This window comes from Lytechinus pictus, chromosome 2 (assembly GCF_037042905.1).
Source record: "Lytechinus pictus isolate F3 Inbred chromosome 2, Lp3.0, whole genome shotgun sequence".
NCBI classification, from domain to species: domain Eukaryota; kingdom Metazoa; phylum Echinodermata; class Echinoidea; order Temnopleuroida; family Toxopneustidae; genus Lytechinus; species Lytechinus pictus.
The window spans coordinates 53,768,548-53,840,636 of NC_087246.1; the positions used below are offsets into that span (position 1 = coordinate 53,768,548).

General features: G+C 35.1%; 3 protein-coding genes across 5 annotated transcripts; 1 reads left to right on the forward strand and 2 right to left on the reverse strand.

Moving 5' to 3' along the window:
* Positions 1 to 595: 595 nt before the first annotated feature.
* Positions 596 to 16,308, reverse strand: LOC135153146 (mitochondrial calcium uniporter regulator 1-like). The gene is made up of 8 exons (XM_064095165.1): positions 16,139 to 16,308; positions 10,683 to 10,781; positions 9,834 to 9,937; positions 8,227 to 8,328; positions 6,363 to 6,404; positions 5,295 to 5,366; positions 4,720 to 4,834; positions 596 to 4,047 (listed from the first exon to the last, which is right to left on the reverse strand). The coding sequence occupies exons 1-8, from the start codon at positions 16,293 to 16,295 to the stop codon at positions 3,989 to 3,991; spliced, it is 750 nt and encodes a 249-aa protein (XP_063951235.1). The 5' UTR covers positions 16,296 to 16,308; the 3' UTR covers positions 596 to 3,988.
* Positions 16,031 to 26,013, forward strand: LOC135153147 (ubiquitin-conjugating enzyme E2 C-like). Its single transcript, XM_064095166.1, has 5 exons — positions 16,031 to 16,662; positions 19,264 to 19,294; positions 20,494 to 20,580; positions 22,572 to 22,776; positions 23,216 to 26,013. The coding sequence occupies exons 1-5, from the start codon at positions 16,556 to 16,558 to the stop codon at positions 23,323 to 23,325; spliced, it is 540 nt and encodes a 179-aa protein (XP_063951236.1). The 5' UTR covers positions 16,031 to 16,555; the 3' UTR covers positions 23,326 to 26,013.
* Positions 26,014 to 28,320: 2,307 nt separating this feature from the next.
* LOC129253968 (ran-binding protein 9-like) lies at positions 28,321 to 57,694 on the reverse strand. 3 transcript variants are annotated; one of them, XR_010292655.1, is made up of 11 exons: positions 57,633 to 57,694; positions 56,830 to 56,997; positions 54,261 to 54,283; positions 45,064 to 45,165; positions 44,069 to 44,151; positions 41,682 to 41,794; positions 38,865 to 39,608; positions 37,065 to 37,216; positions 36,684 to 36,795; positions 34,412 to 34,970; positions 28,321 to 28,875 (listed from the first exon to the last, which is right to left on the reverse strand). XR_010292655.1 is itself a non-coding variant. In XM_054892413.2 (10 exons), the coding sequence occupies exons 1-10, from the start codon at positions 57,685 to 57,687 to the stop codon at positions 34,840 to 34,842; spliced, it is 1,683 nt and encodes a 560-aa protein (XP_054748388.2). In that variant the 5' UTR covers positions 57,688 to 57,694; the 3' UTR covers positions 30,094 to 34,839. The 3 variants fall into 3 exon arrangements, 2 of the variants coding, with proteins under 2 accessions (XP_054748388.2, XP_054748387.2); XM_054892413.2 differs by lacking the exon at positions 28,321 to 28,875 and having other exon boundaries at positions 30,094 to 34,970; XM_054892412.2 differs by lacking the exon at positions 28,321 to 28,875 and having other exon boundaries at positions 30,094 to 34,970; positions 44,069 to 44,154.
* Between the last annotated feature and the right edge of the window lie 14,395 nt (positions 57,695 to 72,089).

Sequence of the window (72,089 nt, forward strand, 5' to 3'; positions counted from 1 at the left end):
CCCCACCCTCTCTGCATATCTCTCTCTCTCTCCCTCTCCATCTATTTTGCTTCCCCACTCTCTCTGCAATCTAGTCTTTGTTCATGATCCTACATTCTATTAATCTAAAGACCAAATATCAGATAAATGTTTATAAGAAAGTATAGTTTAATGATAATATCACATCTCATGATTTAAGGTAAAGTTATGTTTAACATAGAAAACAATAAACAATCGTTACACTTGGTCATAAGAACAAGACGAATTTCAACAGAAAAGTCATTTCATCCTTATTTATATATAGTTGCATATGATGCTACCTTATCTTTTTCTTTGATTTAAGTTACTTACAGGTTTCTCCTGACTCAAAACAGTATGATCAAATACCGAGAAAATATCAAACAAAATAAACACTTAAAATCTAATCAAATTCAAAAACAGAATAACAAAGTAATGTTATTTTACTCTTTTACGTTATTTTGTTGAAACACTTATATGCATCCAATCCTGAATATGCAATGAGTGAGTTGATGAAGTAATTTCCCATTTCATGTGGAATTATTACATGAAATTACATTTATTCAAATTTTCTACTTCAAAAAAATGTAAAAATAGGATTTTAGAATCCATTAATTTTGTTGTCATCTGAGTGAAATCATTAGGGCTTTGCTTCTTTAAGTTTAATCTCTTCATGGAAATAATAAAATTATATCAGTTTCAGTCTAACACAAAGATATTGACATACAACAGGCAGGGGCCGCGGAACCGGGGGGGCTTTAGCCCCCCCCCCCCACTTTTTTCCAAAACCGTGTACAAAAACGTAAAAATGACCATATGATTGTGATTTTTAGCATGGTCAGCCCCCCCACTTTGAAAACCGTTCCGCGGCCCCTGACAGGGAATAATTTACTGGTTTTGCATTGCAATTTGCTAGTATTGTTACACATTAAAAAAAAGTCTTTCATGTAGCAAATTTTTACATAGGACTGTGCAGAACTTATTTGAGAGATTTTCTCTTGACTATTTGCGAATCAAATTTTGTAAGAAAAATTATTCCCTGTACAATGTTGAAAAATCAATTGTGTATAAGCTCATTATTTTATATCCTGTATAAAAATAGATATTATAGCAAAATAAGTGTTTCATCTATGCAGATACAGATCTATACAGATACAAAAAATGCACCAAGCAAGCCATCATGCATTGAATAAAGGGGAGGCAAGGAATGAAGTAAACACTATGCAAAATGACAAAGTACCTTGTTACTGAACAGTGAAAACGAATGACATAGTGACAGTAATTCATATTTAGGGCAATTCCATAGGTTGGTGGACATGAGCTCAATGTGTCTTTGTACAAATAACCCATCTGAACTGTAACGTGAGTAACCACTTTATCTGTACCCCTAGTAAAAACCATGTGTTCTTTTTTTTTTATTATATACAAATTTGTCTCCCTAATATACTTCTTTGAAATGGATATAATCAACTTTCATAAAAGCCTTGCATGAGGACACTTTTCACTTATGTCCACTTTTCATTTTATGCATGTCCAAATCATGTAACATTAGTAACCGACACATTTCAAAGATTTGCCAGAAGCATAATGAAATTTCCCAAGTTTTGTTTTTATACAAAGGATAGTCAGACTGCGTACTATGTTGTGATGAAGAGATGTTTAGTTCCTATCAATAATAATGGAGTTACAGCTCCAAGTATGAGTCAAGGTGTCTCCAAATGTAACGTGAGTAACCGTGGAATAGCCCTTTAGTGTCATCTATAGTTGTATCATTGGTTTCAATTGCATGTTTTATAATGACATAACTTGAACTGCTCTCAAGACGTTTACACAATTATCATTATAACATTAGTCTGTAATACAATTTCTTCCAAAAATTAATTTTTACTTCAAAAATAAATAAATACCCATACACCAATGGTTCACTAATGTATCTATATGCATATCTCATTTTGAATGAATTCCTTGCTCTCTTCTAGAAATTCTCCAGACAGCATCCATATTAATTTAATTTCATCAGTCAATTTGCACATAATACAAATATACTTAACAGGAAAGTTCATCTGACATCTGGTTGTTTTCAAAGAAAAAGTAATTTATCGGAGATAGACATCATTGTGAAAATTCATCAAATGGTAAAATTTTGTGATGTCAGTTGGGAACTGCTCCCCATTTAAAGCAGTATATCACAATATTACTTTTTTCCAGTTCATGATAAATAAACAATTTTTTTCATAGAAGAGAGAATGAAATATACTTTGAAGTCATTAAAAATTTGTGAAAAATAGCAGTTTTATGGAATTCATAGTCTAGAAAACCAGCTTGCATTTGTCATCCAGAAAAATGAGACCTAAAGGTAACAATTCCTGCTTTTTTAATGGATTTTCATCAAAATCTCATTCATTAATTCTTCTTCTCATATTTCTGTTTTTCTTAAGACCAACATGATATTAGGAAGGAATCTCACTTTTTGATCATTACTTTAGAGAATTGAGATGATGGCAACTACACAACACAAGGAAACAGTATAACAGTAAATGGTTTTCTTAGACCAGAAGTCATTATTTTGAAAATAGATAATATCTTGAAATATATTACTGTTGTAATATTTCCAGACGTGAACAAATATATAAAGTGCATCAACAAATGGCAAGCATTACCAGTGACAGATCTTTATCCAGATAAGACACAATATTTTGGAGGGGCCCACTATTGTACACAAACACTATGGCCCGTATTCTGAAGTCGGGTTTAACTTAAACTCAGGTTTAAAGTTGTGGTTTAAGTATGGGAAGCCAAAAGTATCAAAATATTTATTAAGTTTTATGTTACTTATGTTTACTGTGCTCTTTCCTGATTCATCGATGGTGAAGATGATCATCTATTTATACTTCCTAGACAATTATGAATAATTTGAGAGCCAAATGAGCTGAAGTATGATATCTCTACTGCTAGTGATTATGTAACAATTGGCTGTCCATACTTAAACCCCAACTTTAAACCTGAGTTTAAGTTAAACCCGACTTCAGAATACGGGCCAATGTATCTAATGCGGCTCGATCTGCCACTGAGCATAACAGTATTACTTTATAGATGAATCTATGCATAATAATCTTACTCTCTTTCACTTTCACATAATTATGGAAGGAAAAATATTCTTTAAATATTTACTCCATGTGTGACACACATGCTCAAAACAAATAGAAATAATCTTGATGATTGATTCAATTTTTTTTTAATTACATGATTTTGATTATCACTGCAGGGTAGGATACTCAAACCCTGTAAAGTAGCCTCCTCCAAGGTACCCTCTAAATAACCTAGTTCTTAGGCAGATAATTATATTCTCTCCTTTGATACATATGGCAAGTCATCATATTATCTCTGACATGGCTTTGGCAATAAATATCACACAACTATGTTTCTAAGAAAAAAGAAAATAACTCTTAATAAATTGGTTCTATGAGTTTTAGCTTTTCTAGAAAGAGCGAATGTACCAAATACAATTAGGTATTCCATCTGTTAACATCACTGCGCTGCGGGCAGAAAGCTGTGGGCATGTCTAAGCATCGAGAAACATTGAATGCTTTCAAAGCTTTACTACAGTCAATTAACGACAGACATCAATCTTAAACAAGTACAAAAATAAAAGAAAATCAAATTTGTCAGTTATCATATCGACATCTAAGTAGAAGTTTATCACCAAAGCACATACATTTCAATTCATTAAATGCCATGACATTGAAAAAATTATGCAATAGTATGTGTCCACGGCCCAATGACACAAAAATTAATGATTGATTGTACACTACACATATTTAATGTAATCAAGTATAAAAATAACCACTGTCATCAAACACTGGGCTTTGTGTTACGGGGCCAAGATCTTACAAACTGGCACTACATGCTCACATCTGTCTCATCGCTGCACAGTGGTATTTTAAAATACTTGGTGAGGATGATTACGAGGAGGAAGACATGAAGCTAGATGTCACATGAGAAGGATGCGATAAAAACCAAGACCTAACGTTAAGCACCCAAGGAGGGTTCCTGAGAAACAACAAAATTGAAAGACAGATTTAGAATCAAACATTATGTTAATCAAGGGAGGCGTTTAAACAATCATTTAGAATGAGTTAATGAAGATAGGACTCGGAGTTAGACAGTCTGAATCTGTTTGTCTTTGCCCACAATCTGTAAACATAATGTAGTTCAACATTCAGTCAGTTCCAAGATGTGCAGTAATCATGCATTTAACATATAAAATTTAATTAAATTGTATTATACTAAATTATATCTCTGTTGAGTATTTCAAAACTCTTCTCAAAACCTTTTCATTTACTTCTTAATTCTTCATGCACTTGGAGCACTTTATAAGTCACAGTGTAATCTATTATCTTCATCATTGTTAATATCATCATCAACATCAACATCATCATCATCATCATCATCATCATTATATTGCTAAAATACACAGACACATACTTTGGATGATTTTCAAGTGATACTGTTTTGATTTGCTTATGTTCAAAATATGCTTTTTGACACAAAAATACTTGTACAATAAAATGGATTCTACAAATTACACAATGAAATACAGGGTGAAAGAAACACACATACCTTTACCATCAGTGATGAAGTAAAAGTTTACTGGAGAGGGAGTTGTACTCACCTCATATTTTATTCCTAGTGACATAATACACAATCTCGATCACTACTTACCGGCAAAGTATTTGATCATATCTGTTTTGGTAGCTTCTAATTTTGCTGTCATGTTTGCTACCTCTGTCCGTATCCTTTGGGTAACCTTCTCCAATTCTTGTTCCTGCCCTGCAGACTAAAAAGACAGGAAAGGGAATGGCAAGGAAGAAAGAGAGCTAATCCACTGAGTGACAAACTAATTATAGATTGTCAAAGTTTCTATGGTTGCTACTGTGTTTAATGTTGGGAGGTTGATATACAATACATGAATCACTTTTTCACGAGAGTGGGCCAATTTTTCATTACTTACAAGTACATTTTCAAAACAATGATAAGTCTGAGTTTCAGAGTTCACATTGATTATAAATTTTCCCAGAGGGTGTTACTTTCTATTGTACACATATTTTTATTACTTTTATATAGGCCTACATTCAGAGTTTTAATGTGTTTTTTTGTTACATCAAGACTCTCAATTGAATTTATTTGAATGATGAACAAAAAGACATTGAATAAAACCTGGAAAAAATGAAAACAAAGAAAGGAAGAATAATTTAGGATTTACTTGATCCAATTTAATGAATTAAAATAATACATACCATCTCTATTGATCGACTCCTCTCGAGATTGATGTCTAATTTCACTGTGTTGGCAAGCTTTTGAATTTCATCCTGTAATATCACAATAACAATAACATATCACAATATTATGGTCATCATCATCATCATCATCATCATTATCATCACCATCATCATTATCATCATCACCACCATCATCATCATCATCACCATCGCCAATGTGAGTAGATTGATAATTCAGTGGACTAAAAGTGTTATCACTTGTGTACTTCATGGGATCTACTAAAAATCTGTTCATAAATTAGGTTATGCAGGAAAATGGATCTAGCATTTGGGACTGAATTGTCAATAAACAAATTTAGTAACATTTGGCAAATAATAAAAAATCATTGCATTTCTTGTTTACAACAACAATTTTAATCTCCTAAACATATCTAAACTTAAGTTAATGGGAATACAAAATATTTGATAATCTAATTTAGCACACAGATCATGTTCCAGTCATTCATAAAGGGATCTGTAACTTAGAAACAACTTTATGAAACACCCTGGTAGCTATTAAAGTTAAACACATTTTGAAATTATACTACCTTTTTATCAAACTTCATAACAAGGTATATGTAAGCTCTGCTTTCCGGGTTTTCGCCTCCTTCAAAATTGTGTCACATATATACTGTATTCGTTACTATGTCAAATATTATTTTGTATCTGTTTGAAGGAAATAAATGTGATTTTCAATCAATCAATCAATGTATTATCAATGATTTGGCATCACATGTAATTGGAGCAATGAAGAAAAATGAGACATTGAGATCCTCAACTGTGTTTTCATCAACCTTTAGCTTTTCAAAAGTATCCCAGGTGTACTGCTTTTTACCCTCCAGTTCCATATGAAAAGTGCAGAGATTATCTTTATGTGTACAAGTGTCGACTTCTATATTTGGGGTCTCAACTGTATAACTCCAATTCAAAGGAGAAAAGGAAGAGACTAAGAAAAGTCATTACTCCAGTGGCTTATCACACATTAATAAACATTGAATATTAGGATTAAAACAAGAAGTAACAAGGAAAATATTTAAATATACTCACAGCTAATTGTTGCCTAAGTTGGTTGACTTCTATTGCCAATTTCTGTATCAGAGGGAAATGCAAAATTGGCATGATTTACAAAAAAAGAGTGATGGTCTCTAGAAATTGACATGAAAACATCAATATGTAAATGAGAAATACATCAAATATATATATATATAACTTGCATGAAATTATCAGAGGTTTATCACATAGCATTGATTTTCATATCACTGTCAACTTTATAGCAAGAAAGCAGTTAAAAATATAAGTTACCTCTACGGGTGACCTTTACATTTGATTTGAGTCTGGGTAAAAGAAATATCTGGATTTATAGCTTGTTTCATTGATTCATTTATGGCAATTTAGTTGTCTACAAATAAACCAACAAACCCCATTTTCCCCACAATACTGTCATTACCAAACCAATATCATTTATAGATTGAAGACTTAAAGTTACAATTACAGTAGAGTTAGAATAAGACAATCTTTCAACAAGTGGAATGCCTCTAGCCGTCTCACCTGCATCACGCGATTCAATATAGCAGCAGTGCTGATTTTGAAAACTACTATAACTCGCACAAGATGTTCAGTGATACTTGGTTACTCTTATTTCCATGTTTTATGAACTAGACCAATACACTTATAGAGATATGATGGCAATTCAACAAATACCCCCAACGTGGCCAAAGTTCTTTGACCTTACATGACCTTTGACCTTGATCATGTGACCTGAAACTCGCACAGGATGTTCAGTGATACTTGATTACTATTATGTCCAAGTTTTATGAACTAGACCAACACACTTTCAAATTTATGGCTGTAATTCAACAAATACCCCAATTTGGCCAAAGTTCATTGACCCTAAATGACCTTTGACCTTGATCATGTGACCTGAAACTTGCACAGGATGTTCAGTAATACTTGATTACTATTATGTCCAAGTTTCATGAATCAGATCCATAAACTTTCAAAGTTATGATGGTAATTCAACAGATACCCCCAATTCGGCCAAAGTTCATTGACCCTAAATGACCTTTGACCTTGGTCATGTGATGTGAAACTCATGCAGGATGTTCAGTGATACTTGATTAACCTTATGTATAAGTTTCATGAACTAGGTCCATATATTTTCTAAGTTATGATGACATTTCAAAAACTTAACCTTAGGTTAAGATTTTGATGTTGATTCCCCCAACATGGTCTAAGTCCATTGACCCTAAATGACCTTTGACCTTGGTCATGTGACATGAAACTCAGGCAGGATGTTCAGTAATACTTGATTAACCTTATGGCCAAGTTTCATGAACTAGGTCCATATACTTTCTAAGTTATGCTGTCATTTCAAAAACTTAACCTCAGGTTAAGATTTGGTGTTGACGCCGCCGCCGCCGCCGACGTCGCCGTCGGAAAAGCGGCGCCTATAGTCTCACTCTGCTATGCAGGTGAGACAAAAATCAAATAATTGCTGCATCGCCTAAGACCACGCAATTTTCAGGCCAGAATATGAAAATCATGTGTTTAATTTATCTTTTAAAGTCAAACTGTCATTGTCTGTAATTTCTGTAATCCTAAGAGATTCCACTTCAGTGGATTCACCTATATTTCAAAATTATCATCTAATCACTAGCATAAATCTTTGCAGTACACCAATTGTTCGGGGGGGGGGGTGATCTACTGTTCCACCCCCCAAACAATAGGTGTGATGCAAGGATTTATCCCAGTGCATATAATGCAGCCTAACTACTCCCATTAGAAATCAAATGCAATTGAAATCGAAATTAATTTATTTACAAAATTTTTGAAATTTGACTCATCTCTTCTGAGACTCCGAACAATGTTTAAAATCATTGCCTTGTTGTGTCTGTTCTCCGCTTCTACCTACCTCATTCTCACTTCTAAGAGCAGAGAATTCACTTTTTTCTAGAATCACCATGTCTTTCTTAACAGAGGCTATGCGGGACATCACTTGCTGTATCACCATTTCCTGCAAGTTTAATTCAATTGAATTATATTTCATTTTATCTAGATTGAATTCATTAGAAAATATTTATAATTTCAATATACTACGTAAACCAACAATGGAACATAAAATCAATACTAGTGTACAGTATACATGTACATGAATAGCTAAACAAGGATAGAGAGTGGTAGATGTGCACAAAGACCATACACAAATTATAAATTAACAATAATGTAAACAATAATATAGCAATTACAACAATAACAATTACATCAATAATATAACTAATCAAATTTTCAAAGATTACATGATCCATCAAAATGTACTTCATATAGGTACAATTTCAAATTTTTACCCCCCCCCCAAAAAAAAAAATCAGAGGATGAAAAATTTTAATGGTCACTACACTGTTGCAAGATTGGATTGCTAGATAGTGTAGACATATACATGTAACAGACATGTGATTCGGTACAATGCAGAAAATGAACTGTATGCTTTGAATGGGTGTTAAATACCACTCAAATGGATACTACATGGTTTCAAATATTACTGAGAATTACAACTATCATTGAAAGAAATCAAGTTTTGATATGGAATAATATTGTTTAGATGTGAAATCTAAATGATTATTTTTATGTCAAAAGTGGGCTTATTTGGGTACTTTGCACTTAATTAAAGGTCAAGTCCACCCCAGGAAAATACTGACTTGAATAAATAGATAAAAATCAAACTAGCATAGTGCTGAAAATTTCATCAAAATCGGATGTAAAATAAGAAAGTTATAACATTTTAAAGTTTGGCTTATTTTTCACAAAACAGTGATATGCACAACTAGGTGAGTCAGTCGATGATGTCCATCACTCACTATTTCTTTTGTTTTTTATTGTTTGAATTATACAATATTTCATTTTTTATAGATTTGACAATAGGGACCAACTTGACTGAACCATAGAGTATTTAATGATGCTAATTCCACATGTTCAGGGAGGAATTAGTCTTTGTATCACTTGACAATGAGGAGAAAATTAGAATATTTCATATAATAAAATACATAAGAAATAGTGAGTGGATGACGTCATCAGTCTCCTCATTTGCATACCAGCCAGGATGTGCATATAACTGTTTTGTGAAATTAAACGAAACTTTAAAATGTCATAACTTTCTTATTTTACATCCGATTTTGATGAAATTTTCAGTGTTATTATGCTTGTTGGATTTTTTTATTTTTATTCAAATCAACTTTTTGTTGGGGTGGACTTGTCCTTTAAGTGCTTTTAATTTTATTTTGAAAACTCAAACAGATAATATTTACTCTCCATGATTTAAGATTAAGAAGAAAAAAAAAGCCCTCAGTTCACTAAATTCTTACTATACTTAGTTTTCTTTTCATCTGGTACAATATCCATTCTGAATAAATAAATCCTGTTAGTAATTTTTTTCCTCGAACAATTTGGAAAAAAAATCAGTTCTTGCAGACTTATTCACACAGAAAATTGGTTTCAAAATAAGATTTGTCTTCAACAATTTACCTGTTGTTGTTTAGTTACAAGTTCTTTATGATTTAGCTCAGTGCTTTTTTCCATGATATTCATCAAGATTCCTGTCAAACATTCGGCTTGTTCTACTGTTAAACCTGTATTGTAAAGAGAATAGTATGCTCTGTAATATAAGTGCAAGATGAAGGAGCATGAACAGATATTCAATACTAATTTTTTGTGCGTTATCATGTAATGGTGCTTATTTTTACTTTTAACAAATACCAAATCAACAAAGGAAATTATGATGGGTATCAAATGTGTAGTAAAATGATCACTCATTGATCATCTTTACAAGAAGTAAAAAAGCTTGTAATAACCCACTTCCCCCTAAAAAGAAAGCTGCTCAGTAAATATCTAGATTACAATTTGACTGAAATTAATATTTCTAAGAACATTAAAAAAGATCCCTCAAAATCACCATTCAATGTTCTAAGAATGAATACACCTTTTGATATTTCTAAGTGTAAATAATAAAGATTGTTTCAAATTCATATGAAAGTTGTACTACACAGGTGCAACTAAAAATAAATCATGAATTCTCCTTAAGATTACAAACAATCTATTTTTACTTAAATCATGAAGTAGGCTCTTGTATTCAACTTTGATAACTTGCATTCACTTTACAACCATTCAACTAGATATTTGCCTTTTTCATCTTTCCCTTCTTAGCTTCTCAACCCTAAAATACTATAAGGACTCACTCATTTCAATAAGTCACGATATATTGAATTGTAAGAATGAAATTGAAAAATTAAATTGGCTTATTCTCTTGATATAATCAAAATGAAAAAAAATATATTTACTGCCCATCGTCATCAAGAAATCAAAAGCACTACTTACCACTCTTCTCCATAGCTTTGACTGCAGTGTGTGTATCAATGAAGATTCTGTCTGTTGTTGTTACACTTTGACACATGAGTCTTTTGTGTACAAGAGACCCTGTAAGGTGGAGTCAGATGTAAACCAGATAATCATTTTTATAGGAGGTAGATACTCTCTAATGCACAATGTTAAAAACATCACAGTTTAATATACCAACCTTCCATGGATGTGGGTGAAACAATCAGATTCATGAGCGACTATTATTTTGAAGAGTAAAAATTAAATAAATGCTTCTACCATTGTTATATCTGAAATAAGGTAGCACATGACACTTAAAAGTCTTTTCGAAGATTTATTAAATTACCAACAAGTGTATGTCACTATTCTTCCATATAATCACTTGACTATATGAAATGATGTTGATGATATAAAATAAAAATGTATTTTATTGGATAGATTTTGCAATATCCTGATGCCTAATCGAAATAAAATACATGTTGATATAGACTCTATCTGCATATTTTTGTTTTCTTTTTGACAGAGGAAATAAAACCTCTTCCCAAGGCAATCAACTGGCTAAAAATTGTTGCTTAAAGTTTGGTAAAATATAATTGACAGAATTCAATTTAGTTTTTGGCCAATGGATATGCTAAATCACCGTAAACTGAAACTGACTGTGCCAAATAAGCATTTATCCAATAGATAAAGAAAAATTAGCCCCCCAAAAATGAACAAAAAATAATACATGTATGTAAAATGAAAATAAAAATTAAATTCCAATACAATATCAGCCTTCCCAGAATAGTGTGTAAAGTAAATAGCTGAGCATGCGTAGACATAGGGTACCATTCAATCTGAAAAGTGAAAATGACTGGCCAAGGTTTATCTCAAGTCATGTCACACATCACCAAGAAATATATACCTATCAAAAGTACGGCAAGGTGACCCAAGTCTGCACAGTGCCCCTTGTCTGCATGCGTATCTGCGTGATTCTAATAAAATGAGATGTATACACAATGTCCACAAACTTTACACTTGAAATGTATAGACAGATATTCATTAAAAAATCTGAATTAAAAATGGTGGAAAAATATTGAATTTCAGGCATTTCATGTGACGGCCTTCATCAAAATCACTGAATCGTGAGTAAAGTGAATCAGTGTGGAGACATGGGGAAATATTTTTTTGTTCAATCTGAAATTCAGTGAAAATGAATGGTCAAGGTTTTTTCCAAGAAAATTATATAGTTCTCTCACAATTTTATGAGATTTTCTTCTTCAGGTTACATCTGCTTCCTTCAGCCAGTTCAGGGTTGAAGATTCTTGCAGATGGAATTTTGGCATACTTACTATAAGGAATTCTTATAAGTATGCCAAAAATCTCATAAAAAATATTCTTAGAATATAAGGAACATTATGGACTTAATAAAATTTGTTTGTTGGAATAAAGAGAGATTGCATTCATCATATTTAATCGTAAACTTAAAGTTTAGGTGCACATATACATGGGGCCCCCCTTCATATCAGTACTTTTTTTTAATGAGATACTTGGCACACTTAACGAGGAAGCTCACTCTGACGAAAAGTTTATTATTAAAACAGCAGAAAAAAATATCAGTGAAGGTTTGAGGAAAATCCATTGTTATCATTATTATTATTAGATTAGCCAAACCACGAAAACTTCACCTCTTCGGCAAGTTTTTCCCCCCCGTCGTCTCAAAAAATATATTTTTCCGTTTTTTTCATGAATTTTCGTTTGAAAATGTGTGCGGTACACTACACGCACACGAATGGGACACAATCCCTGGCTTCGTGGAGATTAAAAACACTTGAACAATTTTCACTTTCTAATTCTAGGAGCCTCCTGGGCCTGTTGCATGAAATGGTCTTTGGTAGAACCGCTATACGTAAGAACGAGATATCGCTCAACTGTTTCAGAAAGCCGATTTGGGCGATACAAAGAATGGTCCTTGGAAAGACACCTCCAGACATGTCCCTACGTAGGCATGATCTTCTTTGCACACCGCCCGCCACCGTCAGCATTGAGAGAATATGCGTTTACGGCAAGCCACACTGACATATTACCTTAAAACAATTTTGGGGGGTCATTCGAGTGCACTCTGAAGCATTTTATATGGGATGGCGCCAAGTTATTTTTTATATGGGGGTATAATTTCAGGTCGTCTTGCACGGCAAGACGACCCAAACAGTTGTCATTTTAACTTCTCCGGGGTCAATCTAGGCCCAAATAGTTTCTTTAAAATATGTTTTCTTTTAATTAGTCTCCCTCCTGTCTTTTCCCCACCCCTTTTCTGGTTTTTTTTCCAATTAAACTTGAAATATTGAAATGGGCGGCAATCTCTCTCATTAGATAAAAATAACATGAAAACAATTAAAAAAAAAGAAATTATGACTGGTAAAAAACGTGTTTATAACGTTCAGCAAAAAAAAAAAAAAAAAAAAACACGATACAAAACTAAGATGTTACTAAACATGCTAAATCATTTATTTATTTTTAGTTCTTTTCATAATGACAATTGTTTTGTTTTGCTGAGATTAATTGTAATCAATGAAAATTAATTAATGGATTTGTGCTAACTTGAGATGATGAATGAAAAAAAAAATCAGCAGTAACAAAATAGTTAATTGAATTTAATATATAGATTAGGCCTAATAGCTTACAATCTATCACAATCATTACAAATGAAGATAGGTTTGTTGTACCAATAAAAGAAAAGATTATGGAAAGTCCATACAAAGAGGCGCATTTCAAATCGGAGGGTAGGCCCTATCAGCCCCAAAGTCATGTTAAAGCAATAATGTAGTCTCGAATCCTTAACTTTGAAATGTTGAACATATATATTTTTTAAATATTCTTAAAGCTTATATTCTTAAATAAACTTCCCTAAAGTTATCAACTTTAAATATGACCAACGTTTATGATCGTTGTCATTTTTAGCATTGTTTCTGAAAATTCCATTGCGGATTGATTTCACACATTTTTCTATGTTTTATTATTGCAAAGCACTTCTTTAACCACTTGGACATTTTTGCAGCAATTTTCATATTTTGCTTGTCTTCGATTACTCATCATGCAAAGGTATGTTTATACTCTAAACACTCATATTTCTATTTCTTGCGTGATATCTGACAAATAAAATAAATAAATTAGATTTTTCACACGCAGCGTCTCATATTTTCCTTTTTAGTCTCAAACAATCAGACACATTGATTTTGTTTACTCCATTCAAACCCTATTTTTACCTCAACAAATAACATTTAACACATAGTTTGCAAAATTATCATTATAAATAAGTATTCTATAAAAAAATCAGAATATTTTACTAATACAATGTCGAAATTGCTTAGTTAATTCAATTTCTATGTCGGACAAGGGTCTCTTTCGTTGAAATATCAATGAAAGGTGTCTCTAAAAGGACACCGTGTTCTAAATAAGGGAAATAATGAAAATTTCGATTTATCCATTTTGTGAATCTTTAAAGTTTTTTCTCCCTTTTCCTCATAAAGTAAGCTTCATACATCAATTCTACAATCAGTAATAAATAAAACATTATTTGATCTCCATTTATTGAAATATATGATTTTATGAAAGGTCGTCATTCCGAAATAAAAGGGGGAGTGGGGTGGGGTGCAATGCACTCTTCGAAGTGTTTTGGGCAAGGAAACAACTTAAAAAAGTAAAAGATATCTTCAAATCAATTTTACTAGCTAAATTCAACGTGTTCTTCATGATTAAGGTCTACTTTCATTCGCATAACTATTTCAAAGTTCGATCTGCGCAAATCATTTTTCACTAACTTTTCTAAAGTAAGTGGTGCTCACTCAAGCGGAAATATTTTTAGACAGTTATATCATCATTTGCTTAATGTATCTGTACCAATGTTAAATTGTGGAAAAATCTTCAGGTTACTACAAATGTATAATTTTACAGGATTTTTTCTAAGTGTAAACTTTTTTTTGATACGCACTATATCTTAAATTCAATTAGCTATTTTGTTACTGCAGATTTTTTTTGTTTCATTCATCATCTCAGAAAAAAAAAAAATTGTAATTATGAAAATGACATAAAAATAAATAAATGATTTAGCATGTTTAGTAACATCTTACTTTTGTATCGTTTTTTTTTTTTTTGATGAACATAATAAACATGTTTTTTACCATTTATAATTTCTAAAAAAAAAATTGTTTTCATGTTGTCTATCTAATGAGCTGAGAGAGATTGCCATCCATTTCGATATTTCAAGTTTAATTGAAAAAAAAAATGGAAAAGGGGTGGGGAAAAGACAAGAGGGGGATTAAAAGAAAATATATTAATTTTTTTTTATTTTGGCCTAGATTACCCCGGAGAAGTTAAAATGACATCTGTTTTGGGTAGTCTTGCCGTGCAAGACTACCGGTACCTGAAATTATACCCCCATATACAAAAATGGCGCCATCCCAGATAAAATGTATTAAGAGTGCACTCGAATGACCCCCCCCCCAAAAAAAAAAATGTTTAAAGGTGATATGTCAGTGTGGCTTGCCGTAAACGCATATTCTCTCAATGCCGACAGTGGCGGGCGCGGTGTGCACAGAAGATCATGCCTACGTACAACGTAGGACATGTCTGCATGGAGTGGAGGTATACCAAAAGCTTCGGTGTTATGTTGGTTGTTCAGCTGAACTCCGTTGGCTTCACTCACCAAATACAGAGACCGAAGTTCTACTTCTAGTGCGATCTGTTCAGGGGACTCAATGGCCATATGTTTATGTACTAAGTTCGGATAAAACAGGGAAGTAAAGTTGCACGACAGCCGAGGTAAGTCACTGTTTTGTTCCTTTTAACTTGATTTTTCCCCGTTTTTTGGCAATTAATGCCAAGACTGTACTCACCCTGTAGATCGTAGAGGGAATATTAATTTGCATTTCTGTAGCGTTAATTTTACAAAGGTCTGGAGGTGTCTTTCCAAGGACCATTCTTTGTATCGCCCAAATGGGCTTTGTGAAACAGTTGAGCGATATCTCGTTCTTACGTAGAACGGTATACCCAGTTGTTGTGTGTCCGGACAGGTTGTGTGTCCGGACGATCAGCTTTAGAAAGTCTTTTGGAAAAATTTAATACAAGCGAAATTTCATAAATGTTTAGTAAAAAATGTAAGGAAATATTATTATTATATACCTAGAGAACAAAATAGAAGATGATTAATACAAGTACAACTATTGAATTCATATTTTTAGTGTAATCCAAAGACAAAAAAGAAGGCTTCAAAAATATAAAGTGTCCGGACACCCGACCCCCCATCCTACTACGAAAGACCCTTTCATGCAACAGGCCCCAGGCCCCTGGCTACCCCCCCCCCCTTCATGAGCACAAACACAAGCATACAGAAAAAATCACACATGGGACTGAAGTAGATTTTTACGGTATTTTCTTGGACGTTGTAAACGGTCTAAATTTTGACCAAATCGACTCACCAGACAAATTTAAGATAGGAATTTGACTTCCAGATGTTTCAGAGATATACTTCGATATGAACCTTCTGTCTGTGACTTTCAGACTCATGTCAAATAATTTTTTTACCATTGACAATTTAGGGATGGGAGCTGCCATTTTGAATATCCCATAAGCCATTGCAAGGATTTTTCTTCTCGCACGTGACCTTTGTGTTTCAAAAGAAGAAGCATGATTGGCCAATTGTCGCTGACTCCTCGTAAAGCTAACTTGTTATTGGATAAAACACGATTGCAGCCATTTTTAAATAACAATTGTGCATAATCAACTTCCGCATTTATCGCGATCGCATCGCACACACAAAGCCTAATCAGCAGTCAGCTCAGCCTAGTTCAGTCAGACATTACCAGACACGGAACAGTGAAATATAATTATCTCAAATGGCGTCCCAGAATTTAGACCCTGCTTTAGCTATTGCTGCACAAAGGAGAAAAGACAAATCTTGTAATTCACCTAGCAAAAAAGATGGGCATTCCGTCAGTCTACGGTAAGTGAACTTAGTTACGGTACTTAGTCAGTGAAGAAGCCTTGCTTTGGTTTGGGCTTGGCTGGGCTGGGCCTGCCGCTGGCGGTGGGGTTTGGACTGGTGCACTCAAGAGTTCATTACCGTACATGCCGCCGTGCACGTGAAAATCAAGGCACGACGGATGCAACTCTCTAAAATAAATATCATATTTATGAGCTGATCCTTCCACTTTTTTGGAGATTCCTCATTCCTGGACTCTGGAGTCCAGATAAAACACTTCCATGCGATTGCACGAAATTATTTCTTCGAAATCTAAAATCTAATCAAATTGTTCCATTTTTCAGAAGAGACGTTTATTAGTCAGTTGTTGGCCTAACTTCATGAACTTAAGTTAGGCAGCAAGCCGCCAGCATTAAAAAAGCTTATTTTATTGATTGGATTGGTTGATGATAAAATATTGGGCGTGTCGATCATTAAAAATAAAATTAGGGTGTCTGAAGCCACACTGCACTGAAAAGTGTCAGCATAAGACAGGCTGATTTAGGGGAAAATATGGCACATTTTTTTGGGGAAGTTCAGGCTACTAGAAAAATGTGATCTGAATTGATTATTAACTTGTGTTTGGCATATATGGAAAGAGAAAATTCAGGGGCTTCTTTTGACAGTAAGGACAAGTTTATATGATCATTTTAAATAAGGATTTAGAGATAAATTGCAAACCCTTATTTTTGTGTGTGTTGAGATTGCCATTGCCATTTCCCCATGCGTTTTCTGTGGGAAAATGAAATTTCTGATTTGCACAATTTTTTCACTTTGTCACAATTTTTCCTTGTGATCTGGTTTCCAAATCTTTATAAAAATCATACCATCAGAAAGAGCATAAAAAATCCTATTGGACTCTTTATGGACAAGTTTTTGGCATTAATAATAAATTTATAACAGCTCTCGGAAGCTAAAAATTTGGATTTGTGTGTGTCCATTTCTTAACTACACAGTCTATGGCAGAGAAATGCTGAAAATTGACCTAATTTCATTCTTCTTTTTTGCAGCCAATAATCAGATTTTTTTCAAAAATGTTACATTTCTGTCAGTCTGAAGGTAATTTCTCTTCAAATTCACAAAGAAAATGTGATATTTTCTTGAAATAAGAAGAATAATATTTTTCTCCAGACACCCTAATAAAATGGGGGACGTCCTTACAGAGATAAGACAATTTTCAGAATACCGATTTGAGACAATTTTAGCGAGCTGTTATCTTGCTGAGTTACAAGAAAAGTTACAATACAAGAATATTTAAGACAATTTTCAGAATACCACCCAGTCAGTCCGCAAATGAGCAAATGAGCAAGATTTATCCAAGTCCTCTCGTGGCTGAATTCATGTCCCTGCAAAATCTCGTGAATTGTGAGACTTTCTTTCTCAAACTCAAATTTAACCACTTTCTTCTTGAGTAATATTGATTATTTTTGTACCATGGGCAAGAGTAAATGTTACTCTTTCATATTGGTCATTTCTTTTTAATGAAATATTTTGATAAATAAGTGAATTTTTTACCTGAAAAGATGCATCAAACAGAATTTTCTTCCTCTGTTTTCACTTGCCAATTGTGCAACATTTTTTGTGATTTAGGCACCAACATTATTTATATCATCAGAAAGCTCAAAATCTATACTTTCTTACAATGTCACTCTCGATATGTGGCATCTTTTAGATGGGTCAGCAGCCAGCTTTTTCCATCAAGATGCAAGACGAGATTTCTGAAATTTCTGAGTAACATAAAATCCAGAGTTCTGATTGGCTGAATACTGTTTTCAAAACAAACAGGCGCGGGTAATTTGAAGAGATTACCACATGGTGAGTGTGACTGTGCAGAGGCCCAGTGTGGGGAACATTGGAATTTGCGTGGGTGTGTGGTCTCTATGACCAATCAGAGCGCAGTATTCTTGTTTTTGAGCTGCAAAATGTACTTGGCCTATGAAAAGCTGGCTGCTGACCCATCTAAAATACATCTTCTTATAAAAATTATATCATATTAAACCTTAGATCTTCAGCTTTATCATGATCTAAAAATCATTTGTGCCCAAACAGAAATTAAGTGTGAAAACAACATCTTTTGTTGCATGAAAAAAAATATTTTGTTTCATGTTTTAGATCAAAAGTTTTTCCTATAGTACAACATTCTTTTAAAAATACAAACACATGACCTGAAAGAATGATTCTTCTTCTTTACAACAATACCAAAAACATGAAATTTGGTCAATATTTAGAGCAGCAATGGCCGAATAAAAAGAGGTGTTTTGGTTCGCACCAAGCTCATTAACTATGCAAAAACCCTCTAGTCATGAATATCACTTGGATAAAAGAAGCTACTTTTTCAGGGCTTGCGGACTGACTGCACCCCTGGACATTTGGACTTAGACTTCTAGAGAATTATATTTCTCTTGATTATTCAATAGGCCTAGATCTCTAGATAACGTTCAATCTACTTTGCTTGTGCAAATTGTCCACACAGATTCAAATCATTGCTACTGCATATTTGCAGAGGTCAAGTTGACTTTGTAATTAATGATTTTATTCATGAATCTGTTTTTAGTGTTATTTATTTTCCTTATTTCATTATAGATTGCAAAAAGAACTGCGGACCCTCATGTTGGTGAGTAGCGCTCTAAAAAATATTTTGGTTATGTCAGCTAGAAGATTATCCCCATTTCAGGAGATGTTTAGCATGTTTATGATATTTCATGGAAGTTCTTAAGTTTGAGGTAGTAAATAATTTGGTTTGTAGAAGAGCTCTCTTCTTATTTTAACCCCAACAAATTATGAATCTTTAAATTATGTCCTCCTCCCTCTCCTTACCTGATTTGAGAACTGTTATTAAAATTGTCAGTGTACACCTGGGAAATAGAAAAAAAATACACAGGGCTTGGGCTAATTTTGCCCCCGAAATGCTCAATAGAGCAATTACCACCAAAGTGTTTGTTTGTATGAATAAAAAGTACCAAATAGCTCTGGAAGGAAAAATGTAATTGCTAAGAAATTAGCAAAATAAGCACGGAATTCCATCTCGGGTATTTTTTGAAGCATTATTAATACACTGTGTCACTGTCCCACATGCTTTTCTGTGTAAATGATCATCAGAATTATCGATTTTGAGCCAAGATTTCATGATTTTACAAAGATTAAGTTTACATCTACCAGATCTGTATCATATACTATTTTGACAATTAAGCTTGATTTAAAAAGTTTCTCGCAAAATAATTGTTTGCTTCTTTTCCAATGTTGCAGATTTAGGCAATAAATTGGGAAATGTAGCCCCAGAAAATTTTTGGCTGGTGTACACTCTAATTATCTTAGTTCTTTTTCTTTACCTGATGGTGATATCACCAAGACACTATCAGCATACATGTTACATGAACAAGATTGATAGCTTCGGTCTCTTTTTTTTTTCCACTGCACTCTTTCTTGCTTCCCTCACCGTCATAGGTGTAGAAGGAGAAACCCAAAAATAAAAAAAAGCCAAAAAAAAATACACCAAAGAAATTAATTTCAGCTGTATCATCTTCAAGACCTTTACAGAAGACTTTCAACTTCTACCAAATTTTGCTACATTTGGCAATAAATTAGTTTCCTAAGCTCTCATGACTCAACTTATTTTATTTGTTATTCAATTTTGTTGCTTAATAACTGTGTATTCCTCAAATAATTTTCTATTTCATGTGGTAAAAGTAAAGTTATTTGGAAAATCATTCTTGTGTTAACTGATAACTAGTGAAGGCATTTTGTAAATTAAGCCTATTATGTGAAGATGATTTGTCATTTTGTGTTTCTCTCTCTTTTTTTTGTTGTCAAAAGACTTGTATGGGGAAAGGAATTACAGCGTTTCCAGATGGTGATAACATATTCAGATGGATTGGAACTGTAGATGGACCTGTTGGATCGGTAAGGTCATTCATAGAGAGGCATGGACAAACCCATCGCAACCTTTACTTCATCAACTTTCTTTAGGAAATGTAAAGTGTGAAAGTTAGAAAAATCAGATGCATTTTTAGAAAATTGTTCATACATGAATTTGCCTGCATACTGCATAGGAATGGTACTGAGAACAATAATAGGGACAGTGATTTTCCGTTTCAAAAAATTGCCTTTTCCGTTTCAGAAAATCTCAAATTCCGTTTCAGCATGTCAGAAAACGGAAATTCCGTTTCCCCATAGACTTTGTACACACGGAAAATTGACAATTCCGTTTACACATTGAATAGCAAAATCACAACACGCACACTCGACTCGCACTGGTCAAAATTTGTATCTGCTACTGTACCAACAACACAATAAAATCCGTTCTAATCGGATCTATGCGGGTGCATAAAATATTTTTACACACCCATTTTGCATGCATACATCCTCACCTTTCATATTATTAGCATTATTTCACAGTGAAATGATATTTCATCGATAATTTTGGGGGTTTTTGGACATCGTTATCATCAATCAACGGCTCTTGCCAATCCGCCATCTTGGATTTTAAGACCACGATATCGTGCTGTTACATCTTCAAACGTAGAGGGCAGCAACACACGACCGTGTAAGGAGTTGAACGATATGTGTGCATGTGAAGCCCAACACCCGGCCGGCCGGGTACGGGTACGGTGCGGGATACAATCGAGTGTGCTGATGTCAAGTGCAGTCACGATGTGTGAATTGTCATGATAGTAGCAAAGTGAGATCGTGTTTTCTGGGTTTTTTGGGCCATTTAATATTCTCATTTTGTTGTGATTTTGGAGTAATTTCTGTTGCTATTCTGTGTATTTTGAGGGAAAAATACGTTTTCCATGATTTTCCGTTTGAAATGCCACTTTCCGTTTCAAAAGGCCCTTTCCGTGAATTCCGTCCGTTTTCCGCGATCGCGGAAAATCACTGTCCCTACAATAACCTTGGGTAAGAATGTTGTTAAATGGGAAAGAGTTTGATGAAGGATAAGCGTGTTATAGACTTAACTTTAGGGTTTGTGGCATACTTTGAATTTGTTTTTAAAAGTCAAGTGGTGTATGACTTTATAAACAACCTATTGGGGTGTATATGAAAAATATATATATATGAGTGTAGAGGATTCTTGGTGACTTGGTCCATGATGCAGTGTAGTATTTTTGATCTTGTTTGAATAATTAATTAAATTGAATTTGAACAGAAGAAGATATGCATGTAATCCCTAGTGGATCAAGAAACCATCTTGTCTTGTCATATTACAGTTGTAAGTAAAATTACAAATAAGAACAACTTCATTGTATATACATGTATATATATATATGCAGAAGTCGACCCCTCGGTTAAGTTTGAAGGAGCTGAACTTATCCTTGGCTATTTGCTGACTTACTGATATTTAAGAGCCTATTTGATTGGCTCGACCATTAAATGAAAAGGCAGGAAGTTATGGGTGTAAGCCTCTTTCACATACTTCCTCTTTGTTCATTGTAAAAACATTTATTCGGGGGGGGGGGGGGAGTTGGACATTCTTTCTAGACTCTGCTATGCACAACCAACATTTCCAGCGGTTCTTTGGGAGCTTTTCATTTTGGAAGTTTATTACCAGACCTTCCTATTCTCTATCACCGACTTTCCTCATAGGCATAACCCATGTTGTATACATACTTTGTCCTGATTCATGGATACAATACAAAATCATTATATCATATCTTTTAAAAGTATATTCCAGCTTTTTAACTGTATACCCTACTGAATTTATTTATTCATATTTTGGTTGACTTTGCTCTAATGTGTACAATTCAGTTTACACAGAGAAAGACGAACATAAATAATCAGGCTTTGCACCTTTGCATCTTCTCTCTCTGTCTCTCTCTCTTGCTTTTATTAAAGCAGTCTGATTTTCACCTATTACAATAAACCTCCTCTCTTGTTTTTTTTTCTATGACCAGGTTTATGAATCTCTAAAGTTCAAGCTTTCTCTAGAGTTCCCATCACGTTACCCATATGTTGCTCCAACAGTCAAATTTGTTACCCCAATATTTCATCCAAACGTCGACCAAGATGGCAATATATGTTTAGACATCCTAAAAGAAAAGTGGTCAGCGTTGTATGAAGTCAGCTCACTTCTAATGTCATTGCAAATCTTATTAGCAGGTGAGTATTGGAATCACAAACATATTCAACAGTATACTACCTTATTTCTTTTCAATTCTAGTAATTGAAAAATAAATAGGTTGTTATGTGTCTGGGGGGTGTAAAGATGGGCAATCCATTATAATATGTTACTGCATATACCAAACACAAGTAGTTATTTATTTTACAACTATTATTTCAATGTCAAATCTTTGACAGAAATTATTTTTTTTTTATGTAAAAATAAAATTGAGACCTATTATTTTTGTGAAATACACAAAATTTTCTAATGTAAATTCACAGTAACTACGCCCTATTTCTAACATCACTCGTTCAATTTATATAGTTAATAATGCAATTTTCCTAAACATGGTGTACTACTTTTATATATCTCAAACAAGTAAAATTTATAACTATTTAAAGTATTTATCAATTTTCCCTTTTGTTCCTCCCCTTATAGAACCAAATAATGACAGCCCTCTCAATGTTCAAGCTGCGGAACTGTGGTCAAACCAAGCTGCATACAAGAAGACAGTACTAGAGAAATATCATAAAGCGACATCAAAATGAATGTGTGGGACATTGTGATTTCTTTATGTGACAGATTATATTTATTACAGACTATAACCAGTAATGGCCAACTGTAGAAATGTACATAATGTAGATAAAATGAACGAAATCATCTTCCACTGAATAAAAAAAAAACCTAATAGGCAATGATGTACAAAAACATGAGTGACAATTAACAAATGAGATAAAATATCCTCTTTTACTTAGAGATGGATGGTTTATTGCATTTGTCATGATTGTGATTGCTGCAATTTCTGTGAGAATGTTGAACCTTTGTTTATAACTAGTGTAGTCCTATTTTCAATAGCTTCAGAAATAGAATGTGTACGTATTTCATGTGTATCAATTATTGATTCGGAAAACACTGAAATAGACATATTTTTAAGGAACTTACCATTTCATTTAGATATAAATATTTGAAAAATCAACATTCTAAACAGTAATATTTTTCATGTTAGTGACAAGGAATCTTGACTGTTCTGGATTTGTGAAAAGTGTCAGAGAAAAGGCTTGGAACTTGGAATTATTTTCCCGAATAGGTGGAATACTAGTATTATCAGGGTTCATACTGATCAATTTTCTGGAAATTCATGAAAAATCAGTGATCCAAGTATTCTCTTGCTTCATGGCTTTCAAATAAACATTGGAACTCTTTATATCATTTCAGTGCGTCATGGAGGACTGGAAGTTTTCTGCTCTAGAATGTCATATAGAATACATTTATTTTCATGAATTGTTCTACGTCTAGGTTTCAATAAACTACTCCATGACAGTACTTTTATGTTTTCATCAAAACGTACAAATTTGAAAGAAGCAAGGCATTGATTTAACTTCTTTACACATAACCAAACTTGATTTTGCCATTGTTTCTATTTCAAGTTAATTTTCAACCATGTCAAAGTGCTCAAAATGCAATTATACCTTTTGTGCCATCATCATTTGTTATTGTTCACTCAAAGGCATATAGGATAACTTTACAAAGGTCTTATTTAAAGTTAATATTGTTCATATGGACTAGAAAAACACCCAGGATGAAAAAAAATCAAATATGTGTAAACACTTTCAAGATATCTGACTGAAAAATCATCATTTACTAAATCTGTGGAGATTAGTTAAACGTGATAGTGTATGGGATGAAATTAAGAGGGTGTTCCCAAACAATTTATATCTCACATTTTATGATTTTTTTTTTCTGGGCTTCATTTTTATAACATATCACTGACACTTGAAAAATGGGACCTTGCAGCTCTGATTTTTAAAAATCAAACCAATGTTTACCTATGCCTCTAAGATGATGTATTTTGTACTTTTTTCCATATCATTGTGCTCTAAATGTACACAGTTTGTTTCCATTGTCAGTTTCATACAATGCATTCAACTCAAAACAGAATGTCTTTTCTTTTCAATGTTGAATAATCATGAAGAGTGAAATCATGCATTTAAGAATGAAATGATTTTATTTTGCATTAACCAATAATTCAATGAAAAATGCCTGTAATGCCTGGTTTCTTTTTCGGGAGGAGGGGGGGGGGGGGGTAAGGTAGTTGATTTAAGAAATATATATCATTCGTATTTTTTTTAATGACATGAACATATCGTTGAATCACATAAGTCGCGAGATTTGTGTTTCAGCTTTAATGCCATGCCAGAGGTCTATCTGTGCCTGCATTATTTTGTATCCAGTGTCCATTCCAGTTGGGCTGGAACAATTTGAGGACCATTTCATAAATAATTGTCAGCACACACAAAAAAATACATTCTCTGTCTGTTGCCATAGAAACAATCAGAGGCCAGTGATTCTCAGCCAATCAATGACGTCTAATTTAGTCATCGCCGACAGTTGTCGGTGGACAAATGTTACACCCCCTGATCAGAAGTATACTGGTTGGATGGACGATTGTGTGTTAACAATGGTCCATCCCAGGGACCTGTTGCATGAAGAGATGCTATCAAATGCAACTCCAATAATTGAACACAATTTGATAATAAATTAATCATAAACACACATTTATGACTTGTAAGGTGTGTTTTATTGCAACTCTTCCTGCAAGATATTAATACCAAAAAAAAAACATTTAGCAATGTGTCCATCTTTTTATTGCAAGTTAATTGTCACAACTTTTATGAAACAATGGTCCCGATGTGTGGTTGATACACATGTGTTGTAATTTAGTTTCACATGGCTTCAATTTATTTGTAATAATTTCTCGAGAACCTAACAGAATTCTGCATCATTTTCAATCTTAGACTCAGAGGCTAAATTTGAAATATCGCAGAGATAATTTTTCCTTTCATATATAAAAATATGTTTTACCCCAATTTAATGAGAGCACTGTATTTGAAAAAAAGTGTATGGATATTTTTTTAAATCATATTTTTTAACCAACTATGGTGTAATCTTGTTTCAATTTCTATTTTAAGTGAATCTTAGTCGCATACAACTTCCACACAATTATATGTTACGTGGTGTTTGAACTCATTTCTCACTCGTATACAACCACTCGAACCAGTGATTTATTACAATATCTTGCAATGCTGCCGATAATTTGATCATTCATCTTAAAGTTGGCTGTATGCCATGGGGAATATATTTCACTTGTCCATGGTAAACAACTGAATATGTGTGTGTGAGTGTCATTTTATAATGTTTTTCTATGTATGAGTAAAATAAATATGTTTAAATTGAAATTTAGAATCTTCTGTTTATTTTCTTGTAGCTTGTAGTAGGAAGAAGCTCCTTGGTAGTAGCGTCTCATGTTGTGATCAGTGTTTTCAATGAAAGGCCTGCTACTAGCTACCAATTCCTTGTATCTGATTGGCCAACTGCAAATCTGCTTGTTAAAAGCACTGATGAAATTGCTTCGTGAAACACACTCCAGCTGCATTCAGTTTAGAGGATTATGCAAGTACATCCATTGTACTCTGTATTGCACAATAAAAATAAAAAAATTATGGAGGTGAATCTGCAGAAGTCGTATCTCTTTGAATTGGGTGAATTTTGACTAAGAGGCAAATAACGCACAATATTCTATAATCTGGATCCTGTTCCTTAAATGCTTGTTATAATTACAAATGCACAGTTCCTATAACAAGTTTACTATCACCCAATTCATAAAACAGTTCGTAAGACTGAGCAAACAGATGCTGTAGGGTATAATTTCAGTGTACAAGGGGGGGGGGGCTCATCCCAAAAATCTTGTGCCTATATCACACAGCCTATCCCCATATAAATTTAAGTGTAATACACAACCTCACGTTGAGTCAAGGAAATTTCACAAATAGCTGATCTTTGAACTTGGTACCTCTAAAATTCACTTTAACTAGCATTTGAGTGAAAAATCTTAAATTTGTAAACATTTGATGAGAATGATAGAAAGTCACTCCCATTTACATCTCCAAAACTGAAAATTTGGGGTATTCCATGTGGAAGGGCAATGAAGTTGGGTGTAAGGTTGTTAACCAATGATTAAAGGGATGAAAATATTTAAATCTTAATATATAGAGTAGCATTCACTGAGCAAAATGCCGAAAATTTCATCAAAATCGGATAACAAATAATAAAGCTATTGAAGTTTAAAGCTTAGCAATATTTTGTGAAAACAGTCGTCATGAATATTCATTAGGTGGGCTGATGATGTCACATCCCCACTTCCCGTTTTCTTATGTTATTGCATAAAATCATAGTTTTTTCATTATTTCATACTTGTGTGAAAAATATGTCTCCTAATAATGAAATAAGTTGCAGCAATAAATATCTAATGCACTAAATCAGTTGTCAATCCAATTTTTCTAGTTCTTGGAGGAAAAAATTTGAATAAACCTAATTTCATTTAATAAAATACAAAAGAATAAGTGGGGACGTGACATCATCAGCCCACCTAATGAATATGAGGACTGTTTTCACAAAATATTGCTAAACTTTAAAATTCAATAACTTTGTTATTTGATTTTGATGAAATTTTCGGCATTTTGCTCAGTGAATTCTACTCTATTTATTGAGCTATAAATACTTTCAGCCCAGACCATCCCTTTAATCATTGCTATGAGAATACCAACATCTTTGTATCTCTACATGTACCACTGGTTTCTCTTTTATCTTGACACTTTCCTTAAAAGGGAAAGTTCACCCTGAAGAAAAGTTTGTTGTAAAAATAGCAGAAAAAATAATAAAAAAATATTGGTGAAGGTTTGAGGAAAATCCATTAAAGATTAAGTTATTAGAACTTTTAATTTTGGATTTGTTACGAGCAGCTGCTCCATATATTGTGTAATATAAAATGCATAAATTTCAAGGTTTTAATGGTTTGTGATGGAATGATTTGTCTGTTGATATAATGAAGGTACAGTTATAACCATTTTCAATTTTCTGAGAAAAGGACTTTTCATTGATTTTTTTACCATCTGATCAAACATACGAAAGCTGCTCGCATACGACATCACAAATCAAATAATTAAAATTCTAAGAACTTTTTTACTCTTCAATGGATTTTCTCAAACCTTTGGTAACATTTTCAATTATTTTTGTCTATTTTTACAATCAACTTTTTGTCAGGGTGAACTTTCCCTTTAATCACTAACCTATCCTCTTTCTATCTTTCCTTCTTCAGTATCTCTCTTTATTCATGTACCCACTATTCCTTTCTCTTTTTCTACTTTTCTTGCCTTCCTACTTGCCCGCTTCTTATCTTTCATTTCTCTTTTGTTTCTTTTAACCATCTCCCCATCAATACCTAAAAAGCAACATAATTTAGCTTTCAATATACATCACTGTCCTATCATTTGGAAAGAGCAGAAACAAACACCTTTTTGAAACTCAGAAGTAAACATTGAAAACCTGTGAAAGAATAGGTGCCCTTTTCCACAATATCCGTAAGCTTTCATGAAACTGGACCCTGATGAATCACAATGTCATGAAATCATAAATTGAAAACTTATACACATTGGCATATAACACAAGCTCAACAAAAGTATGACGCATGACACATTATATTCAAGTCATAAACATTTGTCACTTTTATTATTTTTTTTTTCATCTTTACTCCAATTTCAATTTTTCGTAAGTTTTTTTCTCCCCTTGAACAACTCCTGTACATGAACATGCACGTAAATTAAAAAGTAATAAAATAAGAGAACCACACATTTCAATGTCAAATTTCATGAGAACGAGGTACTGACGAACCAAATTCATGTAACACTAAGCTCATAAACAGCAATATATATATATTAAATTATAGAAAATCTGCAAATTACTGAAGGAGAAATAGTTCTAGCCATGTACAATCTAACTTGTTATGATTCAGTCTCAACGAGGTATGTTTTTTCTGTTTTATGTGAGCAATGTCCCTGTCAAATGATGGCGCATCAAACTACAGATACATATCCATTACTAGTTTGGATAGGACTCCTCAGGTTCTGTAGTCTACTGTGGTCGTATGATGGTCCATGTTTACAGCATTTAGTCTCAAACATAGTTGGTGTTACTGCCCAAATCTGCAACATTGGAAAAGCTTTAACCCTAAATAGACTGGGCTATTTCGATGCCTAAGAAGACTGATTCAGCCCCCCTTATGATCTCGGCCGTCGATCGCGACGAAAATTGGCATGCGCGTTACACATGGCATAATCTACAAAACTACAAGATCAAATTCTGCGAAAAATCTTATTGCAAATTAATTATGCTAATTTATGCATAAAATCAAGTTTGCTCTAATTAACTAAATAATGCCTCTAAAATGCTAATTCTTGGCACACGGACACTTCATATGAATGTGATCAAATGTACTTTTAAAAAATTTCAAAATCGTATTTTTTTTCTTATGTATTTTATTGTTTTCTTATGTATTTCTTTGTTTTTCGACTTTCTCTTTTTTATTGTTTTTTCAATGGAAATTGTCACAGACTTTATTTTGACCAGAAATAAGATGGAATGAATCGATTTCAATCTGTAAAAGGAAAAATAATAATACAATTATGAATTATGGCTAAAAACGCTATTTGCATTGGATTTGTACACAAATTCACGTTTTTTTAGCAAATTTGAGTCTGTATGCACTCACGAAATGTTGCGTAATTTCAGAACCGTGTGCCTGGGGGTCGCAATTTAGGTCTCAAAAGTTGCGCGACTTCAAAGTAAAAAGTCAGTGAGCGACGCGGTCAAAAAATTTCATGCGGCAGATTTATCACGAAAAATGTCGAGGGGGGCTGAATCAGCCCCCCCAGTCTTCTTAGGGTTAACGTTGCAATGAAAGAGAATTTTCCGGGCTCCCTTTTTTTTTTCGTTTCCAGGGCTCTCTTTAGCATATCATGGGCAATAAATTGTCCCTAGCCCCCATGTAATTTAATCCCTGAGGAAGGGAATATTACCTTTCCAAAGTATCTGACCACCAAAATGATTTGCAATTATCTGTAAAAGTTAAGTGTCAACCAAAAAAGATAATCCATCAATTAGGGGATAATCACAAAAATGAAGATGAAAAATTGTCATTTTATTTCAGTAAAATTGAATTAAACATCCCGCTAACAATAATCATATCATTCGCAAGAATCATGTAGATAGTACATAATGAAATAAAATGAAACATAATAATAACAATCATGCAATACGATATTTGAAGGGAAAGTGGACAGGGAAAAAATAAGGACAAGTTATGAGCTAAGTGTTACATAAAATATATCTCTCTCCAAATGAATCAAATGATTCTATACTTTGTCGACTCATACTCTCTGCTTTATCTACACACAAAAATCAAGTCATATAATAAATACAACTATTTTCATTTCACTATATTTTCATCATGGGTGCATACAGAAAAATAAGAAAACTCATTTGGTTTGCTATAAAACCCTGACTTAGAGAAACTAAGAAATCAGATTTCAAGTGATAGTGAATAGTAATAATAATTATAATAATATAACAATACATATTTTTTTATAATAGTTTTCACTTCAATGTAGCATCACAAGTGGTTGCATGAATTTTTTTTTCATAATTTCATCACTTTCAAACATGAATCTATACAAGAAATTGAGAAAAATACTGCTCTATAACACATGATAATGTGGCCATCCCCACATACACACACTTCTTCAATGTACAGAACCTTGCAAACACATTACACTCCAGATTTCAACAATATGCCGAGTATTCTGTGCATTCTAAAAGACGGGACAGATGAAAGAAGGCAATCTGAGAAGAGAGCACATGAAGTTCTAGTAAAAGGTTTATCTCCATTTTGCGTAATAGTTGGATTTCATGTGAAGAGATGTCATGGTCTGGTGGATTACGTCTTGAACTCTGGACAGGGTTCCCACAGAAATTTGAAAACAGAATTCCATGACTTTTCCATGACTACATTGCTGCTTTCCATGACTTCCTTTCTGGCACGGTTTCCAAAATCAGACACGTTATGATGGCCTCCACCTCCCCTCACGGCCATCCGTTCCACCCACTATCTTACTCATGACATGTACATCTATTATCATTAGTATATGGGTTGTTTCTGACCAGGGCTCCGTAACACAAAGATTGGCGATCAATCGCTAAATGAACTGACCAATCAAGATCAAGTTTACACACGCATTTGGCGCAAAATACTGACCAGGAACCAATCAGAAATGTTCTTTCATAATTGCTATTTATCGCTAAGCTTTGTGTTACGGGGCCCAGGGTACCATTTTCGTTTCACCAACACCCAAAATTCAAAAGTATCTTGAACACAATTCCATGACACGATTCAAAATTCTGACTTTTCCCTAACTTTCCATGACCACAAATTTTTCCAGGATGACTGTGGGAACCCTGCTGGATCACAGGGGTCTTGGTTCAAGTCTGTGGTGGAAATCTCCTTTGGAAAAACATAAATCTCCATGTAACAACCCTCCTAAAAATGTTTTTAATGGGTGCATTATAAATACAAACTCCTGAAATGCTGCAAGCACCAACAACTGATCATCATAGGGATCATTGTTGCTCTAAAACTTTTTGAGTACCACTAAACTTGAGCATGACTCATTATGTGAGCAGTCACAATGCAATTGCACTTCATGCTTGTCTGTCAGGGTCAATGAAACTTGCTACTATGAATCAGCACGTACATAACTGGTTTTCTACTACAGTTGACAATGATGCACCTTTGCAAATCATGCTGCAAGTTGCCGTGTTACCATTTTACAGTTCTATCCAGCAATTTAAGGAACATGATAGAAGCAGTCATACATGGAATATCATCTCGCTCATAAACAGTTAGCATATGCCACCTTTACAAGCAATGACGCATGGTACAAATTGGGCTCACAATGTAGTGAGTCTAGGTAGCAGCTATCCAACGTTTCTAGCTGCTTCCAAGTGTGCAAGAAAAATTGCAATAAGAATGGACTCAAGCATGGAAAATTGTGCTTGCTTGTGGGTCGTTTAAAAATCAAAACAAGCAACCAGCACAGGCCCATGCACACATAAGCCCAAATCCACAAAGGAGGTTCCAATTGTACCATGGTACAGAATAAATGCACGCCCTCCATAAAAGGCGCATTATAATTCATGCTTGAAAGTGTGATCATTCAAGAAATCTGAATCACCCATGGTTTTGTACGATGATATAATGGAAACCACCTTTGTGAAATCAGGGCCCCGTCTTACAAAGAGGTACAATTAATCCGATCAACCTCAAGTATATGGAAATCCATCAATGTCATAATTTTTTCTTCAGGAAATTCGCTCGATGTCCTTTGAAAACAGAAGCATACTGAATTGTCCAGAAAAACAGTGAATGTATGAATATACATCATTTCTAGAAAATATTTTGAACAAACATGTATTTTAGATGTTGACATTGCTGGCTTTCCATAGTTGCGATTGATCAGATCAATCGCAACTCTTCGTAAGACGGGGCCCAGGCCATGGTGAACATGTTTAATCACAGTTTTTTATGTAGGGCCTCTAAAGTCTGTGTTCTAGAAATACAAAGCAACACACAAACTAACGTAAGGATGTGACATTAGCATGGGTGTTGGTTATTTCGCACTATGAACATCATTTCTCTCCAGATACTTCTGATTATTCTATTCAATTTGTACTTACAGATGGGTGTTTCAGAAAATCAATCATGATGCAATATTGTTGAGACATTGAATTAAGAAACAAGAAATAAATATGGTTCCTGTACAGCATAATTTCAATTTTCCTGATATAAATAAAATAAATTCCCTGATTGCAATGGAATATCCAATAAAGATATAATATAAAAGAGAGAAAAAAAAATGAACCCCTGACTCTAGACATAATCCTACGCAAATAATGCCTACATAAAATATGACTAAAAAAATAAATGATACAAAAAAAATAACAAGGAGTTTTAGTAAAACTGAACATCACATGTCTAGAGGATAAGTATTAAGTCAAATTTCGTGATTTTAGTCATGATCATTTTATAGGTAAATTGTACACAGGCTTTCAATCAACTGAACTTGGTATGATGGCTAATTTGGTTCCAGTCATTAATTAATTTTATGGCATGGCTAATACAATAAAGAGTCCTTTAATCTAGGGGAAATGTCCTGAAACGGGGCTTATGAAAAGATTACTGAGACAACACAATCAAACACAGAGAATAATAGCAATACAAATGTCATGATGGGCAGGAGAGTAAAAAAGCACAGTATTTGAGTAATAGTTTTCACATGACGATACATGTACATTGTATCACTTTACACAGCAACCTTCCCCAGTATTCTCCTCACAAAGTCTGTCAACCTAGTCTTTTTACCAGACTCACCGGTTTCTCATCGATTGTTTTCGTCTCTCATGATAGAATATATGCAATGACTAATTAGACAATTTCCACTTTATTTCTATGGAAATTTGTTGACTGTCAAATTTGGTAACATGTGAAGTTGAAACATCTGTCTTAGTGTGTGCTCTGTTTGGACATATTCTTGTAAATCCAGAGACAACTGCAAGGTAGATGGCCTACACGTATCCACAAGGCAATTGTACAGAACCGTGTTCTCCATCAGTCATGAGAGAGCACATTCAATGCACAATAGCCGGACACAGTAAATCCCTACCAATTACGCTTTCTAGACAAGATACAGTTGAGATAAGCGCCCTGTACTCTCCAGGTCAGAATCAATCCATAAGGTCAAGACCAGGGACGGTTTCATGAAGTGCTTTGCAAGTGATTTTCATCGATAAATTTGCTCTCGGCCAATCGGTTTCAGTAATTCTTAATAACTGTGAACAACTGCTCCTTAGGGACCTGATTCATGAAACTTGTTCTTACTAACAGGTATAAAAGATTCAGTTATCCATTAATTCTACTGGCAAAGAGCAAATTTGTCACATAATTTCGGTATTTGTCTCATGAAACAAGACCCTTGTCTGGTCACATCTTGGTAGGTTAAATCATGTTTCTCTTAACTGACTGGATGAGATGAGTAGTTGATCAAGCAGCACCAGGATTGGTCAGGTGGATGTCCCTTATAGCATGGTATCTCTTTCTTTCCATGAGATGAAGTGATCATATCTCAAGCAAGAGACGAGATGGTGGCTGAAGAACAGAGCGCATCCTATCCATTGAAGATGATCCTCCTTTCTTAAGAAGAGCCATGCATTGATCTCAAGGTCCGGATGAAAATGCATGATGACTACATCAGCGGGTAATGTCACGTTCAGTAATACAGAGAGATACACGTTTGGATGCGTTCATCTCGGCTCCCAGTGAATCGTCTATGTCAGAGTACTTCATGAACAGAGGCAGCATAATCGTGTCATTGAATGATCTTACATATTAAGTCAATCTGCACAGAGTTTTTGAATGAGGCAGCACTCGCGATGGAAACAGGCAGGACTGTTGGTGGAATCACAAGGGACGGGGGTTGGACATAGGAAAGGAGGAGGGTTGTAAAGGGACAAAAGAGGTTCCGTTTAAACATACAATACAGGGCGTGAATCGGGATTACATACACTGGAATGAATGTTAAATAACAATTTGTTGCTTGGGCCAAGACATAATATGAGGAAAAAAAACTGCTATGAACAATGAAAGAAATTACTTAAATACAACGTTCATACAATGGAAGGTAAATATACTTAAGGGGATTGAATAAAAACGCCAAATTTGATTAAGTTGCCGTGGGGTCTCTTCCCAAAACTTTCACACTAAATTAATCAGATAGCTTGCATATATATGGAAGAAAGTCTCAGACATTTTACAATCATGATTCCAAACAAATTGCAGAGTCCAGCTCTTGAGATATCAATGAATATATGATCAGAATTTATTGATAAATAATCATTTTAACTGGGACTATTGCATACAAGAGAGGAACATTCTCTGAGAAAGAGGGGGGGTGGGCGTGCAAGACCTCGGTCTCCACGTGTATGTGTGGAGACTCTGATGATCATACACATAGGAAAGAGCAGCATGCTTCCAATATATAGAAGGGCATGGATACACGGGAGAGGATTGGAGGGGGGGAGAGAAGGGAGGGGTAGGGGAGGGGGATGGAAGGCCAGCGTTAGTTTAGATAGTGGTCTACTCCTGAGAAAGCACATGACCCTGCTCCGTACTTGGACATGAGTTTCATGGTCTCGGTCACATGACATAGGGCAAGCTCCAGAGGCGGGTGCTTGGGCATGTTCTGTGATTCTGTCAACAACAAAAAAAGAAGAAAAAAAAGAAGACATATTACCTTAGTGAACAGAGAAGACCTAAGTACAGTCTCATTAATTTAGCATAATTGTTTGGTAATTGTTCTTAATTTCTCCCGATTTATTTCCCTTACTTTCCTTAAGTTACTCTCACATCAGACAGTTATTTTTGTTGCTCTTTTCTCATTTTCAATTGTCAATACTGAATCTACTTAAAGCCATCACAACAAATTTCCTTTTAATTCTTCTTTAAACCCATATTACATCACAATGATTTTATATTTAGGAGTTAATTATTTTTCCAACACATGTACTTTTTCAAAGCTTTCCAAAACTAAGATCACTTCCTCATTATTATCATGATTATACCGTAATTGTTTTTGTAATTTCTTGATTCTTTTGTAACATTGCTTTTTTGTTGATTTTATGTGTATTTTTATGCTTTTTTGTAAAACATTTGCCAATTCAGCTGTAACAAGCTGCGATCATATGTTTCAATAAATCTTGAATCTTGAAAAGTATATTTCAGCAAAGAAGCAACTAACATTAAAATGAGAAAGACCCATGTACAATATCATGGGCATGTTAACTTAAAATAAGAGCCACTTTGAAACTCATTGAGGATTCAGGAAGCACCTCAACTTTAAAATGTATCTCCTGAAACTTACCCATCCCTTTCCGATAATTTACATTATCCTTGAGTGCAAAGATGTAGTAAATGCATCTGATTCTGATTGTGTGGAAATATTCTTATTATTGTACTTCATCCCCAATATTTATTCATTTCAACTCACTCAGTCAAATCTTGAAATTCCATATCAATAACAACCAGTTCTTAATAAACAGGATGTTATGAGAGTATTCTTGTTTCAACATAATCATCCTTTTACAATGAACATTCTAAAAGGGTTCATTATCTACAAGGAACATCAATTCAAGTTCTGTTCCATTTACGATGCAGTCTGCAGCAGAAGACATACAAAGTAAACTTCTAATATGGATGTCTATTATAATTATTCATTGGTATACATCCATATTGCAGTCTACTTTCTTGGGAAATTGTGAACTTTCCCTTTTTAACTCAACATGTTTTTACTTAAATAGGAGTCATGAATGATTTGACAAGAATTTTTTCTGCTACAGCAGAGCAGAAATAGAGTATGGTGAAATCCTTAGGCACATCAAAATCATCTTTTTTGTTTGCAAAAGTAATGGCTTATAAGCCTTCAAAATTAACCCTAAATAGACTGGGCTATTTCGACGCCTAAGAAGACTAGGGGGGCTGATTCAGCCCCCCCTTATGATCTCAGCTGTTGATCGCGCGATCGCGACGAAAATTGGCATGCGCGTTGTCCATGGCATAATCTACAAAACTAGAACATCAAATTCTGGGGAAAATCTCATTGCTCATTAATCCTGCTAATTTATGCGTAAAATCAAGTTTGCTCTCATTAACAAAATAATGCCCCTAAAATGCTAATTTTTGTTTCACAGACTCTTTATAGGAATCTGATAAAGCGAAAAATGTCGAGGGGGGCTGAATCAGCCCCCCCCCCCCCCCCCTCAGTCTTATTAGGTTAACAAACCCATAAAGTCAACTTAAGAATATAATTCAATGAAATCATCACATGTAAGTGATTTTAAGTCCTTAAAATTGATTTCAGCTCTTTATAAAAACTTTTCACTTTACTGCAATGATATACTGACTTACCTAATATGGCACTATTTAATGCGGCACAGACTGGTTCTCGTAATAATGGATCTAGCTGGTACCCTTTTTCACTATTCCATGGGTCTGCATAGGCTAACAAACTAAATGCCTCCTGAAACAAAAAAGAAATAAATGTCACATTTTAGAGAAATCAAACATGTAACTTGGAAAAGGAATGAATATATTTGAAGATAACATTACAATATGAATCAGAGGTGTTTGCATATTTTGTAACTAATCAGTTCTGAGAACTTAGTATCATAGATTTGAGCACCAAAAAGTCCTCACATCATATCATCCTTGATAGAATCGTGGTGAAGAACATTGGAAGGTCAATAATCAAAAAGTTATCCACCTTTCACATGGATAATCTGTTCTTACCCGTAAAGCATTGGCATTGGTTTCGTTCTTGCCGTTCTCCCTGGTGATTTTGTCGTAGAAGCACTGAAGTTCCCGACCAAATTTGAGCATATGTTCAATTGCTGAATGGCTCCCTCCACAGAGCTGACGGACGGGTGGTAACGATGTACCTTCTGCACAAGATGATGATAGAAATAAATTACAATACATTTCAGGTATCGGTGGAATTTTACATTTATTGTTATCCCTTGGAAATTGACTTCAAGCCTATAGAAAGGCATTGATCCATCCACCATTTCTCTTAAGTTGCTTGCTCTTACAAGCACTGGCTAACTTCTGTAGACTCTGGTCTGAACTCCAAATAAACAATAAAATAGTGCCTATTCAACTGTATAGACCATATTTAATACATGTGCGCTCTTATTACACTATACATTCTAGACATATATGATGACGCTTCTTTGGGATTTTTTCATTTGCTGTCGGCATCAGATTTTGTGAGAAATTATGACTGCTCAACTATTACTTCAGAACAACTGACACATATGAAGCTTATATGTTTTTCACATTGCACATATTTCCCAGGGTTAAGCTTGGCCCATTTCGGTTTCACACTACATTTTAGCAATGTGGGCTAGCACGTTAAATAGTATGGTACTATCTGGCCCTGCAAAAAAAGCAGGGTTAGCCGGCTTATTGCGGTGCAAGCACCACAAAAGCGGTCTAAGATATGCAGTGTTAAACGAAATCGGGCTAAGGAAAAGTGGGGCTAAGCATTAGCCAATCCACAGAAGTTGAAATTGCACGTTAATCACGCTCTGTGTGGCAAAATCATCAATATTCATGAGCTGTGTGCGATAGTCCGGGGTTAAGGCGTTAACTCCAGTTAAGCAAATAGTATGGGGTTAAGAAAGAGTGTGAAACAAAAAAGATAGTATGGGGTTAAGGAAATGCAGTGTGAAAAGCATAATAATGTCCTATGCATAGTACTTTCAAGAAGAATCCAACTCAGACGGAAAATTTCTAATCTTAAATGAAACAAGAAGTCAGAGATGCAAATAGGCGACAGTTTGGAGAAAAAAATGCCATAACTATCTTATTCCTTGTCCTTTTCATTTCAAGCTTTCATTCAATATTCTGTTTTCTTAATTTTGAAAACCAAATACATCACTTTATTACAAGAAGCAGATTCCCCTACCACATGCATATAAGCCAGTTCGTAGTTCCTTTCTGCGCATGATCAAAAGATTCTACGCATGATCAGAGGAAGGTCATTTGTACTAAAGTGACATGGTGGTTTAAAATCTAATGAGATAAGCACCAACTTTGATGTCTTGGTTATTCATATATTCTTTTAAATTGTGGTTTTCATTTACATCCACAAAAAACAACAATGCGTCCAAGAACGACTGGTATTTCACAGTTTGCCAAGTACAATGTGCAACATGCTATGATATGCATTTAAAGTAGGAATGCAACAAATACCTCCATAAAGTGTTCATTGGTGTGCTATTCTAGTCACCTGGTCTATTCAATTTCTTCATCCTGCTATGTAAGGCAAGCTTACGTAATATCTTGCTTTGAAATATGCCTATCATAATGAAAGAAATGAAAGGTCATTTGACCAAAATTGTCCCAGAAGTAACTACGAACTGGTCTATTGTCCTATGCTTACCATATGTCCAATGCACATTGCCCTATGCATATTATCTTGTATATTTCCCTGTACACATTCCTATGCCAATTGTCCTATGCCTATTGCCCACCATTCTATGCAAATTGTCTTATGCTCCCTGGCTGTACCCTTCAGACAATACTAACCTAGTTCATCTGTTTCCATATCTTCTGTGGGTGGGCACACACCATTGACTGATGATGATGATAATGCCTTGCCATTTGTCACAGCATGTCCATTACTACTATTTCCATTAGTGTGAACACCATTGGTTTCATGGCAGTCTACATCCATGTCTATATCTGACTCCGGGTTTATTATCCTTGAGGAACCGTTCATGACACTACCGTTCGTGGTGAGGTTGAGGGCGTTCATGGTTGAGGTCATTGCAGTGTTTGTGGTCAGTCCATCTTGCTGTTGCTGCTGATGTTGCTGTTGCTGATGTTGCTGTTGTAAGTTCTTAGGACTCTTTGGTGATATAGGTTTGGAAGTGTTGAGGAGACTACTCCCATGCCTGCCGCCGGTGCTACTACTACTACTACTACTTGTGCTACCTCCTGGTATTCCTGAATGATGCATTTGTAGAGGGTCCGTAGCTAACGGTGATGATATACTGAGATGAGGGGAGGATGAGGAAGGAGCGGCGCTATCACGATGAGGGCTCATGGCCGGACTTGCATGTCTACTACTCGACCGTGATGACCGCGAGCTACGTGGCTCGCTGCGGGGAGGCCGTATCTCGCTCTCTGTCCCACTCACAATCTCCACAAACTGGCGGCATTTGAGCATGAATTCCAGATTGGGGTTTTGTTGTAGTAAATTTGGATAGAGTCTCTGTGTTGTAGCTATTGCTTCACCCATGCAACCTGCTAATACTAATCTTTGAAGTTCTGTAAGATAAAAGAAGATCATAGTGTTACTCAATATATAATATATATATCCAGTTATCATAATTTCGATTTCAGCATATTCTGTAATGTGTAATTGCGGTACAGAACTAAAGAAGTTATGAAATGATGAAGTGATGAATGAATAGTTTTATTTATAATAAACATATTCTCATGAATGTGTCTACATCACATTGCACTAGAAAAATCAAAATAATTGCCGAGTGAGAAGAAATTACATTTCACTGATACATGTGCAGTACTGCACATAAGTGCTATCAAGTACATATTGCAGATGATCTTAAGTGTTTACGAGTTAAAGCATCTTGTTTATCTTGGCCTTGTGCAAAGCCTGAATAAAGTACCATACTAATTACATTTTTAAAGGGCATAAGAAATAAGATTATATTTTCTTGTTTTCATAAAATTAATTTAATAATTTTTTCAGTCATTTCGACTACCGGTACACATTCAATTTCACAAACTTCAATGTTCGTCCAACAAACCATGCATCATTAAAACTGCACCAGTGTATTTTTTGTGGGAAAACACAAACAATTGATCACCATGGTAACCTGATAATAAAACCTTACATCACACAATAATAAATGAAATGGAGGTAATCAGTTGGAATGAAGGATAAAAACTGAGAATGGTTATACCCCTGAGGAAACTACTGGCAAAGGAAAATATCGTCTGTTTTCATTAGACATCTTGTCAGACAAGGACACAACCACCAACATATGCATTCACTGGGAACTTATTCATGTAGTATGAAGAAACAGTTTGAAAGATGTCAAGTATCTATCTATCTATCTATCTATCTATCTGTCTGTCTGTCTGTCTGTCTGTCTGTCTGTCTGTGTCTGTTTGTCTGTCTATATATCCATCCACCCACCCATCAATCCATCCATCCGACCGTCTGTCTGTATATCCATCCATCCATCCACCCACCCACCCACCCATCCATCCACCATCCATCCACCCACCCACCCACCCATCCATCCATCCGTCCGTATGTCTGTCTATATATCCATCCACCCACCCACCCACCCACCCATCCATCCATCCATCTATCTGTCTATCTATATATCTATCCATCCACCTATCTATCTATCTATCTTAACATTGATTGTATAAAGATCCAATATCATTTCCTCTACATACGAAAACCATTAAATGTATGTGTGCAAAAATTTGAATGGTTTGTCTTTCAATGTCATACTAATATAACATCATACATGTCAATCAAAATAATGAATGACTCATCTTAGACATGCATGTAGATATCCACACAGGATTGAAATGATGACTGTATAGTTTAAGAGGACAATACAACAACAATATTTAGACAAAGGAAGGATTTTTTAAAAGTACAGTTTAACAGAGGGAAAAAATAAATTAGAGGATGCAGAAGAGGAAGAACAGGCACAGGGACATGTGATGCAGAGATGGGTGCAAGATATGAGAAAGAACTTAAGGAGGAGTAGTAAGAACAAATAATTACAGACATGGAAGTGTTCTTAAAGGCCAATTCCACTTAAACAAGTCAATTAGACAAGGATAATGTTAAATCTTTAAAAAAAATCAAATTGGATATTTTTAAATATTGCTTAATATTCAGAAAACAGTTCAACATAGGTGGTATGCAAATGAGTGAACTGATGTCACACACTCACATGTTTTTCTCCCCCCCTTATTTTTCCTTGTAACTGTAAAATATGGTTGACTCCATCGTTATAATCTGGATTCTGGAATTGCCACTATTGCATCTCAACAAGTCAATATTCAAATCTACACACACACAAAAAAAACAATTAGGTGTTTGACATTTCAGGCTCACTCATTTGTGTTGCAAATCCCTTTTTGTTTGATTAAGCTAAAGTCTGCATTGTCGTATCTTAATGGAATGTTTAGTATTATGATTATTGATATTTTTTTTAATTTCATATCGATTTCTTGTTGGGATGGATATAACCTTTAACTGTTCGCTATATATAAACACTGAACATGCAGTTTTACAAGACAACATCAACAGCAGGATTAGCAGGTGGCGAATAAGGAAACGAAACTCACTTTGCCTGTTTTTAATTGACATGACTTCTTCAGCTATTGTTTGCCTTGTGCTCCGAGCAAAGCTCTCGGCTGTTTGACTGTAACCATGGTGAACTAAATACGTCGACACAATTCTTTAAATGAGAGAGAAATAGAAAGAAAATATGCTCAACAGATCGTAACATATTTATCAAGCAAATATACATTTTAAGAATCTACATTGTCAAGCGCTTTAATATGAATTTCATTGAAAGTACTATATAAGATGTGAGTTATTATCATATCTTCACAAAAAAAGTCCTAGTAATATTTACTGTACTATGCAGGGCTCTCTGATATGAGAAAGACAAGTGGGGCAGATTACTCATTAGATACAGTACATAAATAATAAGCATCATTGAGACTACTTTCACTGTCCATTTCTTTCATTTGGTGCTGGCCAACTTTTACACCCCGGACAAATTTTTTTTTGGTATAATCCGATAATACTAAATAGGTTCATTATTGCGGATTGAAATAATCGCTAGAGGGTATTCATTTGTCTCGCAATCTACTATGGTCAACAAGGAAATTTGTGATCACTCTCGCAAAAAGTGTTCACTGGCTTTCTAGGAAATTCGTGATCACTCTCGCAAAAAGTGTTCACTAGCTTACAAGTTCACGAGCTTTCGAGTGCCGCTGCAACTCTTTATCAAGTGACGAAAATTATCTGATGACGTACTCTATTTATACTAATCTCCAGGACCGTACGCACGAACGCGAGAACAATAGGTGGGTATTGATCCGAGAACAATAGGTGGGTATTGATCCGTTGCGTCGGTATGCGGCGCGGCCGGTAATCCGTATATGCAATTAAGCCGGGGGTATATGCAAATAAGCCGGGGGTATATGCAAATAACGGTTTTCCGCTCGGACACCACCTTACACAAACAGCTTGTACATCCCAAAGACCCTATCCCTGATCACAGACGTGATGGCGTAGTATACAACATTCCTTGCCAGGGATGTGACGGGTCTTACATCGGAGAAACAGCCCGACCGATAGTTGAACGCATTTCTGAACACAAGCGCGATGTTCGGTTACAGCGAACCGACACATCCGCGGTGGCAGAACATGCTTGGGAGAAACAACACCACCCAGATTGGGAGGGTGTACATTGCATTGCCAAAGAGAGACATTGGTATACACGCAGGATTAAGGAGGCTATTAGTATACGTCTTTGTCCTAACAACTTCAACAGAGACAGCGGGATCGACATCCCCGACTTCTGGATGCGAACCATCAGACAGCACAATACCCCCTTGCCTGGCAGTGCACGCCGACCCGATCGTTCCCGGCCCCGAACGAGGGACCGCTCAGCTAGTCAGCCCCCGCCCACGGGAAACTAGCGAGCCCGCCAATTTTGTATAATTTGCATATCGCCGACCCACGGCGTATTTGCATATACCCCCGGCTTATTTGCATATACGGATTACCGGCCGCGCCGCATACCGACGCAACGGATCAATACCCACCTATTGTTCTCGCGTTCGTGCGTACGGTCCTGGAGATTAGTATAAATAGAGTACGTCATCAGATAATTTTCGTCACTTGATAAAGAGTTGCAGCGGCACTCGAAAGCTCGTGAACTTGTAAGCTAGTGAACACTTTTTGCGAGAGTGATCACGAATTTCCTAGAAAGCCAGTGAACACTTTTTGCGAGAGTGATCACGAATTTCCTTGTTGACCATAGTAGATTGCGAGACAAATGAATACCCTCTAGCGATTAATCCGATAATACTTGGAGCATCCATCCATTAATAAACTTCCTTCCTATCAAGAAACACAATTTACCAGCTTTCCCCAGAATGTAAAATCTTGATTGATATGCACATGGACGTACAAATACATTCATTTTTGATAAATATATGCACACAGCGCCAGTTCTAAAAGAACTTCACTGGTTGCCCGTGGTGGAGCGAATAAAATTCAAGATTTTGTTGCTTACATGGAAAATTGTTAATGGTTGTGCTCCTCATTATTTTAACGATCTTATCTCAGAATATGGACCCACTTGAAATCTGAGATCTTCAGGAACAGGGCTGTTGATAACTCGTGAAGTCAAATGCTCATTTGGTGAAAAAGCTTTTGCTCATAGTGCTCCAACTAAACACCCCCCCCTTCTGTGTAATAATTCAATTTGCGCCTCTAGAGAGAAGGCACACTCTAAATGCTATATATTATTACCATTATTAAGTGTTTGGTACTTCAAATCGAAAAATAGCATTAAAAATTGACATACTGAAGCTTTTCAATGTGCACTCATCTGAATGAAATCCCATGAATGAACAGAACACAAGAACAAAACAATATGTCAGTAAGTCCTTTTCAATGATATTTTTCTTTCCATAAAAGACGTTGTGCAAACCTGTGTAGCACTGATTGCCATTCTCCTTGGTCATCTGGTACTGGATAATTCTCTATTGTTGTTTTAGTCTTCATCCTCATTTCCTGCTTAGAAGAAATAGCATCATCATTAAAAATAACTTTATAATCTCATTCACCTGACAAAATTAAAGGTATAAGAATGTAGTTGCAGCAAAATTTTTTGGAAGTCTTTAAAATCAAGGTTTAATTCACCATAGATCTAAACCTTGTACATTAACATGAACTTATCATTGTGAAATCATGAAATCTAATAACTGAAAACTGACAACACTTATCATCACTAACACAGTGTATTACTATTGCTGAGAAAAATATCCAACATTTGATGGGAATCCGTGTTTATTTTGCTCATTTCTCAGCAGTAACGCATTTTCCTCCAGAGCCATTCAGCACATTAATACATCCAAACGCTTGGGTGGTGGTATTTTTACTGGATTCTATTCGAACTCTTTTTTTAGATTGTTACCTTAACTGGCTTTTCCTTTTTAAAGACAGTGGATTCACTGTCACTGATTTTGGGTTACCAAAGCAAGATGATAAATTGAGCATATATAATGAGTGAATCTTATTAAAATGAGACCTCAAATTAAGTGTAATTCCTATGGTAATTACGACTAAGGCATATATTTTTTTTAATATAAGTTAACTCTACATTTCTATTGACTTAATTAACAGAGCTTAATGAAGCGTATAATTTCTGATCATTTATCTATTCAACATTATAGATTGGGCATGTAAATTTAGATTTGTTCTTTGTTACTCAAGGACTGGTCAAAAATATATATAATTCATAAAGTTTGATGCAAATCTAAATTTCCATGATAGGATCAGCAAGATACATATTTTGATCAATAACACATTTATTTCTAAGATTTGCATAATTGAATACATCCTGAAACTATCCTATGAGGTTGCTAAATTTCATGGATACATTCAAGGCAGCGAGTATTTTTGATCATAATAATATTGATATACCTGCATGAGGTCTTCTATATTGAACACAAATGGGCTCTGACCAAAGTTTGTATCAACGATTTCACCAGGCGTCTGAAGGCCTACGGTTGGATACAAGTTGCTCTGTATTAAAAAAAAGAAGAAGAAAAGACGAAGTGAACTATAATGAATATATAAACAACAAAGGCGTGAGAAAGACTTGATGAACAATTAAACCAAACAACAAAAACAACAAAATGGAGAAAAAAGAGAGTAAGGGGCAAAATACACAGAATATGAAAATATATTTCTGGAATTCAAATATAGAATAAAATAAACAAGAAATAAGCATACATTGAGTACAGTAAGTAGGATGTTTCCACTCAAAAGAATGAAAGGTTGGAACAAGATGCCTCTAAATTATGTATTTTTTACTGTCAAGAAAAAAAAATGTGGCTGTTGGTTTGCATGACCCAGTTCTGCAGAAAGGTAAGCCAATAAAAAATGAAACTAAAATCAACATGAAGAATGAATCAACGAAGCAATCCATACATGGATAGAAACAGCCACAGATATGTTACAATTCCCGATTCACAACCTTGCGTTTGTAGTCAGTCGGCCATGCCTTTACCGTCACTCGTATTCCACGATAGAACTGCCAGCTGATTTACATCCGACACATATTCCTATTCAACATCCATAGACAAATAAGCTTGGCAATGATCGTACTGTAAAAAGTGACTAAAGTATCGCAACTTCGCAAGGATATATATATATACAGGACAAAACATAAAATGCTGTTCTACCCCCTTCTTTGCTTAGCTGTTGCCACAGAATGCCTATTGTGCCTAGTGAACTAACTCACACAGCCAGCTGTATGCATGAGTCACAAGAGGGGCAACACACAATGCCGTGCACTTCAATAATAAATTACAGCCTCCCTGAGCTAAACTATGTGACAACTTTTAAACACATATTATGCTGTTTGTTCTATTCATGAAAATTATTATCACCTACCAGTAACATAAATGATAGGGGATATCATTTAGTGCCTGAAACTCCAAACAAAAGCATACCCCAAAGGGAAAAAATGAATACTTTTTTATCCTGAGGTTATTATTCGTATTCCAATTCTGTAATATTACTGCTGTATAGAACCCATATCAATCCATTGGGGCAACCTGTTACTGTGGGGGGTAACATGATCCACATTCCCCCCTCCCCTATTGTGCTTCTTTATTAACTCTTTGTATTCTACATGTACATAGAATTGGTAAATAATTGAATATAATTGTTTGCCTGGCAATGAAGTAATTTTCAGACTGAGAATTCCCTTCACATTAAGGAAATTAGTGTTTGGCAAATGAAGGTACAGTTCACTACAGAAGCACTTTAGTCAATGGCTTATTAATATTCTTTGTTGCAAATGCTAGAATAAGTGTTCGAATTATAAATCATTTTCCATCAAATAATTTCATTGTTTGATTGCTTGCATGTTAATATGTCGAAATACTATCTTGAAAAGTGTAAAATCTAAATCTGATTGGATAACAATACATGTATTATCTTGGAACATTCACTATGACAATTCAAGATTATTTTTTCTTCTCTAAAGTAATCAGATAAATGATCTACTGAAGAATACCCATTACAATGTCACAAAGTTATTTATTGAAGAAAATATTGTTCTCTACTGTTCCTTTTTATGTATTTGTCCCCAAAAAAATCAACTCACACGTCATAGCACGAACCACAACAGAATAATAATAAAAAAAACAGTTGTCGTAAATTGGCCAATTGAGATAGTCATTTGATTCAAGTGGCCATGAAAAAGCATCATAAACACTTGAGTGCTCTATGAATCTTGCTTTGCCATTTAAACATTTAATATAATAACAAGTGGAATGCCTCTGGCCGTCTCACCTGCATCACGCGATTCAATATAGCAGCAGTGCTGATTTTGAAAACTACTATGACTCGCACAAGATGTTCAGTGATACTTGGTTACTCTTATTTCCACGTTTTATGAACTAGACCAATACACTTAAAGAGATATGATGGCAATTCAACAAATACATGTACCAGCAACGTGGCCAAAGTTCTTTGACCTTACATGACCTTTGACCTTGATCATGTGACCTGAAACTCGCACAGGATGTTCAGTGATACCTGATTACTCTTATGTCCAAGTTTTATGAACTAGACCAACACACTTTCAAATTTATGGCTGTAATTCAACAATTACCCCAATTTGGCCAAAGTTCATTGACCCTAAATGACCTTTGACCTTGATCATGTGACCTGAAACTTGCACAGGATGTTCAGTAATACTTGATTACTATTATGTCCAAGTTTCATGAATCAGATCCATAAACTTTCAAAGTTATGATGGTAATTCAACAGATACCCCCAATTTTGCCAAAGTTCATTGACCCTAAATGACCTTTGACCTTGGTCATGTGACGTGAAACTCATGCAGGATGTTCAGTGATACTTGATTAACCTTATGTATAAGTTTCATGAACTAGGTCCATATATTTTCTAAGTTATGATGACATTTCAAAAACTTAACCTTAGGTTAAGATTTTGATGTTGATTCCCCCAACATGGTCTAAGTTCATTGACCCTAAATGACCTTTGACCTTGGTCATGTGACATGAAACTCAGGCAGGATGTTCAGTAATACTTGATTAACCTTATGGCCAAGTTTCATGATCTAGGTCCATATACTTTCTAAGTTATGCTGTCATTTCAAAAACTTAACCTCAGGTTAAGATTTGGTGTTGACGCCGCCGCCGCCGCCGTCGCCGTCGGAAAAGTGGCGCCTATAGTCTCACTCTGCTATGCAGGTGAGACAAAAAATGAAATATCATTCAAAAGAGAAAGAAAAAAGTGAATCATTGATATGTGGGGGAAACTACCATAAAAAGATAGAAAAACAACTTTCAGTTTGCATAGCTATTTTCTACATCTGGTCCAGAAACATTTTCATAACAATCATTATTTAAAGGGAAACTCTGATATGAAAATCAACTTTGACATCAAGTTAGTTACAAAAGCAGAAAATGGAATATATCTATGATTTCTTTTGTTACAAGCTTCTCCCCATAATCCATGTTATTTTAAATGAGATAAATTGCACAAACTTTTAAATTGTTCATGAAGGATGAATTATAGAAGCCTTTAGGATATTGCAAGATATGTACTTAAAGCACTGTTAGCTTTCAAAAAAAAAAAAGAGAATGGCAGTATATTATATTAAGTACAAAATATTGTAAGAAAGAAGATCTAACAAATGGCCTTACAAAGGTAAAAGTACAATACAAATTCATAACCTTTATTATTTTTTTATAACTTTTTTTTTCAAAAGTTAAACGGACAAACCTATGACATGTGGAATTTGAAAATAAAAACTTTTTTTTTTGGTCCCAGTGAACCTACTTTTTTTCGGGAAGGGGGGGGGGGGATCACCTAATAACCTATTAACTTTATATAAAATTTTTACTGAGCTATGTCATACCATGTCTGTTGCTACTGGTACTGAATGTTTTGTGAATCATAAATGTAGGATACACCTCTAGCAAGTTGGATTATATTCATGATCACATCCTGCTCTTTGTATGAATAACCACACAACTTAAGAAAAATAATAAAAATGTAGCTATGATGAAAAAATTGGTTAAAACATTTTAATATTTGTTTTTATTTTATATCATGATTGTATCATCAATTACAATCACTCGATAAGGAGACCTTGCTATTAACGATTCTACATGTATGTTTAAAGGCCACCGCACACCTTACGACTGGTCTGCGACCCGATTTTGCAACAAATCGCATTTTGCTAATTTTCTGAAAATGTGAATGAAAAATCTCTTTTTAATTGAGGTTCAAATCAACTGTAAGAATACTAATATAACAATTTTTTTGATGATTGCAAGCCTTTAGTTTGGAGTAATGGTCAAATACTTTCAAATTGTAACTAATCATATGATTGTATGACATTGTTACAACTCGATATTAAATTTGCTTTTATTCTAATACGGATGACAGCATAGTCAGCATAGCATAGTCAGTTTTGAACATAAGTATTCATACAATGATTTAGAACATTACACAGTAAGATATTCCATTCTCAATAGTAGCATTAAATTCTACTACGTTTTAATTTGAAATCGGGTCGCAGACCAGTCGTAAGGTGTGCGATGGCCTTTAGTTTTCACGAGAGAGAAGTGACGGACAAGATGGAAAAGCAAATCAGACATGCTTTCCACCAATAATTACCTCTGGTAAAATGAGGTATATAAAAAAATGTAAGATATAAAGTGATGAGCAGTATCATATTGTGTTACAACATATTTTGCAACTATCCGAGTGAAGGTCCTTAGCATATATTCAATTCATTCACCTAGTTCCGTATAATACAATAGGGGGAGCATTACACTGCAAAACAAAATAGTTGTCAAGGTTCTGCTAATATAATTTAAAAAATACTTGTGTATTGTAAATTTTACGTGAATCTTGTATACCAGAGTCAAAACAAATTCCTTATGTTGACATGTCATCACCATTTTTTGTTTTGTTCTGATTACATACATTGTACATTGCATCTACATGTGTGTAAACCAGTGAAAAACGAATTTCCTTTATGGAAATAAAGTCATTCAATTCCATTCAATATAACCCCATTTGTACATGTACAGCACATAAAATCCGTTTAACTAGAGTACCTGACGTCATGACAAGCATTTTTCATTTTGTTGAAGAATGATGGTAGTTTGTACACGGTAAATACCACTGTATACCAAGGATTGTCTTTGTGGGCATGGCCATTTCTGAAAAATTAACCCTCATTTAATTTATAGACTCATTGCCCATGGGAGATTATCCAGGCTAGATATATATTGCAACAGAGTTGTGCTAAAGTAAATCAATGTATTCTCTATTACCAACTATGACGAAGATACTGAGGGATATGATATATTGTATTGGATTAAGCCTTGCTAGAATGATGGGGGTATCACATAGCTCACTGCTTGTCTAGCCATGGTAGGCAGACTCTCATACTCTTGCCTTAATCAAATCGTTTTCCTATGAATTGCATCAAATGAAGTGATTCTCATGAAAGTAACTTATATTTAGGATTGACAAAATATGTATAGTGAAGACAAATATGTGATATGTATGAGGTGGGATATCAGAACTGTTTATTTTTAAGCATTTTCCATCAAATGACAACAGAAGCATAATATTTTCATCATGAAATTTAGACTTATTTCGTAATTTTTGTTACCCAAATTTTTTCTTTTGAACATTGATTATATTTTTTGTTTTAAGGGCAAAGGATGTAATTGAGTAAAAAAAACACAATAATTTTCCACCATATAACCCTTACCTTACGTACAAAACATTTGTGGAATAAGAGCTGGAATGCAGACTAGTACGAGGCTTGTTGACAATATTTTTTGAGCTGTGTTCAAGTGAGGGAGTGATGTAGGGCTTAGCAGGTAATACATTCTAATACATCATGTCTGATCATGGGGGAATGGTTATGACTGTATTATAAGCCTCAGTCTACACCATGAGAAACTATGTATACATCATGCTAGCTGTTGTGGGTACAGGGTGTTTTGTTACATTTATGATAGATAGTGCTCTGGACAAACAACATAATTTGCAATTTTTTGTCAGCTCAGAATTTTTTACGATGATCAGCTGTCCCGATTCACTAATTTTCGACAAAGATCTCTCAGCTGTTCATTGCGATTTGACCGGCATTTTCAATAGATTAAGTATGTTGTAAAATCCGTCCCTGCTGCAATTACGAAAACTCACTAATAATATTGCACTAGTGTTCCATCACTAGCATCATTTCAATCAAGGGCAATATAATTCCTTCACCATCAATCATGATGGCACTCTTTAAAGGACAAATCCTCCCCAACATAAAATTGATTTTAATAAAAAGAGAAAAATCCAACAAGCATAGGACAATTTTATCAAATTCGGATGTAAAATAAGAAAGCTATAACATTTCAAATTTTCGCTTAATTTTACAACAGTTATATGCACATCCCGGTTGGTATGCAAATGAGGAGACTGATGACGTCATCCACTCACTATAACTTTTGTATTTTATTATATGAAATATAAAATATTATAATTTTCTCCTCATTGTCAAGTGAAACAACGATTAATTCCTCCATGAAAATGTGGGATTAGCATTGTTTAAAAGTATATGGTTCAGTCAAGTTGGTCCTTATTGTCAAATCTGTAAAAAATGAAATATTGTATAATTCAAACAATAAAAAACAAAAGAAATAGTGAGGGACATCATTGACTGTCTCATTTGCATGTCACTGATTTGTGCATATCACTGTTTTGTGAAAAATAAGCGAAACTTTAAAATGTCATAACTTTTTTCATTTTACATCCGATTTTGATGAAATTTTCAGCATTATGATAGATTGATTTTTCTCTATTTATTCAAATTAACAGTTTTCTGGGGTGGATTTGACCTATAATTTTTCGATATATATATATATTTCAATAATTTACAAAATAAATTGCGAAAGCATTTCTTTTGAGGACCACTGGAATTATTTTATTCGATTTCAAAGAGTGGTTACTTTATTTTCACTAGATTGGTGGGAGGGGGTAAATGGACTTTCTGAAATCTGAGGGGCACTTGAAAGCACCTTTTAAAAATGTCTCACTCTCTGTTCTTCATGAAGCAACATGTCCTTGCTTGCGTTCCAGACGTTTCAATATTGATTATTTTTACTGCCCACGATTTTAGGAAGCCATGCACTATGTTCTACCTTAGGCCTCTTCCTTGCTTGCTCTTAGAGGAGTAGATTCCTTATCTTGCCTCAAATGCATGTACAGTCCGACCTCTCTTATCCGGCCTCCCCTTATCCGGATCTCTCTATTATCCGGACGCACACTTGCCGAGATTTTTTTTCAATTCAATTTTATTAGTACGTGAGGAAATGAGATTGCAATCTAAACTCAATCCTATACGCAAACTCACTTTGATTAAATATATTTTCCAGTGTAGTCTACCTAAAACAACATTATTTTTCATGAAAATATCTCACCCAAATCACCAAAAGAATTTAGGCAGGATAATTTTCCAGTAAATCGGGGTGCAGTGTAAACATTTCATCACGTTCTCTTGTTGTTTCCCCGGGAAAAACAACACATGTTCGCTAGCTAGCTAATGCTCGGCCTCAATACGGACAGCGCCATCTATCATGTTTGAGCCTACAGTCAGTATAACAATGGCTGACATTGCGAAGCTGCGATAGCGGCCGCGATGATCTAATTGTAAAACTTACTTTCATCGAGTCATTCATTCTCTCTCTTTCGAGGTATGCTCGATTTATACCTCAATCATTTTAGCAGGTAAATTATCCAACAGTTTTGGCCATCGTTCGATTTCATTTCCGTAAAAATTACCGCCTATAATTTGCACTGACACTGCAGTGAATACATGTCTGTACCGTACGCCCGGCCCACAACAATAGATAACGTGTAGCTACCGCCGCGTTGCGGGGATCGAGGCCGCAGCTTGCGTGTATTTAATATTGGGTCTCCCAGATCCGGATAAATCCCTTATCCGGATTGGTGCTGGTCCCAATGTGTCCGGATAAGAGAGGTCGGACTGTAATATGAAATCATGAAGGTCCTGCATCATAAAAGTAAAATCCTTTCACTTCAAGGTGAGCGGCAACATGCAGCAACTCACATGGCGAAAGTCTCATCATGGCCACGATTATATCGAATCAAACAAGATGAATGTTCGCCTGCTCAGCTCAATGTATGTATCCTATCTTTCTGAAGGTCAATGAACTGCTGTCATCCTGTTCAATTCAAGCATACTCATATCGAATGGGGGAGAACTGTCAGTTCTAGTTTGGTTTGACCTCTGAAGTTATAAACACATGTGGGAAGACAGGGTGCAACAGTTTCTGAACAGCCCCCTCTCAACAGCCCCCTCCTCCTCCATTAAGTCCTCTCTGAACACAATCAACATCATAAAGGCTTAGTTTACATTGCATGCAGGAAGACGGGTGCAACGGCACTTCTTGCCCCAAACAGCCCTCTCCTAAACTGCTTTCCCTTTCAAAAGTCCCCTCCGAACACAATCAACATCATGAGGGTTTTACTGACACAGGCTTCCTCAAGGGAAATTCAATTGGGTAGGGAAGAGCTGGATACCCTCATCAATGACTCACACCACAGACTCTTCCTAACTTTCAGAGCAAGGTTACTCGATGTTTGAAGTGCAGGAGACTGGGCCAGGGAATAGGGCCATTCGAATCATGAACTTGGGAGCTGTTTCAAGAAACAATGTTATTTTCATTGAAAATTGTCTCAGCTATTGCGAATCTTTGCATCTGATTGGCTGAGAGCAGATTAGTCAGTGAAAATCACTGTCATGATGCCTCATGAAATGCTACCCAGTGATATCAACAGCTGGGTCCCATAACACAAAGGTTAGCGATTGATCGTACGCTTGATTTTCACGATTAATTCTACTTTGTAGTCAATGCGATTAATCGTAGAAAAATGTTCTACGATCATTGCTAAGCTGTGTTACAGGCCCCTGGACCCTGTCTTACAAAGAGTTGCGATTGATCCGATCAATCACAACTATGGACGGCCAGCAACGTCAACATCTATATGCATGTTTGTTCAAAATATTTTCTTATTATGATGTATATTCATGCATTTATTTTTTTCTTGAAAAGTCAATGTGCTTTTCCTTGTTTACAAAGGATAGGCCTATTGTGCAAATTTCCTGTAGAAAAATTATGACACTGATGGATTTCCACAGAGTTACGATTGATCGGATCAATTGTACCTCTTTGTAGGACAGGGCCCTGTTCTCATCATTACATGTTCAATTACAATACTGAATGACTGATTCATCATACTATTCCCTCACTCTATAATCTACATGTGGTTTACCTCACTCTTTCGGTAATGTCTGCTTTTATTCCTTTTTTTATATTAGTATTTAGTAATTCAAATCTTGAAATAAAGTGTGTACATCAATAAGGATATACTTAACCTTTATGAAATGAGAAAAAAAAGAGACTCATTTTACATTTTATACCCCCCCCCCCCAACCTGTTGTACACATGTGCAAAAATATAAGTATTTAAAATGTGACATTGTATCCTACAAATAGTAAATCCACAATCACACAAAGAAGATATGATCATACTTACAGGCAGATCTGTGAATGCAATGCCTGCAACAAGATAAAGAGATAAAACATTACATAGTCAGAACATGGTTACATAATAAAAAATAAAAAAAATCAGCGAATTGATCCTTAATATATTATCCAAAACTGCAAACACTCTACTGATATATCAATTATACTTATTCAAAATATTCATTAAATATTGTGTTGAGTATTTCAGTTTGATGCCAATCATGTACGACTAATATGTTCCATTGGTAATAAACAAAATAGTCAGAATATACATGTATGCATTTTGAAAAATACTAATACATGTACATGTGCTTCAATGCAATTTAAAATGCACATGTGAGCTTTTACTATGCTATGTATTGCATTGACTTCTGTTTGAGACCATCTGCTGGGAATTCATGTACATATCTAATGCCAAATGAAATACATGAAAACAACATGTTTTTCATCAATCTTGTATCATGAAATGAAAGCATGCTGTGGTAACAGCTGAAATCAACCTTACTAACATACATGTAAAATAAAACCAAAACAAATCTGTTTTCATATTGAGAACAAGCAACTTCCAAATTGGCATTTACCCAAACATTGTTATGTTTTATGATAGAAAATGTAATACACAGATGCAATTATGTCACAAGTGTGTAGAATCGAATGTACATGGGTCATCATGTTTGAATGAAGGTCATAAAAGCTACATGTACATTGCGAATATGGGGAATCCCCAATTGTCCTAAAAAAATTCCCAGTTCAAATGGTGCACAAATCTACTTCTATTTATTTTCATGACGTACATGGAGATTACAACTCAACACAACTCAACTTGATGCTTTCCTCACAATGTGCATACCTAACCTATCAGTGCCGTGCCAAGGGAGTATTGTACAATAACAGTACATGCCAAACATGTAGCTGACCTTCCACTGAAACTAAGAACTGATTATGAGCAATAACATTTTTCAGAATCACCCTTGATTACCTATCCTGTCTGAACGGGGGGGGGGGGGGCCCTTCTATACTCTATCACCATGGGACCCTCCAATCTTGATCTAACCCATGACACTTTACACCTAAGCATCTCAGGGGTCATTTACCCTGGGATCTTTAAAGGAAACCAAAACCTAAGAAGAGAAGCAATTTTATTGGAAAGAGTAAAATGAGAGGAACAATTAAAAAAAGTTTTATCAAAATTGGTTATGAAATAAGCAAGTTATGGATGTTTAAAAAGTCTTTTTGTACTTTCTATGGGGATCCTCAAATTGGCAAATGTGCTTTAAAATGGCTGATTTTGTGGACAATAAATCTTCAGATTTTCCTCATTATTTTTCAAATTGCATCTTGCCTCCTTCTGAGCACAACATATGTCATTGGAAAATATGATTCACACCACATATGTCAAGGTCAGGAGGAGATAATGTGAAGTATATAAAATAAAGGGGAAAATCTATTTACAAAACAAATGGAGAGTTGTCCACATAATCAGCCATTTTGAAGCACATTTGTCAATTTGAGAATCCCCATAGAAAGTAAAAGACTATTTAAACGTCCATAACTTGCTAATTTTATAACCGATTTTGATGAAACTTTTTTTTAATTGTCCCTCTCATTTCACTCTTTCCAATTAGATTCCTTCTCTTCTTAGGTTTTGGTTTCCTTTAATACTGATCTGGGGAGTGTTTCATGAAGACATTTGTCAGTGATATTCACTGACTAATTTGCTTTTAGCCAATCAGATGCAAGGATTTACAGTAGCATATGAAAATAGGCAGTACATGAAATGCTCCCCTGTAATGACATGCTATGTTTTCAAGAAGACCAATATTCGTTTTAGTCCATCACATTAAACTGATTCGCATCAGGACATGTATACTCAAATGCAAGCGGACTCAAATGCAAGCGGACATGGCTATGAAACACACCCCGTTGAGAGTAGTTTTAAGCCAAGATATGTTTTTTTTTTATCAAGGGGTTCTTCACACTGCCTGCCAACTAGAGGAATCTACAACCTTGCAGTCATGACATTGCACATCTAAATATCTTGAGGTCATTACACTAGGGTCTTGTGTGAAGGAATTGAGTATGGATATGTTTACAAACCGGAATATATCAGCACGTTCAGATACATGTACATAAATAATCAACTTCGCTTATCCTGTTTGGATGGTTTAGATTGCAATTAACTACTTTGTTTGTAAAGGATATGAAGCCTTATTAAATGGTACTTGTCTCTTCATATCGCTTGTATTGATTTAAAATGGCTAGGCCTATATTTTATTGCATTGCAATAGCTACCGATTGCTTCAAAGAACAGATAGACTTAAGCTAAAATTTCAGGCTTCCCATTTTCTGTCATCATTCTGAAAATTGAGATTGAATATCTGAGATTGAAATTCCATATTTGTTCTGGACATATTCAGAATCAACCCAGCTGGATTAATCAAATATCATTCCACAACATTTTCTCTCAAATTGTTTTCATTCTCCTCCTTTTATCCAACCATGAACTTCAATTCAAAGAAGCATTTAATCCTCTGCACTACATTAATTATTTTCACACTACATTAATCACTTTTTCTCACCTAGGTGCACACCATTTTTCGTGTAAAAACAAGTGTTGTCCACAAGATTCACTCCGCATCCTACAACGTCACCCGTTGTAAACGTTGGACCGTAAGGTTGTCCGTTCCCTGCAGAGTTGAATGTATGTCCGTTGTCGCCGTGGTAACCATAAGAGTGCTTGTCCCAGCCTGGAAGAAAATTAAGATGAAAAGAGAGGGAAAAAAGTCTTAAATGCATGTTATTTTTACATTCTCTATTTTTGCATAAAATATCTGACTAAACTCTTTGAATCATAAACAAAACTATTAATTTTCTTGTCATCAATAATAATTACTAAATCTACTGAACATAAATTAAGATTTGACAGTGTATCAACATATCCAATGACATGAACAGTTTTTTCCAACTCTTTTCTCTATCTTGTTCTTTCTATATGCTTACCTTCATATAAATCTATCCCAACCAAAATAGATACAGATGTAATACCATCAAACAAACACAAGATTCATCTCCATGGAAACCGAAGGACGTTCATACAACAATTACAATCAGACTATCATTCTTCCTTCCAATGTACGTAATTTTGCCGAGTCATTTTGGTCCATCTTGAAGATCATAAAAGTCAATTAAATCAATCTAAACACTCAACCAGATATATTATGACATGTGACATTACTTTCGAAGAGGAGCATCAATCTAGGTATTGACATTAACCTATTGTTTTGATCAAACTGTAACTGTACACCAATCAAGAATAGAATACTAGTATGAACATGAAGAACAAAACGAAAACACAATGTCTTGATGGTCAGAAATTTCATACCTGGCAGTTTGCTCATATTATTTCCAAACTCCTCTGTGGACAATCCTATGCCCATATATCTGCAATAAACAAAACAAACAAACAAAAAAGATTTAAGTTTTTGGTATTCATATAAACAAATTAAACAAAATCAGTACATATAACACATACTTGCCTGTATGTGCATTTGATACAGATTATAGATGTTAAAGAGTAACATAAAAACATAAAATGAGGGAAGAAATACAGTCATGGAACAATATTCATTTTGAATATGAGACGTATTTTCTGATCGGGAAATTTACCCCGATCAGAAAATAACAGGTAATATTGGCAATGTGAAAGCAAATTACGCGTAATCTCCCCGAAAGAAAATGCCCACTAAATAGTAGGTACTTGTCAAAATTATGAGAACTTTCGCGGGGATTTTTCCAAGGTCGCAGGTATTTTGTCAATGTGAAAGCAATTTACTGGAACTTTGAGCCCAGCGTGAAGTTGGGCGCGGGCGCCGTGGGTGGCTGCTGAGCTAGTGATTTTGAATCTCGCGCCTTGCCTGCTTATTATCAGACCATACTGCGCATGCTCGTAACTTCAGGAGCTTATCCCAAAGGGTATGTTTCGGGGCGGTGTGAATGCAGTAATAATTAATGGTTATTTTTTAGCCTAAAAAAGTTCTCGTAATTTAACGGGAATTCTTATGATCGAGGCGGTTTGAAACCACCTATTGGTGACATATCTAATCATGTCACCATAGTTTCCATTTATGACACTGATATTAAACTACAATAAATTTCTCAAATCTTCATGATGTAGTTAGACATTTGATATTCATGTTTCAGCTTTATTAAAGCCTTTCAATTCCAATTTCATGTGCTGCGGAAATGAAATAAATGGGCAGAGAGTAAGGACAGGCTAAATATAAACGATTTCTATTTTTACAACAATTCTTGTCAGCTAACAATGATTATCATTTGAAACGTTAAATCAAATTAAAGAATGATATAGGCAAATTTTCAACCAAACATTTGTAATTATAGTCATTCTTTAAAAAAAATTGAATTTGAATTCAAATGTAAGAGTAATAATATTGAGAATATTTAGAAGCAAGTCAGAGGATTTGCATGTCACATTCGAGGTGATGATGATGTTATCGAGATATACAGTTTATTCATTATCTGATTTGATGAGGTTGTTAATGAATAAATTGTATTGTTATAGCTGAGGATTTTGATATAATTTCTATATTGAATTTAGAGAAATGTTTAATTTCATATTTATTGAAATACTTTATGACTATAATTGATACAATAATATGCATATTACAGGTATGACTGCCTTGTAGTACATGGTATTGTATTTTCCCTGTATTTGCAGGGTTCCAGGGTTTTTCATTTTGGTTTTGCTTTTTGGCATTTTGATCTTGCTGGCAAATAAAAGATCGACTACAACTGAATCTTGGAGTCTTGACTGATAATTCCTTTCCTACCCACCACATTATGAGATTAAGAGGAGTTAAGGAGTAACATTCAAGGGTAAAAATGGTTTACACAAATAAAAGAATTTTCCCTTCCCACACATTTACAGCCTTATCCTTTATTTTATTCATTTATGACCATATATATTTTTCATTCATAACTATACCTTTTGTTTATAGAACTCTATTCTTTTCAGAATATCATACACATAAATGAATTGAATTGAATGGAATATCCAAATCCTTTTTCCACAACTTTTTCTTTTCTGTTTTTTCAAATGTTTATTTTATTGTAATCCCTTTTTCATACACCTTATATGGATATTTCCAAATTCCAGGTGTCATGATAAACATCAAGGGGGTGTTTCACAAAGATTTAAGTACATGTATGACTTAGAGTTGCACTTAAATGTCTTTTTGCATGCGAGCCGATATAAAAGGCATAACCGCATTGGACAGATCATGCGAAGAGGACATGCAGCACTACTGCATATTGATCAATAAGATTGCGCGCTACATATCATGTAAGCGTCGGCATTTAAGTGCGACTCTAAGTTGTGCTTAAAGCTTTGTGAAACACCCCCTGGAGTTTTATGTGTCTGACTGAAATTCTCCACGATTATAATTCCTGTACAGACTTCCCCTGGACCGACCTGACTGTGACTGCACATTAAGTATATCTCACGTGCAAGCAAACGTATATGCACTTGAGTGACGCATAATCCGTTAAACACGTCAATAAGAACAGAGCATCTGCCGAAACATGTAATTGGGTTGTTAGAGGGTTCTGTGTTTAGGAGGTACTCAATAACATAATGCAGGTTGTTCTTCGAGGATGCAATGATTGATTGTGATCGTCTGACTACATCCAGGACTTCTGACAGGCACAATATGTACAGAAAATAATCATTCGTCTAATATGCATGTATGTCAACAATATTCCTTTATTGTATAGGGTAGGACATACTGTATCTCTAGCAACTCACTCTTTCAAAGACATATGAAAAAATATTTCAACTGGAGTTAAATTGTTCTGTAAAAAAAATCAATTTAACTTCTTATGCGCAATAACAAATTTACCCGGAGTAGGACTCTTTTACCATGGTAATGAAAGGAGGCTGGTGACTGGGGTGATGGGGTCCTACTTCTCAACTTCAATCACATGATACAAATCATGTTTGCACTCCAACCTATAATAATTTACGGATAATAAGTTATCTATTACACATGATTTTAGTTCCATTATTAAACCTACACAATTTCAGTAACAGTGTACAGGCAGATCTTTTAACACAAGAAAAACCTTCTTCAATAAGAATGAAAATAATTATATTGATTAATAATAAGTACGTACAGTAACTGGCAGCAGTAGATATGTTTGCCTTTTGATCAAGCAAATAGAGTCATGGAGATACATTACACATGAGATCTAATCAACAAGCTACATGTACATGTATAAAATAAACCCTATCCCTCTTGCCAATAGCAAACAGGAAATTTACAATGTAGGGTCGAAGGGCACTGTTTCGTCGTCCACGTGGAACCACAAGATCTTCCATTATTTGTAATACAAGCCTTCTGAACAAAGAAATGACAGTCAAACAATGATTTTGAACTTCTGCCCTCTATCTGTAATAACATGCATGATTTTAACACATAGCATACGAACATCCTGATTCAGCAACAATTCATATCAAAGACATGACTAAGAGGCTGTTCTCACTACGTTCCTAAAACTAGTTTAGTGGAAACTAGTTTAACGCGTAGTGAGAACGGTCGAAGCGGTCTTGGAAGCGATCTTCCAAACCAGTTTGGAAAACCACCTCGCGATGTAGTTTTCAAGATCGCTTTGCCTCGTTAAACTGGTTTTAGCGTAAGTGAGGACACAACCGTTCTTCGGGAAGCGATCTTCGCACATTTTGAGCGCGCTACTCCACACGACAGGTGTAGAATGCCTATGCTGCGGTTTCGAATTTTGCGCGAAACGTGTCACCCCACTGAGAGCGTTTCCATAGCAACAAGAGCGCTTTACGTGAAGTGATTTTGAAAACCACTTTCGTGTGATCAAGTGGGAACGCTAGCAAAGCGATCTTCCAAAGTGGTTTCCTGAATCGGTTTCCAGTAAACTAGTTTTAGAAAGCGTAATGAGAACGGCCTCAAAGCATCTTTTTAGGAAAGATTTTCATATTTACATTTTGACCACCCCACACTGTAGCACATTTCACAAGTTATTAAAGAGTCATACATTTTGTAAAAACAACCAAGGAATTTACAGCACAATATGCAATACATTTGAAGAGGGAATTGTTATAGATGGAAGCAACATGTACTTCATTTGAAACATTCTTGCAAATTGGAATAAAAGCAGTATTAGAGTAATGTATTAAAAAAAAAAAAAAAATGCTATTTATCTCAATGAAAAAGGGTGGGTGAAGAGCAAAGAAAGGAAATGCAGTGCCAGAAATAGATCTTACTTTGCTTCCAATGTGTGATTCAAAACAAAAATAATCATGATCCTGCAGGCAATTACATGAAATTTAATATATCTGTATCAAAATCTCTATTCACTTATTTTTATACATCTCAGAAACAAATCCCTAGTCTAAATTCAAGATAAAGAAAGGATACAAATATCAGAGACAAGGTAATTGAAGAAAAGAGAATTGGTAATTGAAGAAAAGAGAATTGACATTAACAAAATTGGCAACGACTCACGAGTACAAGAAACAAAAACATGTAAAGGATCCATGCCGTGGGCGATTTTTGTGAACTTATGTCTGACACACTTTCACCAAAGTTCCATCTAAAACCTGAAATAATTTTTGAACTTTCAGTTTTAACATTTCTATAAATATAGGTACATGTATGACAAAAAATATTCAATCTCTTTCTCATTACATGTAGCCAAAGGGTAAGAAAGAATAGGAGTAAACAAATCTGGTATCCTGACCAGGCCTACATGTAGGTCTTGAGCTGGTATAGGAAAACATAGACAAAGGTCACAGACCCGTCCTGCATTCTGCCACCATTTTAGAGATGACCGTTATCAGCATCTCTCACCTCTTGAAACCAATTGATGATAAAATACACTTAATAAAGGGAGAAAAAAATATCCTGAAAATTTATTCAAAGCTCTCTAGCTGGTATCCACTATAAACACAGAGTATCAACAAAGAGTAAAAAAAACCTGTCCTACATTCCACCACCATTCTTATTAAACTGATCATGGTCTATTTGCTCTCCGGCTTCTCACCTCTTGAAAGTTAAAACTAATGGATAAAAATAAACTGAACTTCTGAAAAATATTCTCTCAAAACATATCTGATTTCTAGCCATTATCAGAAACAGAGGGCATCAACAAAGACAAAGGTCACAAACGTGTCCTACATTCTGCCACACAGCTGATCATAAATTGCAATGGTCTCTTCAGTTCATCCGTCAGGTTCAAACCTCTTGACACCAATGGATACAAATAAACTGGACAAAAACAGAATCGTTGCTGATTGCTGAATACTGAAAGAACTTAAAGGGGAAGTGCACCCCGATGAAAAGTTTGCTATAAAAATGCCCAAAAAAAATAATTGAAAAATATTGGTGAAATTTTGAGGAAAATCCACAAAATATTAAGAAAGTTATTAGAACTTTAAATCATTGACTTGTGACTTCATAAATGAGCAGCCGCCCCAAATGTTATGTAAAATAAAATGCATGAATTTGATTTTTAACGGTTCATAACTTCTAAAAAATATTTCAGGAGCTGGTGTGAAATGATTTTTGTCTGTTGATATACTGAAGCTACAATAAAAACCATTTTCATTTTAGAAAATGACATTTCATTGATTTTTTTTTCAAATTCACGATACATAGGGAGCTGCTCGCATATGACGTCACAAATCAAAAATTAAAATTCTAAAAACTTTTTAAAATCTTTGATGGATTTTCCTAAATTCTTTACCAATATTTATTATTACATTTCCTGCTATTTTACAGTAATTTTTATCAGGGTGTACTTCTCCTTTAAGAAAAATATCCTTTGAAAAATATTTGATCTCTTGCTAGGATCACAAGCACAGGGTGTCAATGTCTTTATCAAGGTCACAGACCATCCTACATTCCGTCTCCATTAAACTACAGACGACACTTATTAGCCGGTGCTGCACCAGCCCGCGTTTGCTCAATCTCGAGATTTTAGCCTGATCGGCCCTCTTCGCGATTAATCTCGAGATTCAAGAAACCCCCGTCTCCACCATCGCAAGAAGAGCGATTCCTGCTCGAGCGAGGCATCAATGCATTATGGTCTGACGCCGTGAAATAATCCTGAATGCGCCTGCACCTGCGAATTAGCGGGATAATGCGTAAAATAGCGCGCTATTTTGCAAATAATGCCAAGTTGACTTGGGATTGCAATGTCGAGATTAATCCAGCGAACTAGCGCGATAATTGCGTCTCCATTACAAATAATCTCGAGATTGTTCAGATCAGGATAATTTGCCAGATCAGAATTAGTGCGCTAAGTTGAAAACTCGGGCTGGTGAAGACGGCCCTAAAGTCTCTTCACTTCTCAGTATCTAACCTCCTGAAACCAAAAGATGAAAAATGAATTGGAGAGTGAAGTGATTTATCTTTACAGGTCACTCAAGAGGAAATCGATATTAAGAAAACAAAGAGTGATGAATTGTTGGAGTGGTAACAGGTAATGTCTATATAGACTGAGGTTTAAAAGGCTTCTAGTTCACCTACATGCCTTTAGCAGCTGCATAATGTGCCATCGAATAGGCGATGAGATAATAGGAACCTCATTAAATACTATTGCATGTAGAAACTGACCTTGATTTAAGATGAGTCACAACTTTTAGATCTTGAGTGATAATGAAGGTTGGCCCTCACATATAATTAATCAAATATGATTAGTGTATGCTTAAGAAGTAGTACATATATACATGTATGTACGTCCATGGGATATCGCTGTCAAATAGCACATTCAGATTTCTATTCAAAGGCCCACAATGCACTTGTATAGGTGAAATATCACAATATAAAGAAATAAAAATAAAACACAAGCTAAGACAAAATCTTGTACAATACTGGACACATTTGTTGGCCATGATTTTCTCACAACAATCGCTTCAGTCAAAACAGAAGCCTCTTATAAATTTTACATCCTCCATCTGATATTAGGCATACTCAAACATGCATTTAATTCAGAGACAATGAGACAGAAAAAAACCGGTGTTACCCAACCTACTTTCACTCCTACATGAAGCTCCTCTTTGTTTTAGATGATCTTCAAAATGTCAGGGGAGTGGGTGTTCATGAAGCACATCATTTTGGTGATTCCACTCACTTATCTCTCCCCAGAAACGCGCATAACAATTGACACAGGAAAATCACTGACAAATCACACGACATGATGATACCATCCTGCGGACTCCTACGATGAATGAATGATATATGCATCATCAAGCTTTCCACTGCAGCATACAAAGGGCAAAATCAATACTAATATACACATTCCAGGTAAAACTCTGCAGCTAATACGAGGGGGGGGGGCGAGCAATAGATGATGACTGTACATAATGTATGTATACATTGTATATGAATTTACATACATGACGTCAGAGCAACTGCATATTAAGACTGCTTGAGGCAACCTACACATGTACATTGTTTTCCAAGTTTAATACACAGGATTGCATGTACATGCAGGCCTGCAAGTAAATAGAAAACAGTTGTTGACATGAAGAGGTTCTCTAGATCTATCTCCTTTATTATTTTACATTCTTCTTGAATTTAAAATTGTAATTTTTTCATGCTTTGTTTCAATGAAAATCTGAATTTAAACGTTTCATAAAAATAATTATAATGAAGAGTTTTCCACTGATATGCGCATCTTGTTATTCACTGTAAAGGTTGTTTCTGTACTTACACCTACATCATGTAAATTTTAGCGGAATATGTATTCTAATTGTTCATCATTGTTAAAAAAAAAACTGATGAAGCCCAGTACATACAGAATAGCTGGATTTTATGAGAACTTGTTGCTGTTTATACAACTCTTGCTAAATTGACAATCAAAAGCCTGGCATTTGTTTAATTTAGATTCATCATTTTCACACCATTGCACATGTTATTTCTCTTTTATGTCTTTCCTGCTTTATCTCCTACAAGCTATTTTACTGCAAACCTGACCAAGACAAAAGCAAAACAAATACCTACTGACCAATTTCCCAACAGCAATGCTAGTGTGTAGTTTACTGTATATGTATGGTGAGCTCCATACCCATACAATCTCATGAACAAAGATCATCCAATCTCATGTACATGTAGATCTAGTAAGGCCTTAAATAGTCTCTCCTTCCAAGGGGTATGTCCTTGACCTTACACAGCTGACTAGACTAGAGGCAAGCATGTACCAGAAGCTCATTTTGGGATCAACTCTGAAAACCAGGGTATAAGAAGAGCTAGACAATTACTAACTGAAAAAAAACCAAACAAGCATATGTTTTTAAGTCTTTTTTATACACACCTTTTAAATACATTATCACAAGTCGTCAATGGGATTTGGAAATGTCCTTGTACATGCCCATAATAAGCCTAGCATTCTTAATATGAGGAGTATGGTGATGCCATTTTATATGTGTACAAATGTTCTGGGTAAAAAAAATAACATTTCAGCTGAATAACTAGTGTTACATGTACATGTACAATGTATGTAACAAGCATAGCATTTTCAGAATATTAATTTTTATGAATGTGTCGAGTGTAAAAATCTGCTTTTTGTAAATGACAAGGTTTGTTGTTCAATGTATTTTAGAAAATCAAGGTAATGCCATGAGCACCAAAAGATGGACCAGCGCATGATACATGTACAATCACACCCACTCCCCTGGGGAGTGAGGTGCGTCCTTGACCTTAAACAGCTGATTGGGATGCAATGGTGGGGGCTTGACCAGGTCAGTCATAACATGGACCTATTACATAGGTCCATGGTCAACAAAAAAATGAGCATCTCTGATTACAGATGATGGGAGCTCAACAATGAGACTGTGTTCACGCAAAATTTTATCTCAATAACACAAACATACCTGTACCTCAACCATGATTCTGCAGGAGCATTCATACTATCATTTCCATCATGATTTTTTTTCTTTAGAGATGCATAATTTTTAATGGATTTTCCTCAGAGTCAAACCTTCACCAATATTTTCAATTATTTTTCTGCTATTTTCAAAACAACGTTTTTATCAGGGTGAACTTCCCGTTGAAGTCAACCACAAATGATGATTTCCATGTCTGTGAGTATCACTACAAATCATTACAGCATGGATAAGGTCATGTAGGGTCAACTGGTTATCATTTTGGTGGACTAAACATCAACCTGGGAGTGAAAGAACTCAATCTATCAGGGTGTTTTTATAAAGGAGAGAAAACCGGACATAAAGTGAATAGAGACTTTTAGGAGCAGTGAACGTGAACGACGTAGCAGTCCTCTGATCGTTTGAGTCAACGTCGTCGTCTGCCCTTGTTCACTACAATTGCGAATACTTTAGATTTCACTCGACTTGTACGTGTACATTCGTCCACGTGAAACAGCGCGATAACCAGCGGGTCATGACACGCTGCCCGTCCCGAAAGATCTGGCGTACCATCGCCTGGCGACCCGGTCGGGTGATGCGAAAGTGCAACTTGTGCACACATGCCCTTTCACTTGCTTTGATTCCTTTTTACTCGAGTTAGGATATATATCGATATAAATTTTGGAGGTCATAAAGCAATTCCAAATATGATAAACATAATGCATCGTACAACTTACATTAATTTTGTGAAAAGTCACTGTAAACTGTGTTTTAAAAGGGAAAGGTTGATCTTCATGCTGGGCTTGAACGGTCAAAATGACGTCACTCACGTACACGTCCACTATGATTTAGGAGAACCGCAAAATAGATGTGGCGAGGTTCTCGATTCTGATAGTGGACGTGAGGACCTGAGGCATATGGAACGCCAAAAAATGACGTCATCTCGTACCAGTCCACTATGTGGACGTACATTTCTAAAAGTGCTCAATGTCTACTAGTCTTGTATGGACAGGCATCCATTGCAGCTCCTGTATCTTAAGGCTGCAGGCTTGTAAAGAGTAGGCCTAGCAAGTACACAATGTGGAGAGAGAAAAGGGATAAAATGATGAAAGTGTACTCTTAAATTTCAAGGATTTAAAACAAATCCCTATTGGTTGTGAATGGTGACCAGTCGAAATACATTTAATTTCAATCTTAAGGATTAGCTATCAAAAGCTCATCCTCAAAAGATATAAATTAAAATCTTTTAGCTTTATATTTAAATCCACAAGGCTAAAATCTTATACTCAGCTGTTTACTATTTATTTCACAGTCTATCTGGATTTATTGATTTTGAATCCTTGGAATTTTAGAGTGTATACGCAAGGTCCATTGTAACCAAGATGTTGGACTTCAGATTGAGCTTACCATGGACCTATTACGAATGGACATTCAACGAGAGCATTTTATGACCACCACCTGTTTCCAGCTGTCAAAATTGCTGTCTAACCCTTAACTTTCTCTTTACGCGGTTTTTACAACGACCGCCCGGGGTGATTGTTTACACAAGCTCCTTTCGCCCGATGATCGTCACCGATCGATCACTGGCCCTCTTTCGACCAAAGACGGTCATGTTGTAGCCCCGATTGCCAATAGGGAAAGTCCTTACATTACCTAGAATGCAATGCGCAATTCATATCCGGTTTTTCAGTACATTATTTTAGGCTCTCTATAATGTGCGATTGTCGTCTGTCCATCAAAAAAAATCCCGTTAAATTTCATCAATCCTGTGGAATTTTATGCCCAAATGAAAATCAACTTCTGACCGAAGGTAAGCGCTACTATCGACATCGATACTGTCCGAAAAAGCTGAGATTTTAACGTTTTTCCGCAGATTTTTTCGTCGAATTTCAACTGCTTTTTTGCCGTAGATATACGGATCTGCAAGGTGATGTCAATGCATTTCATTTCCGGTTGTTAGCGATGTACGTAAAAAATACGTTTATGCACGCCTGTTTTCTTGTTTCTGCTATCATTTTCATAGCGCTAACGTTCGCTGCTGTGCGTTGCTTTTGATAAAGTGAACGAACAACATCGCAATGGGTAGGAGCAGCGTACAATTGATTTCCGCTGTCAATCAGTGAGAGCATGTTTTACGACCGGCTTGATGGGTGTCAGCTGCCAGCGCTCTGTTTATAAAAGGATTAGCGGCGACGGTCTCTGTGTCAAAGGAGGGGATTCGTTGAATGTCCATTCGTAATAGGTCCATGAGCTTACAAAGCCAGACAGGTCATCAAAACAAAATGATCTGTCTAAATGAAGAAAGGATCACCAAGCTCTTCCTCAACATCAAAACTTTAAAGTAAACTTGAGAAAATTTATCTAAAATGAAAAGATAAACACCAGAGTTCTACTTCTAATCACCACAAAGAGGTCAAATACTTAAATATGTTCTACTGGGAATACTCCGTTGAATGAAGAAAGGTGTCACTGTAAATCATCTCCTTGACTCAAAACCAATTTCTAAATTAGTCATCTTGTTTTGAAGCGGCATAAATCTAGGGAGCTTGCAATTTATCCAGTATCACTGACACTAATAATCATTATACTATTTCTTTTTTGTTAACAAATAACTACAAAGATAATTCTAAATCACAGCTCAGCTGAAAATCCTCTGTGCAGTTCAACAATAGTTAGTTAACCCTCTGACCCAAAGAAACGGTCTAGACAAAACACCATGGTTTGATCACATCAAGGACAAGTCTTTGTCTACATGTACATGACTTCATGGGGTTGTACATGTAGGTCCCTTCAACAAATTAAAGGAGCAAACTTTCGTGGCATGTAGGCATGTAGGCCTGTAGGGTCCCATCCATCCAGCAGTTTGGTACCCCGGTACCTTAAAAACATATTTTCTCCCTATAAAAATAGGGCCTACTTCCCTGAAAGGATAATGAGATGAATAATTAGATTTGCAAGAGTTTTGAAAATTATCATGTACAAATATCAACTGTTGATACTCCTAACAATAACACCTCGACTTATTAGGCCTATAGGCGCAGTGTTTCTACTTTTTGACCTTTTCCAAGAAAGGTTCAGGAAATAAAAAATTCCAGGAAATCCGAAAATTACAATAAAACAACAATTAGACCTAGCAACATTCGATCACAGCTCAAAATTTCTGATCGCTCTCGGCGCTCGCATTTTGTATTTTTGTTCGGATTTTTAAAAAGTGTGTGAACAAAAAAATAAGGTTAAATTCCTTGATTTTGGTCACTTGGACAAGTTTAGACTCGCTATATATTAATGTCTGATTTTTGTTAAAAATTAAACTTGAAAATTCCAGGAAACTCTATGAATTTGGGGTTGTTTCTGAAAATTTCTTTTGGATCTGTGGAAACACTGTATAGGCGCTAACAGAAATGGAAATGGAGTTGAAGATTGGAGATTGAATGAAGCTACATGTATGCTTTTGATTGCTTTGAAAACCTAATAACGTCAAGTACAGAGGGAAAAAATAAAATTAAAAGCAAATTTTAACTGACAATTGGCCAACACTGCCAATTCTAAATAGTGAGCTTGTCAACTTTGTCTGTAGTTGAAGTAAGGTTGTAAATGTCATCAAGTCTACCAGCACTAACCAAATCTGTTTTGTTTTGCCATGATCCAGAACCATCGAATTACACATAGGGTCATTAAAGGTCAAGTCCACCTCAGAAAAATGTTGATTTGAATCAATAGAGAAAAATCAGACTAGCACAATGCTGAAAATTTCATCAAAATCGGATGTAAAATAAGAAAGTTATGACATTTCAAAGTTTCGCTTATTTTTAACAAAATAGTTATATGAACGAGCCAGTTACATCCAAATGAGAGAGTCGATGATCTCACTCACTCACTATTTCTTTTGTTTTTTATTGTTTGAATTATACAATATTTCAATTTTTACGAATTTGACCATTAGGACCTCCTTGCCTGAAGCACAAAATGTTAAAATAATGGAATTCCACGCGTTCAGGGAGGAATGAAACTTCATTTCACATGACAATGACGAGAAAATCAAAATATTTCATATTTCATATAATAAAATACAAAAGAAATAGTGAGTGAGTGATGTCATCAGTTCCCTCATTTGCATACCGACCGAGGTGTGCATATAACTGTTTTGTGAAATGAAGCAAAACTTGAAAATGTCATAACTTTCTTATTTTACATCCGATTTTGATGAAATTTTCAGTTTTATGCTTGTTGAATTTCTCTCTTTTTATTCAAGTCAAGTTTTTGTTGGGGTGGACTTGTCCTTTAAAGACATTTCTTTTTGATAGTCAACTTACTTGTCATTTATTTGTATGTATTTTTTCTGTCATGATTTTTCTATTTGCTCGTTTGTAAAGTGCTGTGATACAGTCATTGTGAAGAGTGCTATATAAATACTAATATTGTAAATTGTATTGTATAACTATTAGGCTACATGTTACATAATTACATTCTACATGTAGGCCTACTTTGGGAAAGTATCTGACAATGTATTAAATAATCTATCTGATTTGACCTTTGACCAATTCACATCATAACTACATATATACAAATACTCACAAATAACTACCACAGCGACACAGTAAAAACACAGATATATTTTAACATTGACCTTTGACCTGCTTATGCACCCTTTGACACAAGAACAAGGCTCCTACCATTCAAGTTTGGCTTCGGGTTGAATGATTGCAAATTGTCAACCCAGTAAAATATATGCAGGCAGGTCAAAACAGCAGGCGGTGCTGCACCAGCCCGAGTTTGCTCAATCTCGAGATTTTAGCCCGATCGGCCCTCTTTGCGATTAATCTTGAGATTCAAGAAACCCCATCTCCACCATCAAAAGAACTATTCCTGCTCGAGCGAGGCATCGATGCATTATGATCTGACGCTGTGAATAAATAATCCCGAGTCGAATCTCATGTGCGTCTGCACCTGGGAATTAGCGGGATAATCTGTAAATAGCACACTATTTTGCAAATAATCCCAAGTTGACTTGGGATTGCAATCTGGAGATAAATCCTACGAACTAGCGCGATAATTGCGTCTCCATTACAAATAATCTTGAGATTGTTCAGATCGGGATAATTTGCGAGATCAAAAATAGCGTGCTAATTTTAAAACTCGGGCTGGTGCAGACAGCCCTTGTAAAGCCAAACCTGAAAGTGCATTGCCCCTCCCCTATAAATAACATTTGATTTTAAGATGACCTTCAATTTATCACTGCAAAAACATTAAGTTTGGTCTAAACTATAAAACTGGCTGTTAAAGTGTGTTTGTACAGAGAGGCATCATTATGTTGATTGCTGAGTGTACTAAACATAACGGTTGGGAATTTAATTAAATAATAAGTTACAAGGTTTTTCAAATAGTTATACATGTACATAGCCTTTTCATAACAAGTTGATGTTCCTTTTACCTAATTTGTTTTCTGCTGATTTCCGATATTTGTTTTTATTGCCTATTCATCAACAAAATGATTGAACAGATGAACATGTACAAATTCTATCCTCTTTGTCTGTTTTCGTCCATCAAATTCAAAGATTAAAGACATAAGACCGACATTCAATTCCACCTGTAATTTAGATTTAGATTTGTATATATCCTGATTTGGGGTTAGTTGGCAGGCCTATATTATTAGGTCTGGACTTTGATATCATAGTTTAGACTACTACATGTACAGGCAATTGACCGCTGAGCTATTGTAGCTAATGCATGTGTTGAACAATCTCCACAATACCTTCAATCAATACAGCAATGTAGATCAATAAAAATAACACATGGCTAGAGGAGCAAAACGTACATTGTAAAATACATGCAGCACAACAAGTGTTGTGTACCTTACACAGAATATCTGACCTCTTTTAACCTTGCAAATCTGATGGCCAAATTACAATATTTCGGGAAGTAACTTGA

Coding starts and splice junctions, on each gene's coding strand:
- LOC135153147 (XM_064095166.1), top strand. CDS start 16,556: ATGGCGTCCCAGAATTTAGACCCTGCTTTAGCTATTGCTGCACAAAGG. Junction 16,663..19,263: donor GGGCATTCCGTCAGTCTACG/GTAAGTGAACTT, acceptor ATTTCATTATAG/ATTGCAAAAAGAACTGCGGA. Junction 22,777..23,215: donor ATTGCAAATCTTATTAGCAG/GTGAGTATTGGA, acceptor CTCCCCTTATAG/AACCAAATAATGACAGCCCT.
- LOC135153146 (XM_064095165.1), bottom strand. CDS start 16,295: ATGGCTTATGGGATATTCAAAATGGCAGCTCCCATCCCTAAATTGTCA. Junction 6,405..8,226: donor CTCTTAGAAGTGAGAATGAG/GTAGGTAGAAGC, acceptor CCTCTGATACAG/AAATTGGCAATAGAAGTCAA. Junction 5,367..6,362: donor AACTTAGGCAACAATTAGCT/GTGAGTATATTT, acceptor GTGATATTACAG/GATGAAATTCAAAAGCTTGC.
- LOC129253968 (XM_054892412.2), bottom strand. CDS start 57,687: ATGGGCATAGGATTGTCCACAGAGGAGTTTGGAAATAATATGAGCAAA. Junction 45,166..54,260: donor TTGCATTCACAGATCTGCCT/GTAAGTATGATC, acceptor TTTTTAATACAG/AGCAACTTGTATCCAACCGT. Junction 41,795..44,068: donor TGGCAATCAGTGCTACACAG/GTTTGCACAACG, acceptor TCTCATTTAAAG/AATTGTGTCGACGTATTTAG.